The sequence below is a fragment of the Hydra vulgaris genome, chromosome 04, assembly GCF_038396675.1.
Source record: "Hydra vulgaris chromosome 04, alternate assembly HydraT2T_AEP".
NCBI classification, from domain to species: Eukaryota; Metazoa; Cnidaria; class Hydrozoa; order Anthoathecata; family Hydridae; genus Hydra; species Hydra vulgaris.
The window spans coordinates 21537958-21610046 of record NC_088923.1 but is presented as its reverse complement, the minus strand read 5'-3'; the positions used below and the strand labels follow the sequence as shown (position 1 = coordinate 21610046).

Here is a 72089-nt window from a genome sequence, read left to right as displayed (position 1 = left end):
CCTTATTGCCTTACGCTCTCTTAAAGTATTGAGGTTTAATTGTAAATGAATTGAAAAAAATGAAATGTTGTTATGTAGAGTATGTGAGTTCTCAATAAAAAAAATGAAATGTTGTTATGTAGACCATGTTATATCTCAATAAAAAAATGAAATGTTATTATGTTGAGTATGTTAGGTCTGAATGAAAAAATGAAATGTTGTTATGTAGAGGTTGTTAGGCCAACCCAAACACTGGTATACCTTACACCAAGTTCTACTTACACAAAGATGTATTTTTAAGTTTTATTACTAATTTTGCTCAAAACTTTCGGATTAATTTACTTGCTGCATTAATTTACTTGCACGCCACTACTGTTTATAAAATAATAAGGTGTTTTTTTTTTTTCAAATTTTTTTTTAATTTTCTAGTAAAAGTTTGCTTTTATTTGAAAAGTAAAAATTAAAATATATTTTTTTTAGGATACGTCAGGGGTGATGAGATCTAAAAACTCGACTGCTTGTTACTCAGCAATGTTAAATAAAAATGGAGATTTACTAATGGGTGTTGGTGATATGGCTATAAATGAAGAATTGACACCGACAACGGTGTGTTTATTTATTTTCAGTTTCTTTTTATGTTTATTTTATTCATTTGCTGTTTACTAAAAGTAAAAAGTTGTTTCAAAAATAATTTTTTTAAATTTTTAGATTTTTACAAAAACAAAAAAAAATACAATTTTATTACATTATTAAAACCTATGTTATTAGTGTATGTTCATTTTTAAAATTTTAGATTATTATATCTCTTTGTTTTAGATTGAAAAGTATGAAGGTGTAATTCAAAAAGCTCCAATAGTTATTATTGATGCTAACAGTAAACATGAAACTATTCAAACTGTTTTGTTGATGTGCAAAAAGCACAATGTTCCAGGTTATTAACAATTATTCTAAATATTTATAGGTTAATAATAGGTTATCCTTGAACGATTTGTTATGCGATTTATATTAAATATTTAAATGTATTTTTAAGATTATTGTATGTTTGCATAATTTTTAATTAAGTATGGTTTGAACCAACTTCCGTTAGCAAAGCTAGTGTTGCCTTCTCAACAAAAAGTAAACTTCATATAAACTTTGCTTCGCCGAATTTCAACGAGCTTAAAGCTATACACACAACACTCTCAACAAAAAATAAACATCCAGTTCCTCAAAAAAGGAAGTTTTCAGAAGACGTTTCTTTGGATGAAGTTATTAATAATTGTGTTCACTATGTAGATGAGTGTGCTCAATATGTAAATAATTTAATTGTGACTTTGGGAAAACATGGTGTATTAGTTTTAACTAGAGCTCCTATTGACAAACCTTTTTCATACGAACTTGTTAATAATGTTTTGTCAGCAAAACTCTATCCTTCCTCTAAAGAATGCTTTTCGTTACAAATAAAAAATGCGAGTGGAGCTGGAGATAGGTAAAATAACTTTTATTAAATAATTATTTTTTTTAATTTTCTTTGAAAATTTGATTCGTTTTTAGCTTCGTTGCTGGCGTTGTATTTGGCATTTTGCAAAAATACGATGCAGACACATGCATTCGATCTGGTCTTTTGGCGGCAAATCTAAGCTTACAGTCCTACAATGCTATATCTGAAGAAGTTACACCTGAAAAGTTTTCTTTTGTAAATATTCGCAATTGGGGTAATTTTGAGCCACAAAAAATATTTTGATTTCAGAAAACATTTTTAGTTCACAATAAATGTCCAAAAGAAGCTTTTTTTCACGTTTCTTCTATAAACACGTTTCCTGTAAAAAATGTAGAAATGTGATATTACAAATAGTACTTTTTATAGTAGAAACATTTTTTAGCGTTTTAAAATTAAATTTGTAAAACATTTGCTGTTGAAATATAAATAAATCTGCAACAACAAATTTTACAACACTTCCACTATCGGAAATCAGCCTTAAGCAAACTGGTGGAATACCAGAATTATTTTTATATGTATAATTCAATTGCTCCCTTAATTGCTATGGATAAAATCCTTCATATATATTTATAACTTTTTTCACGGAGAGACTTCAACATGTCTTTAAAATCGTATCGTTAAAAGTGAATGCGTGGAATCCAAAATCATTTGTTAATTTTGAAATAATGAAATGAATAATTTTGGAATGATGAAAATGTCGTTAAATACAAGTATTGTTCAACTTTTACGCCAATAACGGGCACGTTTTTTTTATTTACAAAATAAAAATGTTTTTTACCCTACTTTGTCATGATTCGAACTCAAGTTTCGAATTTAAAGCTTAATCCACGTCAAATTTTACTTGATGGCTTTTCCCAAGTAAAATTCAAAGTACAAGACGAGCTATAACTTCAATGTTTTAGAAATATGAATAAAAATTTTAAATAGTATAAGCTATAATTGCCATTTTAGTCATATTGAGGTATGGATAAAACGATATTGATTCGTTTTAATTATTGTACCGCAAATTGTTTATCTTTTAAAAAGAATTATAATACTTTAAAACTCTCAGTATTTCAATTTCTTAAAAATGAAGTAGAAAATCAAATAAGGGTTGAAGTAATTCCAAACGAAAACCTAAATGTTACAAATGACAGCTTATAAGCTACATTGGTTGAAAACAAATGTTAGAGGTGAATCTTATTCTAATTTCTTTCCCCTTTTTTATGTCTGACCTTTTCGAATTTTCTGCCATCTTTCTTCGTCACATACAAAAAACGTATCAGATAGTTGGGCCTACAAAAATCTCGACCTGCTGTTCTATAAAAAAAACATCTACTAAAAAGTAGAACTAGTTTTCAGATAACTTATTAAGAAGTTGTGTTCAAATTATTATATTCTTTTTTATTTTCAACCGATTTATGACGTTTTCGACCTATTTTATAGATTTTCATTTTCAACCAATTTGAGATAAACTAATTTTCAAACGATTATCTGATCTGTATTTTTAACGGGTTTTTTAATTACAAAAAATTTTTTTTTAATTTACAATCAATACGTTTTCCAAGCATTCATTGAACCTAATACCTCCCGATTCTGGAGACAGCGCTTCAACCACTGCGTCAAGGCAGATCAAATTTGGCTCGTATTCAAATCAACAACAAAATATACAAAATACATACCGGAAACGCGTAGTTATAAAATTGAAAATACAGTAGGTTGAAAATTCAGTAGGTCAAAAATACAGTAGTTCAGCGATTTAGAAAGTTGTATACCTAGGAGTACATGTTTTAATTAGGTGTAAATATAAAAATCAAAAATTATCGGTTGAAAATCAAAAACGTCATAATCTACGATTTACGAAATTTCAAAATTAGGTTGAGTTATAGGCTACCACAAAAAATTGTTATTTTTTGTGTTTTCAAAAATCTCAAAATAAAATACCACCTTTTTTAGAAAAAGAGCAACTTTTACTTTTTTGTTGTTGTTCTTTATTATAATCTTCATATAAATGCAGTAGAATACCGCTAACTCGGACCCTGGATAAGTCTTTTATTAGGCCAAACGAATTTTCAATTCCACTTAAATTTTCTCTACCAACTTACTGTATAATCATCCGCTTTAGTAGTACTCTAGTTAAGTCGGACCCATTTGGTAATTTGTACTGTATTTTTGGGTGCCTTCGGTAAAAATCTTCTGTTAACTGAGACTTTTATTTTGAATTGCATATAATTAATAACAAAACTTCCAATACTTTTATAAAAATTCCAAACTTTGAACGCTCGAAAATAAAATGCCTTTGCGTCAAATATAATTAAACAGCTAAATATTTTCACTGATATCTTCGATTCGCTTTATCAATTTATTTATAATTGACGCTTTTACATACAAATTAAGTAGCTCTATATTTGGCTACTTAAAGGTAACTCAAACAATTATAAAAATGAATAAAGTAAAAATCAAGAAAATGCTTAATAAATCAATAGCGAAAATCAAAAATTCAAATAACGAGTTATTCAAAATTTTCATAAATTAAACATGCGATTTTATAAATCCGATGTTTTTGACATAGGTCATGCATAATTTGCAGGGACCGTGTTTTGGAATCCAATTTTTGATTTTTAGTTTTAATTCTTTCAGAGCTAATGGAGATTTGTAACTTATTAGTAATGAACTCCAAATTGATGATCCCAAATGCGAAAGGGGCTCTACACTGTATTTTACAGTCTGTATATTGTTATATGCGAATTTATACCCTTTTAGACTAGTATTATGAAAACGAAAAATCTATTTTATCGAGTTAGGAGCTAGCCCTAATTTAACTTTTAACGAAAGTTTCCGTAATCGCTGCATGTAAATCTTATGGTGTATTGTTATCGAACCATTTTTTACAAGTAGTTCTTCAAAAGTAGATTAATAGTCTTGATTTACAATTCTTTCATGTATTCTATTTATGCTATTGTTCAGTTTTCTACTATGAGATAACCAATCTAATGGACAATAAGGAAAATGAAATGTAATAAAGGTTTTCTTTGACTCAAAGACATAAATGAAGTGAGTCTGAAGAGCGCGTTAACTTTTTGACTTTACATAAATTATTAACATGTTTATCAAAGGAAAGTTTATTATTAAACATTATACTAAGTAATTTTTAATTATCAGGTGAGACTAGTTCCCTATCACAAATATTACCTTTGAGAGAGCTTGTTTTACTAATATATATATATATATATATATATATATATATATATATATATATATATATATATATATATATATATATATATATATATATATATATATAATATGATATTTATCTGGATTAGCTTTCATACCAATACTTTTAAACCGTGAAGAAAATTGGTATACAGCATTTTTAATGTCACTCACAACAGAATTTAAGTTATTTTGCATCTAAAGGAGCGTTATCATCAGCGTATCCTGCAATATCAACAATAGGTAAAAATGGAAATAGATCACTTATGAAGATATTAAATAGTAACGGACCTTAAATTGAGCTTTGCGGAACGCCAAACAAAATATTAGAGTAAGAGAGGAATCGATTGTTTATTTTTACTCTCTGTTTTCTGTAACTTACCCAGCGGACACAGACGTCGGTGGGACGTCTAAACGACTTCTTACGGACGTCACAAGTCCGTAGAACGTCCTTAGGACGTCCATTAGACGTTCTGCACCCACTGGAAAGATACGTTTGAATGTGCTTTAATGCGTTTCTGCTGAAGCCATATGCATTAAGTTTAGCAATAAGCAAAGCATGCGGAATGCAATTAAATGCTTTTGAAAGGTAGGGGAAAACGTGCACCCTTGATCATTAAATCCAGGGCGCATTATATTAATAAAATTCTCCTAAATTAATAATAATTGTAAAAATAATATTAACTAAAAAAAAAGCATATATACTTTCTTAAAGTTTATTAGAAACATAAATACAGAAAACTCTAAAATAGTTTTATAATTTTGTCTTTCGTAAATTTTTGTTTAATTATTTTCCCCCTGGATTTTAGGATCAAGGGTGCATACTTTTCCCTATATAAACAAAGCCCCAAATTATCCTTTTTATCTATGCATTTTCTCCATTTTTAAGTCATAGTTATTGAATATTGCTGAGCGGTTTTTACAAAAACTGTATTGGTGTTAAGAAAATTTGTTTTCAAAAAAGCTCCTGAACCAAATCTATGGAACACTTTTTAAAAAACAAAAAACTTAAATACGGTTAAATCGTTAAATTCCTTTAAGTTTGTAATAAATAATAAAATTTTTAAATTAGATAAACAATTTTCTAGATTTTTCGAAAAGAAAATCGAATTCCATTATTCTTTTTTTTACTTGTTTAATTGGCTCTTCTTTTGGTATTAAACAGAGCTGCCAGTATATTTAAATGAATATTGCTAAAACTATATTTATATTATTTACTTTCTTGATTTAATGTAAATATTTATGCAAGCTTTAACCTTTTTATCATATTGGAGATGTACAAATTTTTTTTAACTACCTTATTTTATTTTAACTTGTAAAACCCATATAGGGGCTCTTTGAAAAGATTGTGGTGACTTTAGTCATCCGTATCTTCTTTGAGCCCCTGCCTGTTTTTTATAAATCCACTTTTTTTGTATGTAAAAGTTTCTTTGTAATTATATTTCTTTTTATATAAACAGCAAATATATATTAAAAAAATAATAATAATAATAGTAATAATAATAACAATAATAACAATAATAATAATAATAATATATATATATATATATATATATATATATATATATATATATATATATATATATATATATATATATATATATATATATATATATATATATATATATACTAAATAAATAAAAAGTTACTACAAGTTTACTCATGCATGCACGAGTAAGCTTGTCTTTATAAAAATAACTCTTGAAGCAAGTTTCTGCCGTGTATAGAGAACTTAATTTAGTTTTATGGGTACTTTTTCATGCTATATTGGCGTATGATAGATAACTGTGTATACAAAAAAAAAAAAAGAAGTTTTAAATTTTAGAACGATAGATAAGGTCTTGCTTTATAGAGTAGACCAATATTCACAGACCATTTGAAAATGGCCAAAATTGCGCCTATATTTAAAAATTGTGAACCAGGAAATGTCAGTAATTATAAACTAATATCTGCCCTCTCTGTTTTTTCTAAAGTTTTAGTAAGATTTGGGTCAATCAAATATTCAATTTAAGTCAAGGCCCGCCCAGAGGAGGGGGGGGGTGATTGAGGTATTTAGCCCCAAGCATCACAGTATATAGGGCATCACATACTCTTAAAAAGTTTGCTAATAAATTATAAAAAATTTATAATTTAATAAACTCAAACTCTACCTTACTTGCAAATAATGGAGAAATTGTTATTTTACAGTAAAATTATTGTACTTGTACTGAGAAAATATTGTTAAAAAAAAATAAATATATATTCTAATTTGAAAATTAACAAAAAAGCTTATTGAGCTTTTAAATGAAGGTTATGCTAAGGGTTTGCATTTGGTATTTCTCCAAGTGTGTGTTTCACTTAGAATCTTTCTAACATTGCCTGTTTCAACATGTTATGGTGAAAGATCTTTCAGCAAGTTAGCTATCATCAAAGAACATCTCTGTTCTACAATGGAGGATTGTGCTACTTAATGACTCTTTCCATTGAATCAGATTTAACTAATAATGTTTAATATGATGAAGTCATTTCAAATTTCGCCACTACCTATACAAAAATCAGGAGATTAGACTAGTGTCTCCAATTACAGGCCTATCTTCATACTATCATACTTTTCAAAGTTATTAGAACACATTATGTATAAACGATTGTATTACTTTTTAAGTGTAAACAATATTCTTTATAGTAAGCAATTTGGGTTTAAAAAGAGCCACTCTATTGATCAGGCTATTGTTCATCTTGTTCATGATATCTTTAAATCATTTGATGAAAATAAATATACATTGGTGTATTTATTGATCTCAGTAAGGCTTTTGATGCTGTCAATCATTACATTTTAATAACAAAATTAGAAAACTATGGTATTAAACATATAAATATTGCGTGGTTTAAAAGAAATTTGTTAAATAGAAAAAAATGTATTTCTTATAATGAAGGTAAAACGACCAATTTGAACATAACATGTGGGGTTTCTCAGTGATCTATATTAGGACCACTTTTATTTCTCATTTTTATTAATGATTTAAGCAAAGCTTGTACTGAACTTGTACTGATACAATTTTATTTGCAGATGACACAAATCTATTTTATGCACATAATGATATAAATATTCTGCTTAAGTCAGTAAACAAAGAGCTATTAAATCTTACTGAATGGTTTAATGCAAACAAAATTTTCTAAATGTAACCAAAACAAAACATACTTTTTTCCATCATTTTCATGACCGAGATAAAATTTCTTTGAAACTTCCAAAACTTTGTATTGCCAATCAGGACATAAAAAGAGAAACCACTTTAACATTTCTCGGCGTGCTTCTTGATGAAAATGTGACGTGGAGAGATCACATATAATATCTCGAAAATACAATCTCAAGGAACATAGGCCTGCTATGCAAAGCTAAGCCTTTTTTAAATCCAACTTCCTTAAAGCTTTTATATTTCTCGTTCATTAATTGCCATCTTAATTACGCAAACATCCCTTGGTGCAGTACAAATAAAAATAAAATAAAAAAACTATTTAATAAACAAAAGCGTGCAACCAGAATTATTTCCAATGTGGGCTGTTATACACACTCCCAAACATTATTGGTTAATTCAAATAAAATGAATGTTTATCAATTAAATGTCTATCAAATTCTAATATTTATGTTCAAAATTAATAAAAACATATCACCTAAAATAATTTACCCATTATTCAAAATAAATAAGAATAAATATCTAACCAGATTTTCAAATAACAGTTATATTCAAGGGTGCCACAAGTCAAAAAGTGTCCAACTGAGAAAATCAGGGTTGAAGTTTTAAGTTTTTAATATTTTTTCCAACTAACAATGCCATTTGTATCTGTCATTTTGTAAACATTCTTTTTAGACTTGTGGTATTTTGTCACCATGTACAACACATAACATACTATCAAATGACACTCATAACTCAATATCCATAATTTTTGACTTGTGGCACCCTTGATCTGGGTTTACGAATTAGAGGTTTGTCATTATCGGCTTGACAATCTTAGAAAAGGATTGTGCCACTTTATATTGCTTAAATTCTTCTCTTTTTTTCTTTTTTTTTTTTTTAAATATGTATAAAAAATTATGGTTTATAAGAATTATTCACAAATTTCAAGATATATACTGGTGTAAAAGGAAAGCTTCAGGATTATGCGTATTTGCTTGCATGCTTATTAGTAATATAGCTTCTTTGTACTAATTCTTTTTTTTTCTTTTCTTTTAATTTTTCTTAACCAATACAAAAACAAAAAGTTAAAGTAGGACTTTTGGACCAATGATTTTTGTTTTATTAAGTCTTTAGAAAAACGTTTTATATTATACAGTGTTATGTTTTTTAATTTTTGTTGTTTTATATTTATGGATTAGATTAAGGAGCTTGGTGATAAGACCAATTATGTATATTCTTCTTGCCCCAGCTATTTGTATTTATGATTGTATTTGTATTTATTTGGTTTACGACTTTATTAAATTTGTATGGCAATAAAAAAAAGAAAAAAAAAGAACTATCTTTACTAAACATCTGTTAATTTTTCTTACTCGAAGTATAACAAGTTTGTATGAAGTCAAGGTTTACTTTAGGCGTCTTTATAGACTTATATGAGGCTTTTGAGACTATTTACTATGAAATATTGCTTTAAATTTTGTTATGGTATCAGCGATAACGTTTTAATGCTACTTAAAAGCTATTTAAAATAAGACTAACAATGTCCGCGTTGAAGGATCTTTTTTAAATGGACCCTAACTATTTCTAACTTATGTTGATATCTTTAAAAAAGCCTCAAAACGAACAATAATTTTGCAGGTAATACTACTCCTATCTTATAATAGCATCAATAAAACTTTTTATGACATCTTCCATCCAAGTTTTTAAAAAAAGTTTACTTTCAAACAATTTTTGGCGATTTTTACCTCTTTCTTATCCCTTTTGTCAGCAACTTGCCAAAATTCCAGAGACACCTTCTATAATATTACGTCAACATTTAATTTTCTTTTCCCCTTCCCCCAATCCCCTAAATAAGATAAAAATGGAAAAAAACTCCTTTTTTGAAGTAATGAAGTTTATCAAAAAAAGTAACATTGTTGACGTCAAATTTTCTTGACCTCCCAATAATTGTCAAAAATTTAGAAACCCCACCCCTCCCACTGATTTTCATTGATAATATTCAAATAAAAATAATAATGTCTACTAACGTTTTCGGTATCACTATAAATGAAAATTATCATGGAATGTTCACATCAGACACTTATGCAACAAATTGAAAAAACTATTTGAGTTTTATATAAAGCAAGAAGCGTTTTGAACAAATGCTCATAAACTGAACTATATTATTCTTTAAAAGAAACAAACAAATATTCTTTAAGAAACGATAGTTTTATTAAACAACCGGTTTTCATTATAAAATAAATCTTAAATTTCGATTCGTAAAGGGTTGTTATTTTAATGTAATTAGTATGTAAAAATAATTTGTCACAAGATAATTTTTTATAAAAATTACAAAATGAAAAAAAATTAAAATGACATCATGAAACTCCTTACAATGCATTTCCTGAAAAAGCTTATAATTACTACAAAAATAAAGTTGAATGACTACAAAAATGAAGAAAATCAATGATATTTATTATGAACCACAACACGAGATTGAAGAGTTGTTGGCGAGGAACGTTACATGACAAATCAAGTAAAAACTATTAATAACATGATTTTTATAAAAATAACAAAAATTTCACATTTCATTTTCTGAAGATGCTCATAATGACTATAAAAAGTGGTGTTAAAATACCAGACCAGAATATTGAAAAGGTAATGCAAGTTATTAATTATTGGCTATCGAATTCTATTTGGACAAAGAAAATTCAGTGATTCAATAAAGATTTTAATGTGAAGTGATGTTTAGATTAAAGTTATGAGTTAAGATATTATTTTTTGTTTTATTTTATTTAAGTGCCCCAAGAAGTCCTTACGGTCTTATCAGAGAGCACCACGGTTGAGCATTTAATTGGAAGTTCCTTCCTATATATATATATATATATATATATATATATATATATATATATATATATATATATATATATATATATATATATATATATATATTAGGGCTGCGGAAATTAACGATTAATGAATCGATTAATCGCTAATTTATTTAATCGATTAAAATTTCTTTAATCAGTAATATTTCGATTAATTTTTGCCGGTTTTCTGTTACTTATTTTTTTTTTTTTTTTTTTTTGCCGTACAAATATATATTTACAAGTTTCATAATTTATAATAGTAATATTTACAAGTTTCCTTAGTCAAAATATATAAACGAGATTATAATTATAATTAAAATAGTACAGACAGGCAGGGCCGGATTAGGACATTTTTAGGCCTGGGGCTGTAAGTATAGGAGGGCCTAATGTGGCGGTAAGATGAAAATGCCGAGCGTTAGCGAGGCTAAACCCGGGGGTCAGTGGGCCGGAGGCCCCCAGCCGGGGGGGTTTAGGGGGCCCCAGACCCCCCAAGTAGGAGGGTCAGGGGGGCAGCTGCCCCCCAGAATTTTTTTTTTCAGTCTTGCTAATAAAAGGACACAATCTAGGTATGTTTTAGAGCATTTTTTTAATAATTTTTTACCAACTGGTTAGGTACAACTACACCCCTTTGGCCCAGACACCCATATATATGTAAACTGACAAAAGGTCTTGAATCATGACTTTAGAAAGCAACTGCTGAGCTGTAGGTATATTTACTATTGAGACAGTGGAGTACGTGTATCAAATTGATAATGTGTTCACCTCCAATAAAGGAAGAAAATACCAATAATATTGGTATTTAAGTGAAAAAATTAAAAAAATAAAAATAAACAATATTTCAAATACACAAAAATTCATTCTTTAACTCAATGTTTATTATTGTGCACTGACAAATTCTTAAGGTATTGTATTGTTGTTTTATCATGTAAATATTTTTTCATATGTTTTCCAGGATATAGATTATTGGGCGGTGACAATTTGGCAAAGATCAAACAGAGAAGTGAAGTACATGTATGCCCTTAGTACAGTCTAACATTACAAAAGCACCAATAACAATATTTAAGTTATATTGGAATAGGATAGCATTTAGCAATATAAGCAAGCATATATCATTTTTAGTATTGTTGATGGTGTCAAATATTTAGCTGAAGCTAGAATCTTCATATATTTTTCTTTTGAAAGTATAAAAAAAAAACAATAAATATAAATTGTAGCATAATTTATGTACTATTTAGTTAATCAATTAACTTTAAAATAGTTTTTTATATATTGACTTTTCTGGCCTTTTTTGAAGCAAACTTCTTGATCACTACTGTGAAATCTCTTGATCTAACTATGTCACTTTCAATGCATAAAGCCAAATCATTTAAGCGAGGTTGTCCCATTGTTGATCTAAGTTCATTCTAAACTCTTTTAAGGACTGAAAAAGATCTTTCTCCAGTACAGTTTGTGACCATAAGAGACAAATAAATTCTCAACACAGTGTAGACATTCACAAAGGTATCGGTCAAACTATTCTTAACTAGAAAGGTGTACATTTGCAGTTCAACACAATCAGTTTTATTGGGCGGTGACAATTTGGCAAACAGAGAAGTGAAGTGAATGAATTCACCATGACAGTTAGGTTCAACATCTTCAAAATATGTTTCACATACAAATGAAACATGATCTCTCATACCATCATTGGACAAAGATTGTAGATTTTTAAGAAAACCAAACCTTTTGCTGACTGTATCATATGCATTAGCCCTCTGTTTAAGAGCAACTAACAATTGATCAACTATAGGCAAAAAACACTGAACCTTAAACTTATCAGAAGGGGATAACTCTAGATCTTCTGAGTCACCATAATCCCATCTCTGGTTCCTCTTGCGCTTTTGCCTTGTTTCACCTTTGTACGAATCGGTACCCAGATCCTTTCCTTCCTTTTCAAATGATGTGAACTGGCTCCGAAGAGAATGAACAAAATCACCCAAAGAACGAAGCAGTTCCGTAGCGGTGTTGAGATCCATGTCTGCTCCTTGTAAGTACTTGCTAGTTAAATTGAACCTATTCAGAGTTTTTGACCACAATTGAACTAGGATACCTGTTTCATGATGACTCATTATATCTTTCAATCCTGCGGCTTCAAGTCGTATTTCTTTCTTTTGGGACATATCTTGACACATGCTATCCAGTGTAGACTTCACTTGCGTATAGCCAACCTGGAGGGAGTGTACAGCATCATAATGTGCTGACCATCTGGTATCAGATAACCTTTTTAAGGTAGGCATATTAAGTGGCTTTAAAACTGCCATCAAACGATTCCAACGAGAGGTGGAGGCAGAAAAAAATACAAACAGCTTATTTACAAAGTCAAAAAACGTTACAGCCTCAGAACAACATCCTACAGCACATTGACCAACAAGGTTAAGCGAATGAGCACAACATGGTATGTATTCAGCTAAGTTATTGCCAGTATTTTCCATAAAATCAAGTAACTTTTTTGCTAATCCTTCCCCAGTGTGCTATAGAATAGGGATAAATGTCACAAAACGTTTAACTGGTCCTTTAGAATTCATGTAACGGAATATAATGGTAAGCTGATCTACATGTGAAATATCTGGTGTTGAGTCAACACTAACTGCAAAGTATTTTGCTTCTTTAATCTCAGTTAAAATGTGGTCCAAAACGTCACGACTTAACACATGAATAAATTCATCACATATAGTTGATGACAGATATGACACATGACCTCGGCCTTTGTTCACTCTTTTCTGAATATGTTCTGCAAGCAATGGGTCAAACTCAGCCACTAGCTCTAAGCAACCTAAATAATTGCCATTGTGGACAGAACCCACAATTTCGTTACTGCCACGGAATGACAACCCACGCGACGCTAACATTTTGATTACGGTAAGAATACGCAGCAGTATGTCATTCCAGTACTTTTTCTCTGATTCAAATTGCTCTGTGAGCCTCTTACTAATGTGCTCTCCAGCTTTCCTACGTGTTAAAAGGGTTTCAATTGATTGAATGTGGGTTTCACTTGTTTCATGGCGAGCTAAGTCTCTTGCAGCGTGTTTCCAATCATCATATCCTGATGACATCAAAGCAGATGCTCCAATTCCACATTTTGAATTAAATAATTTAAAATGGGCGCAGAAAACCTTACTAGTTGATGGGGAATAGCAAATCCAGTCTCTCTTAATTTTCTCACCATTCACTTTTTCCCGGAAAAAAAGGGACTTTGTACACTGTCGTTTAAACTTAAAAGTGTCACCAGGCAGTACTTTAGTAGATAATTTAAAATCGCTATCCATATGTTGGCATGATAAAAACCCATCTGCACTTTTGCTGAAATACTCACGCAGGTCGTCGGTTATAATCCACTCAGCCACATCGGTGTTGACAGTGTGGGTCGTCAGAGCCAGGGGTAACACTGCTAAGATAGTTGAGACGCTTGAACTTGCTGTAGCTGAGTCTGCTGAGACACTATTAGAATTACCTGGAACTGGTGCTGACATAAATGAGTTTGAACTCGCTGAACTATCTGGAACTTGTGCTGACATAAATGAGTTTGAACTCGCTGTAGCTGAGTCTGCAGGGACACTATTAGCACTACCTGGAACTGGTGCTGATATTATTGACATAGTTAGTGAATTTGAACTCGCTCTCGCTGTTGCTGATACCGAGACACTACTTGCAGTATTACAAAACTCAGTCATTTTTTTATTTTTGTTCAATAATTCATTTAATTGAATCTCATTCTTCTTCTTTTTTTGCATTTTGTCCCAACCGCTCCTTTTCATTTTTTATTTTAATTTTGTAAACGAATGAGCAATGCTGTAATTTTCTGCGGTAACGGAAGTGATCATAAAATAAAATAAAATAAAAAAAATTTTGATGTTTTAATATTTGAGAACATTCAAGTTTATTTATGTTTCCATCTATGTCCGCACAACTATTAGTTTTTTAAATACACGCTAAAAAATTTACTTCGTGACATATAAATTTTGTAATCAAATAGGTTTTATAAGAGAGTGCTTTAAAATCATTCACTAATATGATTGTTTTTCCTTTAAAAGGTTTTTACATCAACGAATATTTTAAAAGCATTCTCTTATAAAACCTATTTAATTAAAAAATTTATGTCACGAAGTTAATTTTTTTAGCGTGTTTTTTAAAAACTGATAGTTGTGCGGACATAGATGGAAAAATAAATAACTTGAATGTTCTCAAAACATCTTTATGCGGAAAGATAATTTAAAAAATATTTGCGAATACCAGAATTCCGCCAAATATACGAAGATAGAGATATAGTATATCTCTATTCATTTATTTATTCACAACGCCTCCGCAGCTCCCAATAAATTGATTTAAAAAAACTGAGAAACATAGGAATATTTATCTGGTTCCCTAAAAAAAAAAAAAAAAAAGTCACGGGCCTTAGGGCCTATTTTTTTTATAAGGGCCTGGGGCTGCAGCCCCATCCGCCCCCGCCTTAATATGGCCATGCAGACAGGACTTCAAGAAGATCGTACTGATCTTATCACGAAGCCCTTACAAGTGAATAATATATATTATGTTCAATATAGGTAATATATTATATATTAAGTACAACTAGTTGTATTAAAACTACTCGAATATTAAAGTTAACTTTAATATTCTTCAATTAGAATAAACTCAAGATTGCCTGTTTCTCTTGTATTATATTTATTAACGTTATTTATAAAGAAATTATTTGTGAAGTGGTATGGTACTTGGCCTAATTTAAATTTTAGCATGAACAATATTTTGATATCTGTTAATTTGATAAATGTTAAGCATAAAAATTTATAAAAAAAATATATCGTTTTCATATAAATCATTCGCAAAGAAGTTATTTTCAGTTTTAAAAGTTTTAAAAACGTCTAAACGCAACTTTTCAAAATCAATTGTTTCAAAGTCATTAGCCATGACGAAAAAGAGTATTAAATTTAGAATTTTTCAATAGAATTCGATAAATATAAAATTAATTTTGAAAGCGCGTATCTTGAAAATCTCGACTAAAAATTTTGTCATATTTTAAAATACTTACTGACCTGGGAACATTATCTTACATTTCTATATCCGTTTCTAAAGTAAACAAAGTTTGTTTTGCAAATATGGCTGCGGCAACTAATGAAAGCAACGTTTCTGTCAAACATTTAACTGGAAAGTTAAGCAAGCATTTTGTTTTCAAGTTGAATGCTGATGGTAAAGTAGACGAAGGTGACAAAATATACTGCGTTCACTGCAATAAACAGTTTGCAGGGTTCCCACTCCTCCTTAAAAACCTTAAATATCCTTAAAAAAAAAAAAACTCCTTAAAAGTCCTTAAATAACCTTAAAAAAAGTTAAAATTTGACAGCTCTCCTTAATTTCTCCTTACTTTCTTTTTTTTTTATCATCTAGGAAATTTTATTAAAGCAAATGGGTTATACTTATCTATAGAGAAGCATAGTTACATCTTTGATGAGTTAAAATCCTATACTTTTGTTTTATATATATATATATATATATATATATATATATATATATATATATATATATATATATATATATATATATATATATATATATATATATATATAGTTTGTTGCGTTTGGGAAGCACGGAAGGAAAAAAGTGATTCTTATGCCAACATATACGTCACTTTTAATTACTTTTGACTTTCATCCAACATTTGCGTGTTGGATGAAAGTCAAAACCATTAATTTAATTACCAATTAATCGTTTTTTAAAAAAACCACAAAAATGCAAATTTAATTGACCAGAATGTTTTTAAAAACATTCTGAATGTTTTTAAAACATTCTGAATGTTTTTAAAACATTCTGAATGTTTTTAAAACATTCTGAATGTTTTTAAAACATTCTGAATGTTTTTAACAATATAAACAATGTTTTTATTTTTATTTTTTTTAATAAAATGTTTTTATTTTTTTTAATAAATTGTTTTTATTTTTATTTTTTTACTGTAAATCATGCGCGGAGTGTTGCTACATCGACTATCTTATAGCCTGACTCGCAAGGGAGTGCTGCTACATTGACTGACAAATAGCCTGACTCGCAAGGGAGTGCTGCTACATCGACTGACAAATAGCCTGACTCGCAAGGGAGTGCTGCTACATCGACTGACAAATAGCCTGACCCGCAAGGGAGTGCTGCTTCATCGACTGAGGGTTTGGTTGGGGCAGGCAGTCTATCATTAATAAAAAAAAAAAATTCTGGTCTTGCATTTTAATTTTTATTTTTTGTCAACAAAATATGGAAAAAACTTTCGGACAACATATAAGGGTTCTATACATATATTTATATATATATATATATATATATATATATATATATATATATATATATATATATATATATATATATATATATATATATATATACATATATGTGTGTATATACACACACATATATCATATATCAACCCTCTGAGTATTAGAGTAAGTTTTTTAATGTATGTTTTTGGCTTTTTGTATTTAACTTTCACTTTCTTTAAATAATTTTATTTTGTTTTTTTAACAAGTGAACACCGTGCTATAAGGGATAAGTATTTATTGACCCTCTTTTTTAATTAAAGCTATATATATATATATATATATATATATATATATATATATATATATATATATATATATATATATATATATATATATATATATATATATATATATATATATATATATATATATATACATGTATATATATACTTAATTACAGCTAAATATATATACTTTAGGGAAAAAACCATAAGCAAGATGTTAAACAAACTTCATATTAAAAAGATTGTTATATTTTTTTCACTAATTACCTTTAGATGCCTAAATATAAAAGTTTCCGAAATATTTCGTTAAATAATGATAGTTACACTTCTTGATTTCAGAAAGATAAATATACCAGCCTTGCAAGATGCAAAGTTTGTTTTAAGTTGTTCTCATTAGCAGGCATGGGTATAAAGGTTCTTTTACCCATTTTACCCATTGAAAGTTTCCGCATCTCTGCATTCCGGATTTTACCAATGCCCAATATAAATTATTTTGCAATAATCAAAATTTTTTCGTGCTTTTTTAAAATTTGAATCGTGCAAATTCGTTTTTTTAACTATAACTTTAATTAAATAAAGCTAAATATTAAATAATCACTTAAGTATCTTAGATGTATAAATGTATTGATGGAAAAACTTGATTTATCAAATTGTGCAAAAAATCTGTTTCAGCAGAGAAAAATATTTTTTATGGTTACACTTACGGAGTGCAAAACTTATTAAGAATTTTAAAAACCCATATTGGTAACTCTAGGAAATTTCTATACTATAATTTTAGACTTTGCTACACACCTAGATCTTGAATAAAGTGTTTAATATTCCTAATAAGTTCAAAAAAATCATATATTCAAATGTGTAATTGTATGAAATAATATGATGTAAAGCGATTGCCTAAAGAGGGTTATGTTGTTGTGTTCAAAGAAACTTTGCAATCAGTACCACAAAAGCCTATCAAAGGAATGTATCATTTCAGATATGCTTCAGAAGGAAGCAGTTTTGAAAGCAGAATTAATTTGGTATTTAAATATTGTTCAAAGCAAATACTCTTTTAGATCAAGTGAGAATAAGTCTAAACAATTTGCTTTGATGTTTCCAGATAGCAAAATTGCCAGCGACTTTTTATGTGGTCGAACAAAATCTGGCTATATTGTAACTCATGGTCTTGCCCCTTATTTAAAAAAAATTCTGATAAAAGATCTTACCCTGCAGGATAACTTTGTATGTCTTTTTGATAAGTCTTACAATAAAGTTATAAAGAAAGGTCAAATGGACTTACATGTGCGCTATTGGAATGAAGAGAGGAATACTGTTTGTACAAGATATTATAGTTCAGAGTTCATGGGAAAAGCTGTAGTTCCAGATATTCTAAATATGTTTAAATCCCGCATGACTGGTTTGAATGCTGAAAAAATGCTTCAGGTTTCTATGGATATCTCTAATGTAAATAAACTGTTTTTGGAAATGCTCAACAAAGAATTTCATAACAATGAATTAAATACACTCATTGATATTGCCTGTGGTTTACATACTATCAATGGATCCTTATAAACTGGTGCTAAAGCTACAGATTGGAACTTAAAGAAGTTTATGTCTTCAATGTACTAAATGTCTTCAATGTACCAAAGTCCATCAAGAGCAAGTGATTATGAAAGAATAGCTGAGGCAACATATTTTCCTTACATATTTTGTGGCACTCGACGGGCTAAAAATCAAAGTATTGCCAAGAAAGCAATAGAGGTTTGGTCAAAAGTAGTCTTGTTGACTACTGGAAGTCTTTACCAAAAAGTAAGCAACCTGGACTTGGTAAATCAGGGCAAAACACCAACTTTTAACATCAAAGTACTCAAACAAATAAAGTTTTAGTTCCTTTAAAGTTGAAGTTTTTTGAAGAAATTAGTGGCAGTCTAAATACATTCCTTGGTAGGTGATATTTGATCCAGATGCAATTTTATTGCTTTTTATGTAATATATTTTGTTTTATTAGAAAATTATAGAAATATTCTGAGATATTCTTTTCATATTATTTTTAAAATTTTGAGAAAAAATCACAAAATGTTATTTTCAATCTTGCATTTTTTTTTTCTTCCAGTTTCTTTTCAAACTGATAAACCAATGGCTCCTTTTCTGGTGGTGACTCTTGAAGAACTATTACGCAACTTTTATGCGAAGTTCATTCGGTTAGATGTTTCTTTTAAATGACAAAACTACAACATCTTTGTTAAAAATAGATTTGTTTAATTACACAAACTGGCTTTCAACCAGCAAGATTAATATTAGTTTTTCATTGAAGGATTATCTGTAGCAACTCAAGAGAAAGACAAAGATTACTGATGTTCAAATGGACAAGTTCAAAAAGGAAATATGTAATTTTGGTGTCTCAATGTGAACTCATATTATTGGGAAAAGCCCTTTGTCTTCACTGGTTGCTTGCTGTCTGGTGTGTATTTCTCCATCGTTTATGGTTGAATATCACAGAAAAGTGTGATTATTTTTTTGACAAACTGTTGATGAAGCTTGTTACTTTCAAGAAAATTAGAGCTTCTGTTGGTGATTTAGCTAAGAAAGAATATTCCAGGTTCTGTAAAAGTGTGGTCGTTGATAACAAAAGTATTTTTGACTTTTGATAAAGATATGGATTGGTTGGACTACTTTTTGTGGGAATACACTGATTTAAAGATGTATGCAAATCTACAGCACATTTTCAAATTGTCCTCATTTTATCGCATGGACAAGCTCAAGTTGAACGTGGTTTTAACAGCAACATAAGTCTGAAAGATGACAATATGTCCCAGACACTAAAATCTCTTTATGTTCAATCCAAGATTACCTCACATTTCATGGGTTCATGGCTCATGAAGTTGAAATAACAAAAGATTAATTAGATTACTGTTCAAAAGCCCTGTCTATAGAAAAAACATTGAAAATGGAAGCAAAAGGAAAAGTTATGGAAGATATTGAAATTGTCAATACTTAAAATTGACAGACATTATCTATAATTGAGAATTTAAAGAAGTCTTCTGATGAAACTGGATTCTGTGCTGAAAAAAGAATAGCCTTAGGTTTATTCCTTGAATATAAATGTTTTTTTTCAGTTTATATCACTAAATGTAATGTCATTATTTAATGATTCCTTTTCCATTTAGATGACATTAAAGCTGATATATCATAATCTAATGCATTAAAAAGAGCCACTTGCAAAAAACAAGAGTTACTAGAGAAGCTATATGTTAAAAAAAAGAAACTTGTTGGAAAAAAAAAAGAAATTATATGTTGACCACGATGATATATAATATATATATATATATATATATATATATATATATATATATATATATATATATATATATATATATATATATATATATATATATATATATATACATATATATATACATATATATATAAATATAAATATATATATATATATATATATCCAATATATATATATATATATATACACACACACACACACATATATATATATATATATATATATATATATATATATATATATATATATATATATATATATATATATATATATATATATATATATATATATATATATTCATTTATAATAGTTTATCTATCTGTATTTAAAATTTATGGAAAAAAGAAAGATTCTGTTTTTAATATAATTGTTTTCTCCTTAATTCTCCTTACTTTTACCTTCAAAAAATTGTCATTCACAAATGAATCTCCTTAAATATTAGGAAAATATCTCCTTAAATCTCCTTAAAATCCTTAATTTTAGCCCCAGTTTTAATAGTGGGAACCCTGGTTTGCTTTCCGTGGCTCAAACACATCGCTGACTTATCACCTTCAGCACAAGCATCCTCTGAAATATCAACAAGTTGTCGACAGTGAACGTAAGATGACCCCTCAGATAAAATCAATCACCAATTTATTTACGTGTCAGTCAAACAAGCATGTCAGTGAAAAGGTCTCAGCCGACCTGAAGGTGGCAATAGCTCATTGGATTGCCAGTTCTGGACGTCCAACAGCAATTGTAGAAGATGCTGGGCTAGAGGCGGTGCTTCGTATTGCCCTTCAAAACCAGACTTATACTTTGCCCAGTCGCCGTACAATCGACACTGTCATTGGAGAGATGTACAATGAGAAGTTGAATGAGCACAAGAAAGCTCTAGAATGCATTCATAGTATTGCTCTAACTACTGACTTTTGGACCTCCACCAACAATGAATCGTACTGTGGGATAACAGGTCATTGGATTGATTCTGAGTTGAAACTGACGTCTGTCGCTTTAGCTTGCATAAATGTTGAAGAAAGGCACACTGCTGATAATGTTGCCAGTTTCTATGAAGAGTTTGCCGCAACGTGGAACATTGCTGAAAAAATTAGCTGTATCGTAACGGACAGTGCACGAAATATGGTTGCTGCTATAGGACGGACGGATTACAGCCATATACCGTGTATTGCACACTGTCTTCAACTGAGCATACTAGCAGGTTTGAAAGCAGCTGATTCATCTCCTATTCTGGCTAAATGTCGACACCTAGTTGGACATTTTAAGCGCAGTTCAAGGAATACATCAGAGCTAAAGGCCAGCCAAGCCAGTACCTCTAACAGGTCTGACGATGTGAAGTTTCAGGATCCAGGGTATATAGCACGTTTGTCTGACGATCCAGGGTATATAGCACGTTTCAAATCTGCAACACTAAATGACTTCTCAGGTCGCATTGAAAACATTGATGCATTGCCAACGTTGCAAATGTCTGTGGCATTAGACCCACGTTACAAGAAACTCGGCTGTCTCTCAAGAGAGAAACGTGAAGCAGTTTGGACAATACTTTCTAATGCATTTCGAGTGTACTGTAACCAAAGACAGAGAGCTGAACGTGAAACTACTACCAGCACTGGCGAGGCATCAGAACCTGTGCGTAAGAAACTGAAACTTACTCTGTTGGTCAGCGACTCGGAATCGCAATCCTCATCAGATGAATCACAAACAGTACATGGCTCACTGGCTGAGCTTACACGATATCAAGAAGAAGGTGTAATTCCAGAAACTGAGAATCCCCTCATGTGGTGGCAACTGAACAGGCATCGTTACCCTAACCTGAGCAGTTTTGTGCAGACAATTCTGTGTGTACCTGCCACTTCTGTTCCTTGTGAAAGACTGTTTAGTTCGTCAGGGTACATTGTCAACAAACTGCGATTTTGTCTACTTCCAGAAAACGTTAACGTCCTCGTTTGTTTACGTGACTGGCTAAAGTGATGCCTACTTGTACTTGTCAATTAAACTGAATACAGTATAGCAGGCATTAAGTGTCTTGTTTGTTAACGTTTGTGAATACTGTAGTTAGTTAACGTTTACCGATAACAACTTCACCTCACCAGTGGTGAAAAGCAGGTTATTCTGTCGACTTCAGAATTAATCGAAAATAATCGATTAATCGATTAAAATTTTAGACGATTAATCGAACAAAAAAAAATTAATCAGTACCAGCCCTAATATATATATATATATATATATATATATATATATATATATATATATATATATATATATATATATATATATATATATATATATATATATATATATATATATATATGTATATATATATATATATATATATATATATATGTATATATATATATATATATATATATATATATATATATATATATATATATATATATATATATATATATATATATATGTATGTATATATAGTGAAAGTGGGGGCATAACCTCATATGGAGGCACATTTTCTTTACAATACTCAAAGCTCAGATTATTTTGCTGATTTTCTTACACGTTTGCATACTGTATAGGCATTCTTTATACTTACAGTCTGAGTTTTCTCATTCGATATATATATATATATATATATATATATATATATATATATATATATATATATATATATATATATATATATATATATATATATATATATATATATATATATAATTAATTAGTAAAAAACACTTATCTAACTTTTATCTTCGACTTGGAGTTTCACCAGTGCTGGATCATCAGGAAGAGTTCCTCTTCTCTTCCTGATGATCCAGCAATGACTCTCCAGTAATGGTGAAACTCCAAGTCGAAGATAAAAGTTAGATAAGTGTTTTTTACTAATTAATTATTGCTCTGTTCTTTAAGAACATTGAGCACTCTATTTGTAAAATACACTAACATAATTTACATATATATATATATGTATATATGTGTCTGAGTGTGTGTGTGTGTGTGTGTGTGTGTGTGTGTGTGTGTGTGTGTGTGTGTGTGTGTGTGTGTGTGTGTGTGTATGTATGTATGTCTGTTTGTTTGTTTGTATGTATCTATGTATTTATGTATCTATGTATTTATGTATGTATGTATTTATGTATGTATGTATGTATGTATGTATGTATGTATGTATTTATATATGTATGTATGTATGTATGTATGTATGTATGTATGTATGTATGTATGTATGTATGTATGTATGTATGTATGTATGTATGTATGTATGTATGTATGTATGTATGTATGTATGTATGTATGTATGTATGTATGTATGTATGTATGTATGTAGGTATGTATGTATGTATGTGTGTATGTATATATGTAAGTATGTATGTATGCATGTATGTATGTATTAGTCAATTTAGTGTTTAAATAAAGCAAAAAACAAAACAAAATTTCGGTAAAAAACTATAAGGATTTTATTTTATGGTAATTTTCAATTAATGAATAAAACAATTTAGATGTGACTATACTGTTTCATCCAGTAGTCTGGCTAGTTAGGTCAGCATTTGGTCTGCACCAACCAAGTTTCCACTTTTGTTTTCATAAAATATAGAAACTGCAGGTTCTTCGTTGTCTTAATTCAAAAATGGAAATTTGGTTACCGGTTACTGATAACACATCCCGGATGTCGGTATGTGTTATCAGTAGTAGTAGTGTAATCAGTAACCTAACTACGTTGTGATTTGTATTAAATTACAGTTGTTAATAAGTGAAAATTTAATTTTGTACTATTTTTTAAATGCTGAACACAGTGAATTGTTAGTGCACAAAAAACGTCGGAAGTTTAGCCGTTCCAATTTACTTGATGATTCAACTGATTCAGATTAATATATTTTAAAAATATATATATTTTTATTTATATTTGTATTTTATATATATTTAATTTACATTAAACTAATTTCGGTTGGTGATAATATTCCGATTTAAGTTTGTGTGTAAATATTTGCATCGGTTAGCCTAGCATTCTTTGCTTTTTTAGATTGTATAAGGTGTTGTGTTCCATATAATGATTATGCTTCAAAACATATTATTTTCAATTTTGACTCTTTTGAATGTCGTAGAATAAATTAATAACAACCCATAAACTAATATACAACCTAGTGGACTTACTTTCAGAGTTTTTTATATTCGTTCCTACTCACTATTCAACAAGATGTCATTCTCAAAAATTTATTTAACGTAGCAAACACAGCAGTGTTATATGAAAACTTTTTTTTGAAAGTCTTTCTTTTACTTTTAAAAGTAAAAAAAAAAAAGCAATTTGAAAAGTAGTAATTTACGTTTTAAGTAAAATATCAACAAAAAATGGAAGGAATGGTATTTGATATTGAAAGCAGTTATGATAGTGACGATTTTGTAGCTTCAACCAGTGAAAGCAGCGAAGACTGAAATGAATTAAGTATATGGTTAGTATCCTATTAATACAAATTGCTTTATCGTGTGAAGGCTTTAACCATGCATTTATATATTAAAGTAGCTAAATTTATAAGTTTCAGAAAATTTTTGCAAAAGATTTATAGTTTATATTATATTTAAACGTTTTAATTTAACTAAAACTATAAAAGAAGCTTCTGGAGACAATGTACAACAAATGAGTGATGATGAATACTGACAAACAAGTAATGCAGTACGCGATGTTGCTATTAATTACCCTTGATCATTTTTTACTTTTATTTATTTTTCTGATTTATTCGCATAGAAAAATAAGAAATAAAAAAAGATCATGTCTTGATAATTTTTTCACTATAAAAAAATCTTCATGTCAGTGGCGGATCCAGGGGGAGGGGTAGCTGGGGTGGTTAGCCACCCGCCCCCCCACCTTTATTCCATAATTTTAACAAATAAATAGGGGAGAGTGTGTATGAAAAAGCCAGATTTTGAAAAAGTCGATGCCATTATTTATAACTTACTGGCACCCGATCATGATTGTATTTTACTTTTTATGTGGAAACACTGGATACCTGTCACCCACAAAAAATTTACAGTTCTACTAAAAAAATAGTGTCGTAAGAATGCACTAAAAATTTTGAAAATAAAAATTAATTTTTGGTGGGTTTACTTATTTAATTTTAAGATATATTGTATTGTTTGATAAATGATATATGCTGCATTGCTATATATCGTCACGATCATAGTACAATCGCCTTAGTCATTTTTTGGGGGTTTTAAGTTAAGAGTTGAAATATATAGCATATACAGTCTTCTCCGAATAATCCGGCCTAAATTTTGACTTAGGCGACTTGTTTTCTTCAAAAATGACTACTCATACAACGCCGCTTATCTACAGTGATTCAGAAGTCAGAAGAATATTGGATGAAAGTAAGAATTTTTTTAAATATTGATTAATAAGAAATATATATTTTATCACATATATGTTTATAATGTTTAAAATATAAATCGTTTAAGTTTAAGAACAGTTTGTCTAAGTCATGCACTAAAGGAATAAAGGAAACTGATTTAGGTAATTGTGATAGTTATAGTTATAGTATCTTGATTTTTCGAGCGTTATTAACTTTAATTAAAACAAGTAATATAATAATATTCTTTTGTTTTAATGTATAAAGTAAAATAAACCTTATACATGTAGTGGATAGGCCTAGATGGAAAATACTTGGTCAAGAGTCAATTGACTTTGAAACATGTAGTGACTTTATATTATGACTCAATAATGTTGTATGTAGAGATTCAATAATCCAAGCATTTAATTAAAAAACTTATTTTAATGTTCAGGTTCCATTGATGATGAGGAAACATGTGATGATAGCTTTCTCCCTGCTGGGATATTAGTCAATGAACAATACCAGTGGGAAGAGACAAACATTGAATTAAGTTCCTCCCTTATCGAATGCTTGATATAAGCATCAGAGGTTAAACAGGAATCTTACCAGAATGTTCTTGTAAATACAGTTGATACAGATTTAGTTTCACCTTTAAATTGCGTGTCTGAACATTTAGAAAAGGAAAAAAAGAAAAAAACCATAGATGATAGACGTTCAAGAGAAAACGAATATCAGCCATCTTAACTGGACTCTTCTAGTTTAGGTCCTTTAGCAGAACGAGTAAAGAGAAAGAAAAGCAATAGACCACAGCCAGAAACTTAGAATAAAAATGTAGCAAAGACAAAGAGGCTTAAAGGTGAATAGTATACCAGCAGACGAGCTGTTGTTAATGAAGAAAGAAAGATGGGTAAAAAATGTGACTCTCAATTTTGCCAGAAATCAAAACTCAGAAACTGTTGAGATGTAGCAGAAGAAGAAAGAGATTTGATCTATACATCTTTTTGGGAAATGACATCCTGGAGTGAGAGGCTAAATATTATCAGAGCCATGGTAACATCTGTTTCAAAGAAACAAAAGAAATCAGAAAATAACAAAAGGTCTCATATTTCATGTATCATTGAGACTTCAAAATGGAACTGTTGTACAATTGTGCAAAGTAATGTTCTGTTCCACTTTAGGAATGCCAGAGAGAACTATTAATGATTGGCTAAATGCTGGAACTGGTAAATGTCCAGATGATATGGAAGAGATTGAAAAATCTGTTCCTAGTAAAAACATGTCTAATGAAGACGCACAATTTATAAAAGAGTGGGTACTTAAAGTACCCTGTGGGGACTCTTATTATTGTCGAAAGGTTTGAGCCTTTAAGGATAAAAGATTTCTTGAGCCAGGCACAAAGGTAATTGATTTATATAACTTATATACATCAAATGCAATCTCTGCTAAAAGAAGAGTAGCTGGATTAACATATTTTAAGAATACCTTTCACTCTCTTAAGATGTCAGTTTTTATGCCTCGCAAAGACCAATGTGACAGTTGTATCGCAGCAAAAATAGGAAACATTACTGTAGAAGAACACCAGACTCATTTAGCTTTGAAAGATGATGCTCGAAAGTAAAAAGATCAAGACAAAGAAAGAGGATTAATGGATGAAAGTGTGTCAGTTTGGACTATGAACATTCAGTCAGTGCTACTTTGTCCTCAGAGTAAAGCAAGCGCATTGTATTACAAGATAAAGCTACAGGTGCATAATTTCACAATGTATAACATGTGTAATCAAGATTGTTATGTATGGGATGAAACTAGAGGGGATGTCTCAAGTGAAGTATTTGCATATTTGCAATACTCACATTTTAAAACCATACTTCATGCAAACAGAAATATAAAAGAACTTATAATATGGAGCGACGACTGTGGCTATTAAAACAAAAATGCATATTTATCAAACATTTAATATTGTTTATCAAAAGAGACAGGTGTCTCTATCTATCAAAAGTATCTTGTTTCTGGACATTGGAATTACGAACATGGAATGTGATGCAATCCACAGTGTCATTGAGAGAAATATTGTCAGTGACGTGTACACTCCCAGAAATTTAGTTGTAATGATGCAAACTGCTAGGCGAAACCCCAAGCCATATTTTGTGAATCAGATGGACTTTAGTGACTTTGCCAAATTAAAAGAGACCTACTTTACCAGCATTAGAAAAAAATTTGGTGATCCCTTAGTAAGCAAGGTTAGCATGCTCTGGTACCACCCTGATGGAAAAATGGAGTACAAACTTTTTACAGGTTCTAGTGAGTGGAACTCATTACCCACTCGTTTCAGGAGCACCCAGAATACAGTAGAATGGCTCCCTATGTACACTAGCTGTAGGCCTATCAGCAAAAGAAAGTTTGATGATCTTCAATGCATGAAATCTTACCCAAAGATGTACATGCATTTTGTGATACACTTTCATTTCAATGAACTTTGAGCAATAACAATTATTCAATACCGCAACCAGAAAAGCTACCTTACAATATAATATTTGAATAATTTGAAAAGTTATCTTAAATACATTAAATGTTTCAGTAATGTTATTATATACTAATCAAATAAAAGCTGTTTTTGTGTGTTACTGTTACTATAAAGTTATATTTTTGTTATTAACATGAAAAAAATTGTGTTTTTTGAAAAAAAACTTTCATCAATCATTTTTTTCTCTTGTAGATGTATTATTAAGTAGTACAATAAATACTGTATTCACATGTTACAAACTCTTTCAATAATAATTTTTTGTATTGTTTTCTTAGAATCACAATCGCCTAAATCATAATAAGAACTTTATTTATTGCCGGAATAATAGTTCTTACTTAAAAATCTTTTTTTATTTTTTTAGTATGTACAGTGGTCCACCAAGTAAACGTCTTAAACAGCAGTGTCTTAGTTTTGCACGCATTTCTTCTTCAAATGTTAATGCTGCAGCCCTTCAAGTCAATGATACTGCCAACTTTGTGAGTGTCAGTATACCCCAACAATCGAATGGAATTGTTGAAGAAAGTTCATCATCTGCATTGGATAATGTTATAACTGTCAGTGTCTCTTCAGTTGACCCACTGTGTGTGCAACACTGTGTGTGAACTTTACATTTACATTATTTACACTCTTGATGAAACTGTAACACCATCAGAAGACATTGATCTCTGTGATAATTTAGAACCAAAAAGTTGGAATTGGGATTCTGAGACTCGGTCAAAAGCCAATGGATTACGACACACATTAACTAATTACGACCACATTATTAATTTCGTTGTGGCAATGGAAGGTTTACAGCCAATGCAACCAATTGTATCATATCTTCAGGGTGAGTTAATGGAGGTTTATCTGGACTTCCAGAAAGTTTCGCAAATTTCTTCTTTCTATTCTACACTCCGCACAAATGCTGATGACTGGTTTTCTACCATTTATCTCAAAGCCAAGAAAATTGCGCAGTCTGTAAATTGTACTGAAGAAACTCCAAGGCTTTGTAGTCGTAAAATCCACCGCTCAAATATACCTGCTACCTCACCTTTTGAGTACTACAAGCGTAATGTAGCCGTTCCATTCCTCGACAAGGTTTCATCTGAGTTGGCAGCACGCGTTACAGAAAATAAGATAGCACATTATAAATTATGTTCTTTGATTCCAGAAGTTATTATCACCCAAGACAATGAAAAGTTGGAAACATTATCAAAGCAACAAATGGATAAATGGTATGGAATTCTTCCGAACCCATATGGTCTGAATAATGAGTTTCAGCGATGGAAACATTTATGTGCTGAGAACAATTTTTGTGGAATGACGATCACGCAACTACTTCAGCAACATGTTGACTCCACATTCTTTCCCAATATTCGTGAATTATTCCTCATTCTGGCAACTTTGCCAATTGGCAGTTGTAAGGCGGAGCGTTCATTCTCTTGTGTACGCCGCATTCATTCATATTTACGAACAACGATGACAACTGATAGATTGTCAGATTTGTGTGTGATTGGGATGCATTATAACAATTTACACAACTGAGTTACAACAGAAAAATTGTAAATAACTTCATTGCACTACATCCACGTAGGATGCAAGCACAATCTCTTTTTTATGACTGTGTTTAATAGTTTATGTTTGTATATTATGTTTCAATGAATAGATAATGTGCTTTGGATGACAAATAATTATTTCTAAAACGTGGAAAAAATCATAAAATTTTGTAAGTTAAAATCAAGTACTTTTTTTTTATAATGTAGCCATCCCCTCCTTCAAAATCTTGGATCCGCCACTGATCATGCATCATTTTTACATTTAATACGTGAATTAAGTTTTTGGGCATGACATATTGTCGGATAAAATAGAATACAGTTGGAACCAGCGACAGATTCAACTAAGAAAAAGCGGCTTAACTAAAAAAGAACAACAAGCTTTACATCAGGCGTCCAGGAGAAATTCTATTTTAACTTGTTTAAAACTACAAGGCGGCCCATTTACTAGTGGATCAGATGTCAGTGAATATATTGAAAAAGAGCATGATCTGATAAAATGCCAAAAGTGATTGAAGAATGAAGTAATTTATTTTAGAGATACAAGTCGGTCATTGCCATGGAAATCAACTCAATTTAAAATCATGATTTTTTATAAAAATATAAAAAAGTGCCGTCTTATGTCTATAGAAGAATATGCTACTAATTTAAAGGTTCTACTTGGAAAGTCATCAGAGCAATCCACAATCACGTACGATGACTTCCACAAAGTTATTTCGCACTTTCAATAGAAGTCGAAACAAATTATTATTAATATTAGACTATCTTGATGATGTACAATGTCTAACTTTTTGTGTTATATATAACTAGACATAGTGATTACATATTTTATAAAAATAATGAAAAAAATTTTTATAATGTATTTTACATCGCTTATGATTGAAAATGATAATGATTTCATTTAATTTAACAGTAAATTGTTTTGTCAAAATAATCACTTTTATTAAAATTGAATTAAAAGACAAAATATTGATAGTGAAGTAAAAAAATTGTGAAATTCGAAATCAGCATAAAAAATTAATTAAGAAAAAGTGGTTAAACTACAAAATATCTAAAAAAAAAAGTTAAATTTGGACCTCCCCTAATATATACAAACAAAACCAAATAAATCTGTTTTATATTCCATCTACAAATTGCGTAAGATATAATAAATATTCCATTTACTAATTGTGTTATTATTGTAAAATAGAATAATATCACCGTATAATTTAGATGTTGCGTCAATTCATGACATTAAATAATGAGGATTATCAAAAGTTTTTAATAAAAGGATAGTAATTGCTTTGTATCATAATCAAATAAGTGTTGTTTTGTTGCACGTTTAAAATGTTGAGTTGAAGTTAAAATTTTTATATTACTTGTTAAAAGCAAGTTCCATAACCGCGGCCCTCGGTAAGATATCGAAAAATCAGCATGTTTTGATGTTTTTGGTATTAAAAAAAATTATTTATTGAGTATTTAGTTTCATATTTGTGGTTAAAAGTAAAAAAGTAGATTTTGGAAAATGCTTGGTAGCATACCATTTTTAAACTTAAACATAAAAATAAGTATATTAAGAATATTTATTTCATAGACATAAGGCACTCCAATTTCTCTTATAGTGGTCTGGCACTAGCGTATTTATTGGCATTTAATATCAAGCAACTTGCTCGTTTTTGTATTTTGTAGATCGTATTTAACTTTGAAGGATAAGTACTTGCCCAGATAACGTTGCAGCAGCTGATGAAGCTATGAATAAATGCAAAAGAAAAATTTTATAAACAGTTTGTGTTCAGGAGATGTTTTATTTTATACATAATACCAATAATTTTAGATATTTTATTTTCTATTACTTTGATATGATTACTCCAGCTAATATGCTCATTAAGAATTACGCCCAAAAACTTGATTGAGTATTCTCGTTTAAGTTTAGTTTTATCAATTAGTAAATCAGGTAGTTTTAAAGGGAGGGTTTCAGATTTTAATAATTTTGTAAAAATAATATATTTACTTTTTTCGACATTTAGAGAAAGTTTGTTAGCCTTAAACCATTCGTTCAGGTTTTCAAGTTCTTGATTAACAGTGTTAAATAATAGGCTAATGTTTGTGTGGCTAAAGAATACTTGCGTATCATCAGCAAAAAGGACAAAGTTAAGTATGTTAGAAGATAAGTAGATACCGTTAATGTAAAGGAGGAATAACAATAGACCAAGAATTGATCCTTGTGGAACCCTACAAGTAATGTTTTTAAGTCGTGTTGCAGTGTTGTTATATGATAAAGCTTGTTTCCGATTATCAAGGTAAGAGCAAAACCACATTAAATTGTTATTGCTTATTCCATAGTTATACAGTTTATAAAGAAGAATCTCGTGGTCAACTGTGTCAAACGCTTTTGAAAGATCGAGAAAAACCCCAAGAGTGTATTCATTGTTGTCAAACCCATTTAAAATTTCGTTGACAAGTTTGGGTACAACGTGTTCTGTTGAATGGTGTTTTTTAAAACCATATTGGTCATTATTTAGCAGGTGGTGATTTACCAGATAGTTGCAAAGTCGATTGTGCATATACGCTCTAATATTTTTGAAATGCATGATAAAATAGAAATAGGCCTGTAGTTAGAAGCTATAGAATCATCTCCGCTTTTAAATATAGGAACAACTATTGCTAGCTTTAGCTGTTCAGGGAATACTCCATTTTTTAAAGACAGATTACAGATATGCAGAAGGAGATATTCAATAATATCGTAGTCATTTTTTACAACGTTTAAGCTAATGTCATCTAGCCCTGGACTTTTGTTTGGTTGTAAGGTATTAAATGTATTTTTAAGCTCATCCGGAGTTATATCAAGCTCGTTCATGACTGAGGCTTTTTTTTCTAGATACAATTAATAACGATTTTTTCCAGGAGTAATTTTATTAGCTAGTTTTCCCTAATTTTTATAAAATAATTATTAAATTTCTCTGCAATATCTATTGCCTTATTGACTACTGTATCATTCTCATCTGTTTTTAAGTATTGCGGGAACACTTTGGTAGTATCTTTTTTTTCCCCTGTTACCTCTTTAATTAAGCCTCATGTTTTTTTGGTACCGCAATGATTTTCTAATAAATTACAATAATAGTTTTTTTTAAATGCTTTTTGCATTTTTCAAATAGATTTTTGTATTGTTTATATACTTTTTCGTTTTTATAAGTCTTTTTTTTCAAAAACTTCAAGTTTTTTTTTTTTTAAGATTTAATAAGACCTTTTGTAATCCAAGGTCTTTTAAGGTTTTTGAGTTTAGTTAACTGTTCAAGCTTCGGAAACGCTTTTTCGTACAAACTTGTAAAAGTGAGTTTAAAAATATTGCAAGCTGTGTTAGTATCTTTGCAATTAACAACCTGATACCAGTTTTCCATTGATAAGTTGCTTCGGAACTTTGTTATATTTTTTTCTTTTATTTGTCTTTTTGCTATAATCATTGTTTTGTTTTCTTTTTTGTTGTTGAAATTGCTAAGTAAAAGAAATATTGGAAAATGGTCACTTAGGGGAGAGTGGGGTAATGGCGAACGCGGGGTAACTCCGTACATTGTCAAAACAGCATTGTAGAAAATAAATTCGACAATTTCTTTTTACCTGCTGAGAAGGGATCTTATGCTCAGTTCCAGACGTGCAGTAGTGTAACTAAGCTTCAGATGTTGTTTACTATAACTTGATTTTAACTTTTTCTGATAATTTTATGCAACTTTTTTTTTTCGAGTAACACTCTGTTGTAGCTTCTATGGAAATAATACCACTCCTTTTTTTGTTGTTGTTGCATAATATAATTTTTAGACTTAGTTATTACAATTAGCATTTTATTCGTTATTACGCAACAATGTTTGCGATTGCCCCTCGATGTGTTCGGAATTACCCCACGTAGGTAGGGTAATTTTTTATTCTATAACAAGGTTTTTAAAAATTGCTTTTGAGGGTTTGTGACCGAATAGTTGAACTGATTGATAAGCAATAAATATGATCAATTTTGTATAACTGGTGTCTTTAATTCGCATTCCCGCTTAGGTGTTCGCCAATACCCTACTCTCCCCTATGTCAGATTTTATTATTCCGCTCAGAATGTTACATATTGTAGTATTATTTGTAAATATGTTATCGATTATATCGATATAAAAAGGGTTTGACATTGCTATTAGTTTTTATTTTTAAAAGATCCAAGTTAGTATCTCCCATTATGCATAAGTGCTTATTTTTAGCTAGTTTTAGATACTAAATTATATGCTTTTTAAAAAATTTTATATTGCCATCTGGTGGTCTATATAAGCGAGTTGTATACACATTTGCTTTGCTTCGGTTTGTTAATTCAACCATGAAAAGTTCGCAGTTTGCGTTCAGTATGCTGAGGCTTTCTACTTTTAAAGTGTATAGTTTTATGTATGAAGAAACATTTCTCCGCCAGTACCTCTACTACGAGTTTGATGGAGAGCTTTATATCCTTGTAATTAAAAATTTTAGTTTATGGCATTTTCGTCTTTGCACCATGTTTCTAAAAGGCACATTTCAGTAAATTCGTGACATGTCTTAGCATTTCTTTAAAGTTTTCATAGTTTTTGCTCATGCTGCGTATATTTAATGTCAGCGCTGAAAATGTATTTTGTGACGCATTTATAAAACAATTCTTCGAAACTATAGCAATTAGACTTAAATGAGTTGTTTTCAAAAAAATTCGTTGATATTGTTCAGAAGAAGAGTGTTTTCTTTATCAAAAATATTAAAATATTTTGTTTCCGTTGTCATAATTAAAAATTTAACTGTTTATAAAAAAAAAAAAAAAAAAAAGAGATTAAATATATTAAGATTTTTTAGTCTGCATGACTCTTTTAATATTTTTGTTTTATAATTGTATCTTATTATAACTGTTCTCGAGCATCCTTCTTTTCTGACTCCGGTTCGATGAGCTCGTTCGATTTCTATTCCATTTAGTCCCAACTTATTTACTAAAAATAATTTAACTTTTTCCTCAGTTTCATTCCATGTTTCTTTCACACTTTCTGGTAACCGTAAATGGTTAAAAATTATTGTCCGAGGTCTTCCGTCCAGTGCGATGGGCACGCTCAATTTCAACATCTCTAACACTACCGTTTGCCCCCAAGTTTCTCTTTCGTCTTCGTTTAAACTATCTAGTCTTAAATTATTACTTCTTTAGATTTATTTACGTGAACGATCTTCAAGTTTTCGGTATTTTTCTTTTAAAATTTTATTTTCGATTGATTCCTTTTTTATTTGTTTGCTATTGTATTCCTTCTTTTTTTTTTTATCAGTAATTTTTATGCTTTCGCTTGCATCTTCAATTTTTTAAATTTTAATTACATTTCTATTGACCTCAAGCCAGTCTAATATTTCGTTTACAATTTTCAGATTTCCACTGATAATTTCTAAAACCGTTTGTGTTTCTTAAACATTGCTACGGTTTCTTTTTTAAACTCGCCAAGCATTTCCTTTATTTCTTGAAGAGTTTATGCCATATTGATTTATAACGATGCTTAGTTGATTTATTAAAAAAAAATATGTATTTTTATCTTCAGTTTAAGCGCTTCGTTTGCTTAAGGAGCACCTTTTAAAAAAGATATTAGATTCAACGGTGAACTTCAAGTAATAACCCTAACAAAGATATTTTAGAAAATATGGCTTTAAAGACGACTGGAAAGCAAAGTAAAAGTGAGAAACAACTCACTTTTTATACTTTAGCAATCAAATACAGTCGACTCTCGATATCTCGAATACTTGATATCTCGAACTTTTGAGTATCTCGAACTTTTTTAGCGGTCCCATGGACATAACGTACTAGTTTAGGCTAAAATCCTCTCGATATCTCGAACCTTATTATCTCGAACTTTTTGGTATCTCGAACAATATTTTCGGTCCACAGGGCAATTTTCTCTCGTTATCTCGAACTTTTCAACATTTTTTTTTTCAAAAATGTTTTAATAAAATTTGATTTTTTTAAATTCCAATTTTCGAAAAAAAAAAATTTTTAATTCGATTTTTAAATTCGATTTTTTTTAAGAATCGAGTTTCTGAAAAGTTTTCCTTTAATATATAATTTATTCTTTTTGTCAAACGCAGCAACATGCCGCTCGTTAAACGAAAACTCACGAACAAATCTATAATAGAAAAATGCAAGGCATTAAAAGACCTAGAGACTGGGATGTCTAACAAAGAGGTTGCCAAAAAGTATGGAGTCCCAAAGAACACATTATCAACCTGGATTAAAAATAAAACCAAGTTATTAACCTCACTGGAAAAAAATGGCACAAATCTAAACGGAAGAAACTTCGTAGTGGTAATTTCAAAAATGTAGACAAGGCCATATACACGTGGTTCGTTGCAAAAAGAAGTCAACAAGTACCAATTGATGGTACCATACTAAAAGAAAAGGCACTAAAATTCGCAGAAGCATTAGGAGCGTTGGATTTTAAAGCATCTGATTGTTGGTTTCATAATTGGAAAGAAAGGTCAGTTAAATTTTGTCAAATCTTGTTCAATTTTAATATAAACAAATAACATGTATCTGTTTATATTTAATTTATTTAGTTTTTTAAACGTGTAATTAAAATTCAATTATTCTGTTCCTATTTTTAGGAACGGCATCAGCTTTAAAATAATCTCAGGCGAAAGTGCCGCCGTGACGAATAATATGACTGCTTCGTGGAATGAAACTACACTTCCAACATTGCTTTTGAATTACAAGCTTGAAAACATTTTCAATGCCGATGAGTTTGGACTATTTTACCAGTGCCTACCAAACAAAACATACCATTTATCACGAGAAAAATGTTTTGGGGAAAAAAATAGTAAAGTCAGACTAACAGGCATAGCAGCAGGGAGTGCAACGGGAGAAAAATTACCTACGTTTGTTATTGGAAAATCTAAAAACCCACAGTGTTTTAAGCACATTAAACAACTTCCTTGCACATATAAAAATCAGCTAAAAAGTTGGATGACCGGAGACCTTTTTACAGAATGGGTAATGAAACTTGACTCATTTTTTTGTGCTCAAGACAGGAAAGTAGCACTCCTGGTGGATAACTGTTCTGCCCACCCACACATTGAAGGGCTAAGCAACATCAACCTAATATTTCCCCCCCCTAACACCACATGTCCTTCAGCCCATGGATCAAGGCGTAATACAAAGTCTTAAAGCTCATTATCGTCACAAAATTGTGCGTTTGTGTATCAAGGCTGTCGATAATAACGAACCCATGCCAAAAATTTCTATACTTCAAGCAATGAAAGATCTTGTTTCTTCGTGGAATGCTGTGTCGAAGGAGACTGTCATCAACTGCTTTAAAAAAGCTGGTATCAGCAAAACAAACAAGAGTATTAAAGAAGCTGATGATGATCATTCTTTTAAATTTTTGACAGAAGAACTTAACCGTTTGCGAGAGTTAGATCCTCGTGCCGTCCAAGAAGATCTCTCAGCGGAATCTTACATTGGTTTAGATTGCGATGTAGTAACCACCGGTTCACTTGCTACTGATGCTGAAATCATTGCTCAGATTTTAGACCCTAATTTTGAAAACGACGATAATGAAGTTCAAGATAGCGTTGACGAAGCTATTGACGTCGAAGCCCCGCCACGCCCATCTGATATTCAATTAGAAATTGCTTTTGAAACAATTCAAAATGCTTCGCTATACAGCTCAAAATACGGAAATGAAATACAATCCCTAGCACTAAAACTTGAGGATTTAATGAAGATGGAAAAGATGGATAATTTAAAGCAATATCAGATAACAGATTTTTTCCAAAAGTTGTAGTTTTTGTTGTTAATGATTTTTGTCAGAAAAATAACTTGTTTTAATGAAAGTCGGGCAATTTTATTTATTTTCAACCCTTTTCTTGATATCTCGAACTTTTTTTCCGGTCCCCTTAGTGTTCGAGATATCGAGAGTCGACTGTAATTTAGTTTTTTCTGTTAAATTAACAGAAGTTGCTTACTGACTATATGTCCATACTATTTTAAATATTTTTTTCGAAATTATGGAATCTTTATCACATTTTTCAGTTTTAACTTTTATCGTCTTTAATAGTTTGTACATAAATGCTATCATCGCATAGCTCATATCAACGTCAATACTACTGACCCATTAAAAAAAAAATTCAGCCAACTGCACTAAGATTTCGGAGTAAAATGTTACTTAAAAACAGCATAATAGGTCATTGAAAATTTCAAAAATGACCTCTGCTGGGATATTTGACTATTAGCTAAATCTTTTGTTTCTCTTGATTATCTGTGCTTCTTACTCGTAAAGAACTATCCAAAATCAAGCCTCTTTAAAAGACAACTTATATATAAGGACGGCAACGTTTATTCGACACTTTAAAGTATAAGGCTAAACGATTATTATAACTTTTTTTGTATAATAAAATGCTAAGTGTAGTAGTGCTTGGAGAAAGCTGTTATTTCTACCATGCAATACCTGAGATTTAACACTCAATATTTTTAAGATAGGAATTGGAGTTTTTGATTGCGTCGTGTATCTTAGTATATTTATCTACAACTATTTCAATACTAAGATATCGAAACCAAAGATATAATACCCCCCCCCCCCTCAATAAAAACATTTAAAATGTTTTAAACTTTTCAGATATATCAATTTGCGCGTAAACATATGAATTTATAAGCTAACGCTTTCATTACAATTTTAAATAACAAAAAAATGACCGCGAGACAAACTCGCAGAAAAATTCATTTGCAAAATGTGTGAAAACCTCGATAATATACGTCAATAAATTCAATGATCTTTCTCTTTTACGGAGCAATCATTGATGTAAGCAACGACGAAATTAGAATATTTACGAAACAATGCATTCTACTACATATATTGTAATTATTGGGTGTTTAAAAGAATTATTATTATAAATAGAGCAAAATGCACTAAAGCGCTTGGCAATGCCATTTAATGTAAATAAACGTGTTCTAGTTTTTTCAAAATAAAAATTACCTAAGCAATTAAAGTAAAAAAGTCGAAAACTCATAAATTCCGCAATATATAAATATATTCCGCAGTAGATGCAAAATTCTATGAGAATCAATTTTTTTTTCCACACAATTATGAAATAAAAAAAACTAAAGTAAAATACAGCTTACAAGGAATTTTAATAACTTTAGGATCAGGAGCTTTAGGATCAGCGAATGGCAAAAACTACAAAGCGAATTAATTTAAGTATGTTGCCAAACAGTAATGAAACTAAAACAGAGCAAAAGATAGAGAGAGAAAGGCAGAGGGATTTTGAGCATAAATATTCGACATAACAAGTAAAATAAACATATTTCAACCTTCCCACAAATGAATCAAAACATATAAAACGGCCAGAGATATTTCATTAGTTATAAATTAAATGGCTCAGGAATCTTTTTCATCTAAAATAAAGATAATTTTAACAAGTTTTTATTAAGAAAAAACAAACAAAACCAAGTAGTAAAAAAAATTGTAACTTATCAGAAAATGTTACAAACTTACTCGCATTTTAGCATCTTCCTCTTGTCTTTTTTCATAATGTGCAAAGTCATCAAATATGGACGTCTGTGCTTGATAATTATGAATTATTTTAATCACTTGTTTTCCTTTTTCAGGAGAAACTTCCTGCGTGTCACGAGAATTTGTTACTGGCTTATTCTCGTTATTTTCTAGGCGAATATGTCTAAGAATATTATTAGGAACGTCCTTTACATATATCCACCTAACGTCAAAGCGTCCTTTCCATTTGTCCTGAACCCAAATACCTGTTTCAATGTTTAAATCTACTTCAGATGTCATTTCTGCAATTCCACAAAAATGTCCACTGCTATTAACACTAAACAGTAAATACATAGGAGTTTTAATTCCAGTTTTTTTCTGTTCAATAAATGCTTCATTAAGTCGTCGATTACCGTGTTCTGTGGAAGTCCAGCTCGAATACTTAATTGAGCGGAAAATATCGTCCTCGCTATAACTCTTTATAATAAAAAACCTCGAATTTTTAAAATCCATATTCAATTCTCTAGGATTAAAATTAAACTTTGACAATAGCTTTTTTAACAATGGAGAATTATCTTTCATATTGTTAATATCAAGATGGCTATCATTAATGACAGCTACAACATCATTACTATTGTTACTAGTACTGCTACTTAAACTATTTGGACGATTCCAACGAGAACTAGACTGCTGCGGTTTACTTTTACCATTAACATTAACATTGCCATTTTGCAAATGATTAGATTTAACAGTTTGTGGTGGAGTCTCTTTAATAGGTTTACGAACAATAGGAGTCTTACTTTTGGCTGGTTGACTAGCAACGCTTGCCCAAGAAACCGGTTTAGAATGGGAATTAGATTGTCCAGATGAAGTATTAACGGCAGTACTTTTAGAAGTGTTAATTAAACCTGAGTTCATGCTGGTCACAACAGAAGTTTCTCTATCAATTTCCTTATCATTACTAAGACTAAAATTTGACAGAGATTTATCAACTGAATCAATAGAGTTTGGTTCACTTGTATCAAAACCAGTATGTGTTAGATCGTTTTGCAATGAATCCATTGTCTTTTCTTGATCTGTTGACAATTGGGGTGGTTTATATAAATCTTGCAGAAACCCAGTAGCTGGATTTTCTGCATTTGTACCCCAAGTTAAGTTCAAATCGCCAGTACCAGTAGGAAAAAAGAAAGAATTTGGATTATTAAAATATGACCAACTACCATTCATGTAAGGTGCAGAAAATGCACTTTGATAACCTGAGTTATTTTGGTTAAACAAATGATCTGGGGACACATACTGGTGATTTTGTGCATTGTCTGCGGTTGGAACGGCTGTAGGAGCAGCACTTAAGGTACTGTATTGCATAGCATCAAAACCCTGTAGTGTGGCTTGATGACTGTTACCTCCATTTGACCATTGAGAATGAGGTTGAGTAAAATTAGCATAAGACATACATTGCTGAAAAGCTGCATTACTAGCATAATAACCACCTGGAGAGATATAAGGTTCAGGCATGCTGTTGCTGCCAATATGTGTCACTATGGGTTGAGCCGTAGTTAATGTTAGATTATCAACAGCCTTAAAAAAAATTGTAAATATTTTAATTAACCAAGATTTTATTTATTATTCTTTGTTAAAATATTAAAATAATTCAAATCAACAATAATCATAACGTAATATAATCTCTTAAAAAATAAAATTGAAAGTAAAACAAATATTTTTGATCTTACTTTAATACGATAAATGAATTAAATTTCTAATACTGAAAAATAAAAATATGATACAAAGTACTTTCTTAAGAAATTTTGGGAGCTTTCAAAACTGTTATTATACACTTATAAAAAAAAAAAAAATCTGTTACAAATAATGCTTTACAAACAATGCTTTACAAAAAATAGCTGTTTGATTTTTATTTATTAAAAAAACAATTTGTTTACTACTCTTAGATGCCAAATTGGAATGGACACTTGAAAAATTTAATAAACAGTAGCAGGAAATTGTTGAGTAAAAATTTGAATCTCTGAAACTTTAACTTTCTTTTAGCCAAGTTGCAGTAAATAACTAATTTACTTAAGACAAATACAAATATAAAATTTTATTTTACACTAAATATTTTAGTAAACTATAATCAACTCTAAGTTAGCTATGACTTATTTCAATGGTTGTGAAACCAATTCACTTCAATGTGGCTTTATTTTGATTTTAATAAAATTATGCAAGTAAAAGAAAATAAATATAATGTATATACAAAATATATGATATTCTAATATAATGTATATTCTAGTATAATGTATACTGAGTGAAAGAAAAAAAAGAAAAAGCTGCCATGCATAAGTATAACTCTATACAAACCTGCTCTTTGTAATATGGCGTATGGTGTAAGCTGTTGTCAGAAATATAAACTAAAAAAAATCAAAAATTTAATGATAATAAATATGAAAAACAAAAGAAACCATTCTTGCATTTATATATTATAGTGCTATAACATATATATTATTAGTGCTATAAACTTTAATAAAGATGTTAATTTCAATCAATCTTTTCATATCAATTAAACTTATTTTTTATTAATTATAATTAATAAAATAATTAGCTACACAACTAAATAAGATAAAATAGTTAAAAAAAGTTTAAATTTAAAATAAAACATTAAAAAATAAATTATTTCAAAAATTCAAAAAATAAGTTGCGTTAAAGTTTAATCAAGGAACAGAAAAATTCTCTGCATAGATTCAACCAATTCATACATATTTTTTATTGGACCTTTAACCAATACTCATTCAAAAAATGCTTCAAATGCTCAGCATATAGAAATGTTTGGTTTATTATATAAGTATTGATACATGACCAAATCATTTTATTTGGGTTAAGATCTTAACTTGAACCAGTGCAATATTTTTTTGTCTGTGTGTGGAGGCACTGTCTTGCTGAAAAATGTATTTTTTTTACTGTCATAGAACTACCTTAACAACAGAATTAAATGTGATTCTAGTATTTTTTATGTTGATTGAGTCGTTATACACCTCACACAGACCTTATGCCTTTCATGACTTTTATGACACCTTGTCATAAGATGCTCACCGACACTAAATTTCAACACATTTGCATGCAAATTGGAAATGAGGTTATATTGCAAGTTAATCTTTGACAATTTTTAGTAATTAAAATACTGTTTTGTAACGTCAAAATTATTTCTTTAAACATCACAAATACTCAGTAACTTTATCAATTAAAGCAGTAACCAAGTAAAATAATTTATTTGTGTCAAATTGTATAATCCATAAACTTGATTAAACATTTGTCATCAATAATATGGGTTGCCTTATTTCTAAATTTGTTAAATTTTAAAATGAAAAAAACCAATATTTTTTATGAAAGTCTTATGAGAAAATCTCTATTAAACCTTTGTGCATAGCTGTGAATAAAATACTTGAACTGTTTAGTTGCAGCCTTTGTAACAATAGTAGTTTAAGTAATTTATAATTATCTAGCACTTCTGGTGCAATGAGATATGCAATGCATGCTGCACAATAAAATGAGATTGAAGTCAAAGCTTATAAAATGGCTTAAAACCAAGCTTAAAATTTGAACTTAAAATGGAATCTAAGGTATTTTGACAAAATTGTAACTTTTTGTTAGATTACCTGGAACTAAAATTTGCAAAATTTTTTTTAATTCCTAAATTTCTTTGCAAAGTTTTCAACTGTTCTATTAAACAGCAAATTAAATTTATTTATTATTCGATTTAAATATTTATTTACAGTTATTTACATTTTACAAATTTGTTACATAAATTAAACTTATGGAATACTAAAAAATAAATTTATCATCTGTTACCTTGGTGATTATTTTGCTTTCCTCTCTATAATGAAAATATTAAAAATTTAAATAAGTTAAATTTAAAACCATTAAAACACACAAACAAATAAAACTCATTACTATAACATAAGCAAAATAACTTTTTCATTAAAAAAAAAGAGAGAGAAATAAAATACAAAAACAAAAAAATCAGGAATAAAGTGTTGAAAAATAACTTTTCTTTTTTACCTTGATAAATAAAATACTGCTGATTTAGGTGAGCAGTCTGACGCCATACTGAAATAGCCTGCTGCGGGGGGATTCAGTACATACATCAACTGACACATAGCCTGACTCACAGCTGAGTGCAGCTACATCGAAAAAGAAAAGATTCAAAAACTTATTTAAATCTTTTTTTTTTTTTTTAATGCAGAATGTGCTTGTTTTTATTTTTTAAATCTGTTATGTGGTTTTTATTTTTAATTTTATTTTATTGACTGCAAAATAGACTAAAATAGGTAGAATATACAAGAAGTGTCGCTACATCAACTCAGGGTTTATCTAGGGCAGGCAATCTTTTTATTATATATACATACATATAATAATGTTCATATACATACATACATACATATATATAGTGGAAAATAACTGCTGGTCAACTGGTTGCCTGCCCAAAATCACTAAAAGTGCTATTTTGATCTTCTAAAATAAATTCATGTTGGTCATGGTTGGAAAAAAAATCAGAGTTTGAAAAACAGGGCTTGACAAATAATCAGAATGTAATATGGAAAATGCATATAATGAAATTTGATAAAATTATTTAAATTTTGAAAACTATATATATTAATTTTTTGCTTCACATAATTAGATTACTTTCATTTTACTGGTGGCAAAAATTTTTTTTTCATATATGATTAAAGTTCTTATTTTATTGCTATTTTAACAAAAATATATAATATATAATATACTATATATTTAATATATTATTTTAATAATATTATAATAATATTAATAATTGTCGTATTTAGAACATTTCTTTTTTAACTACTGTTTTTCTTCTTTGTTGTAAGTTTTTGCAGCGAACTGCAATAAATGAATGAATGGTTTAAGATAAATTTAAAAATACTATTTGTCATTTGCGTTTTTTTTTCTTTAATAGGGTTCTTAAAAAATATATAGTATAAAATAAAAATGACACTGTAACTTGTATGAGTTGAAACTGAAATCACGTAGAATTTTAGACTATAACAGTGATTAAAACAATAAAAAATTTTAGTCAATAACAATGATTAAAACAATATACAAGATCTGCGATTTAAAGTTTAAAATTTGAAATGTGGATCTTAAACTGATTACAATTGTTGACTTAGATTTCTTGTGTTAGTACATTCCAGTTATTTACAACTCTAATAGAGTAAAAAATTGTGTTTGATTGTGTTAAACTTTGCAGATATTGTGTTTTTATTGAATCTTTATGTATTTTTAACTTATGGCCTCTTTTAATACCATTGGTATTAAAATATTCAATTGGGTTATGCAAATTTATTTTGTCAATTTGTTTTGTTAATTTAAACATTAGGATTAAATCATACCGCCTTCTCCTGTTTCCTAATAAGAGATTTAAGTTAAAAATTTCAGTTTTAAATTTCTTTCTTTATGACCATAACTAACTAGACATATTTTGGTTGATCTATTTTGAACTTTTTTAAGTCTATCAAAAACTCCTTTCTAATGAGGGTTCCAAATAATGGCTCCATACTCAAGATAGGGACAAACTAATGACTTATATAATAAGCTAATAATACTTTCATCTACATATATAAATGCATGTTTAATTTTTCCATTTGTTTACTTGCTTTATTTATGCATTGCATTTATGGTGACTCCAACCAATATCATTCGAGATTAAAATACCAAGATCTTTTTCAACTTTTACTTCCTCAAGTCATTTCCTCTTCATCATTTTTGTATTTTCTCTAGTGTTGTTATTTCCGAAATGCATTACTTTAAATTTTGTGAGTTAAATTTTATCTGCCAGTCATCTGTCCATTCTTTTAAAATATTAAGATCGTTTTGTAAACTAATATTTCCTAATTCTGATTTAATAACTGCTAAAAGTTTAGCATTGTCAGCGAATAGTTTGCTTTCATTTTTGATTAATAAATCATTTATAAATACCTTATCTAATTAATAAACCATTTATAAATACCACGAAGAATAGTGGACCTAAAACGGAACCTTGAGAGACTCTACTATCTATTTTCTCCCATTGTGACACATTTTTTCTCGAACTATTACTCTATGAATTCTTTCACTTAAAAAAACTTTACAACACTATAATAATTTGTTTTTAATCCTAAGCCGATCAAGCTTTACTAATAACCTTAACAATAAAACAAATGCTTTTGCTAAATCTAATAAAAACTCATCTACATTGTATCCATCTGCAAGTGTCTTTGTGATAAAATCAATAGATTCAAGCAAGTTAGTAGTACAATTTTTTTTAATAACAAAGTCATGTTGTTATTTTATTATCAAATTGTGCACTACTTAATGATTCATTATCTCTGCACATATAATATGCTCCATTGACTCATTTATTAAGAACAATTACTAAAATAAAAACTTAAACAAAGAAAAAAATTAAATTTTGACCGTCCAAATTAAACAATTGACAGTCAATTCTATGTTTGTAGGTCGAATTGACTGCTCGCCTTTGATTTCTTATTTTCCACGCTGTATTTATATGTGTAAACTCAAGCAAAAAAAATTAATAATAGAGTTATACCCATAAAAGAAGTTTTTATTTTAAAATTATAAAAAAATAAACCCTTTATAAGATGTTGTTTAAAGTTTCTAATGTTTTTTATTTTTTTGATAAAATCAATCATTATAACAAAACAAACAAACAAAATTTAAAATATGAAAAATGATGCTAATATAAAATAAAATTTAATATGTACTATATTTTAGTTAACAATTTTTTGTTTTGTATTTTATCATTTTTTTTAAATTGAGCAATTATTTTTGTTATTGTTTGTTATGAGAAATTGTCAAAATAAATATTCTTGCTCTTACAAAATAATAAATTAAAATTTTTTCTTATCTTTATTTTATAATTTTTTTTTTTATGTGCCTGTAAATTCTTTTTTTTAATTTTTTTTATTGAACATTTTTGATGGAAAAATTATGCTAATAAAAATAAAATTTTTTTTGTCTTTTCTTAATTTATTATAATTTGTAAATAGTGCGAATATCAAATGTAATCGTCATGTAAACTTTTTTACATAATCGCCATTTAAACTTCATAAGCAGTTTATATAACATTAATGTTTAAATGATTTCTTTAGACTTGTTTAAGTATTAAAAATTCATAAAAAATGGCTTACATGAAGTGGCATAGCACGTACATAAATGGCATGCCAGTTTACGCTTTAAAACCAGGAATGATATATATTAAGTCTTCCTGGAAAGCGCGCACGGTCGTACGTCTTGTTTGTCCACATTTAAAGTAACTTTTTTGGACACACTGACCACGGCAGTTTGCAACTATTAACTTATGAAGCATTTCAATAATTAGCGGCAAAAAGCTAATCTACTGAGGAAAAAAAGACAGTCCTAAAAAAAAGGAAACAAAATTGTAACGAAATATTAAGTTTAATCAATTAAACTAAAAAATTTAATAATTAAAAAAAGAAAATTAAATTTTTCCTTTATTTAAATTTTTATACAACTTTTGTATTCTTTATTTTAGAGTGGTTGTTTTCAGCTACTGAATTTTACACAAGTTGATGAAAAAAAACATTGATGTTGAAAATTATCTTTTATAACAAATTAACAAAAATTGAAAGTTTTGATATGCAATTTATTCCGATTTTTATCAGTGCGTATAATTAAGAAACTCATTTGTTATGTACGCTAGAACTATAAGAAATCTTGTAAATTTTTTTCTTATGTTCATTCGTTTTTTAAAGTTTTTAAATAGGCTCCTAAAAATATTTTATAGTTAAATATTAGACTTTTTGTTTTTTCACATGAAAAACTTGTTACAAAAATTTTCACAAATAAATAGCAATTAGTCTTCTCGCATTCCTGTGCATTGATAAAAACAGTAAAGTTTGGCAAAAACATTTGAAAATTTTTTTTTTTAATTGTCTATGTTTCTCACGCAAATTATAAAGTATCTCTTTAATATGCTGACTAAAAAAAAAGTAAAAAAAAATTTTTTTATTTTCGTTTTATTCTTATCTGCTTTTTTTCTTGACTTGTATCAATTTTGTTAGTGGGATAGTGGAAAATAGTAAATGTCTTAAAAAAAAAAAAGTAAAAAAGAAAAGAAAACACAAACAGTAAAGTATTTAGGTATATTATTTTTTTTTACAAAAATTTTTTTTTAATTTTCAATTTTTTCTTATTTAGATTTTCTATTTCGTAAAGTATTCGTTTCCTTTCTTTGAGTATTGCTGTTTTATTCTTTGTAGTTTCTTTAAAGCTTAATTTTGCTGCAAATTTTTAAAACGCAAATTCTTAAAAAAATATATAAAAGTGTGGTCAAGTTGTCTAAAAAAATTACATTAGGCACGGACAAACAAGGCGTGCAACCGGACATGCTTTCCAGGAAGGCTTTATATTATATTATAGCATATTTATATAACACAGGGGTGGCCAGACTTTTTAGGATACGGGCAAAAAAAAATTAAGAAACAATTTTGTCAGTGGTGAAAAAAGTTAAAAAATAATTTGCTACATTAATTAAATATGAATTTTCAGAAAAAGAAGAAAACAAAAAATAATGAAAAAAAAGATTGCTGCCCCATGCCAAACCCTCAGTTGATGTAGCAGCACTCTGCTGCGAGTCAGGCTATTTGTCAGTCGATGCATGTACTGAAGCCCCCGACAGCAGGCTATTTCAGTATGACATCAGACTACTCACCTAAACCAGCTATATATATATATATATATATATATATATATATATATATATATATATATATATATATATATATATATATATATATATACATATATATATATATATATATATATATATATATATATATATATATATATATATATACATAAAACAGGAACGATAAAGAAAATATTAACAGGTATGATAAAGATTCTCTCAGATCTGATACACACTGTTTTCAGTTTTTTGTAATAGGTGAAACTTTAATTTATTATTAGAAATAAATAACTAGAACCCAAGTAATAAAAATAAATTTTAAGTTATTGCTTGTTATTGTCTGTTCAATTTGGTTGTTATTGTGTTGATGACTTGTTAAATAACTTTTATAAATTTATTTGATTAATTCCATTAACTCAAAAAACATGTACCTGATAAAATTTACATTACAATACATTCTACCTGATAAAATTTGCTAAATATTACATAACCTACATCTTAGAACAAAATTGATCTATACTTTTGACAGATTTTTTTCTTCGTTTCTAATAATTTTTATTCATATTGTCAATCAATGATAAAAAAGTTAAACATTTTCTTAAACGATTGTTTTAAGAAAGGGATTTAATAATGCCAATATTTGTTTAAGGATAATCCAGGAAAAAAACTTGAAAATATTTTAGTAGGAAATCTTAAAAAATATTTTAGGCTTGTATAACAATCTTTTAAACAAACATTTAAATAATAATTATAACAAATATAAAAATTTTGATAAAACTATGCATCAAAAAATCAATACTTAATTAAAAATTAAATAAAAATAGAAACATAATTTGATTGAACACAGTAAAAAATTTGAATAGTAAAAACAAAAAATTAAAAAAACGTAATTGCAAACAAACAAACAAAAAATTTCATTAAAAATTCTTTTAAACACTAAAAATTTTCTAAAGACCATGCTGTCAAAAAATATGTGGGATGGAAAACCATTAACTTTTCATTAAACTGATTTATTCTAAAAACTGAGTATGCAATGCATGCAAGAAAAATTATTTTAAAAAATGAACAAAAAAATATTTTTAAAATTTATTTTCACAAATTATAGTTTACTCAGTTTACAAAAAACTTCAGAAATTAAAAACTATTACAATAATTACTAACTTACTGGGAAATATTTTTTTTATACTTTGAAATATGTTCATTTAGTAATCTTTTGTGAATAAAATAACCTAATATCTGGAAATGCTTCTGTTTATCAAATTTCTAGCTTTTTAAAAATTATCAACTCTGTTTTTATCACTAAACTCAATAGCTGTTTTTCAATAAAAAATATTTATATCATCTTGAATTATGATATAAAATCTTGTTATAGAATCATATAATTACTATTATTCCTAATAGCATTAATAAAAATTATGATTTAAACTTTAACATTTTAATTCATTTAACAAATCATCATAACTACCTATTACTACTACTACTACTACTACTACTACTACTACTACTACTACTACTACTACTACTACTACTACTACAACAACAACAACAACAACAACAACAACAACAACAACAACAACAACTACTACCACCACACACACATTAAAGTTTATTTGGAATCTTTCAAATTCAATTGAATAATATATCTTAATATATATTTTTATATACACAGGCTTGGCCGGGAAGGCATATGATTTCACGCTATAATATGACCACACAAATACTATTTGATTTTGAAAATTTGACCACGACTGTTGAGATGCTATGAAAATTTTTATACAATTTTAAAATGTGCTGAAAAATCTCAACTTAACTATAAAGAAACTAAAAAAAAATTATCCTAAAGAAAGCAAATCTTCGTAAAAAAAATAACGAAAACTAACATAAAAATAATTTAACTAAAACTAAAATAATTAAATTAAAACTTAACTTAAATAATAACATACAACAATAATATTATTTAAATTACGTTTGGAATAACTTTGAGTCGTTTATCTTTACTAACGTTTTTATGATATAATATTATGGGAAACCTTTTAAATAAAGTAACAATTTACATCTCATGATTGTTTAATAAATCCACACATTTAAAAGTTAAAAAACTTTTTTTTAACAATTCTTTGCAGTAATGTAAACAACACAAAACAAAAAATTAAATAATTTCTTTGAAAAGTTTATAATTCATAATTATAATTAGAAATATAATTTTTTTATTTAAAGAATTTATAATAAAAAAACATACTTATATAAATGTGAAAAATATATATATTATTCATTATTACTTCCAATAAAAAATCAACACTTTATTTAAATGTGTTTCAATAATATAAAAACGTAAGTAAAGATCAAAGCTATTCAATTCAAATAGCTACAAAAAAAATTGTCTTTTTTTTCTTCTCAACAAAATCTTTCTTCTTTTTTAGTGTTTTAACTTTAATGATTCTTATTCAAGGTTTATCTAAGGTTTAGACAATAATTGTTTCAAGTCATTGGTTATTAAATTTAATTTTTTTTATTAAAAAATTAAATTTGATAGGCATAATTAATTGTACATACATTAACTGGCACATAGAAGTAGAAACAAAAGTACATGGTTAGGGTTACAGATCAATTAGGGACTACTTAATCTTTTTATTTTATTGGCAATAAAAGCAGGCTGTTTAAGTATTTTTCAAAGTTTAATTTACAAAAGGAATCAAATCATAACCAATTGTTAATAAGTTAACATGTTTCAGAATTTTTAATGTAAATTTTTAAACTTTAACCCTTTGAAAGTCTTTGCAATATTACACAAATTGAAAACAGTTTCCAAATGTAACTGTCGTAATGTTACAAGTTCATGCCTCTTTTTACATTTTATTCTTGTTCATCATTAATATATTTTAAAGTAATAAAATTTATTATTGCTTATATATTGAGCTTTTGTTTAAAATAATTCAGTTTCTCAAAGGTTTTCTTTTAAATTTGGCAGATAAGCAAGTTATTTCATTGCATAAATCATCGTAAATATTAACAAATATTAATCAAATCCTACTTATATTGCCCAGAAGTGTGTGGTACATATCAAACACAAAATGCAAGAAAAAAAATCAAAACATGAATGTATAAATTGTGAGTAGGACTTTGCACAATTCCATGCTTTGCTAATTATCTACTAAAAAGCTAACAATATTAATTGATAAACAAAATAGCAGAGCTCATCACAAAACTTGCAGCATTATGCTCCAATTTTAAATATAGGTTTATGAAATCCACCAAGTTTTTATCTTTACTTATTGGAAACAACATACTTCCGATTAAGATTTATGCTCATAACTCAGTTAACTTTTGTTTTTAGCCCTATGTTTGGGTTTGGCTACAACTTTAACACTAAAAACATAAGATGTGTAAACATCTTTACTGTTGAATTTACAAGTCTTTTACTTCATTGCATCATAACTGACTACAAACTTTTATTTAAAACCCATACTTTATAATTAATAGTAATAATAATAGCTATGATAATTTAATATGAATCTAGGAGAATTGACGATAACCAATAACATAATTAAATATATGTTCAATGAACCAACGTTCTGAAAAACCATTCTCTATCGTCTTTAGTATAATACTGGTGAAAATTCAAACAACTAAGCTACCTGGTTTAAGCAATGAGACATAACAACCATACAAAAAAACTTTTCGTTGATACGCTCGAAGTAAACCTCAAAGATAGAAATTCTTTTTTTTTACTTCAGCGTGGAATCTGTAACACAAAGAGATGAAAATATTAACAGCTACAATAAGAAAATATAAGTTAACACGGGGGACAACTTTTTATCTAAACCTTTCGCTATAACACAGTTATCAATTTTATTTGAAATTTATTTGTATTATTAAATCAGCATTACATATTTGAATAAATAAAAAAATATTTAAAATTGAAAAAATACAACAAAATAAAATCAGATGAAATCATATACAATTTAAAATAAAATAGTTAAACACCAACACTAAATAACATTTATATTTCGGCACATCCATAAAGTCACGCCTTACGTCACTTAACAATAAAAGCGGCCGAGCACTTCATAACACAAGATAATTTAAATAACTATTTTAAGTAAAAAAAGTGTCATTAAAATTATAATTTATTTTAAAACAAACCATTTGTTGCTAGAATAATTTAAGAGAATACAACTATATTTAACGTATTTTACATATAGTTACATTTGATTTAAAAGTAGCCATAAAAATTTGGCATTAACTTTATGTAAATAAGAGGGTGCGGTCGGAAAACATTATCTTTACAACTAACAAGGGTCACAAAACAATTGAAAAATGCTAAAAGAGATGAGAAGCAAAAAATCTTTTATAACATAGAATTTTATTACATCAAATAAAGCTAAGAGAATGAGACAGCGTTAGCTTTAAAAAATTTTAAGCGATTTCTACATTAGAATAAGGACTTTGTTATCGTACGAACAGAATATAACTTAAAGAGTCATATAAAATTTTTAGACATAATCGAATTTTATTATCCTACAAGTACATACCCAATAAGCTGCTGAATCTGCGCACACACACGTACACAAAAATAATATAAAATTATAACGAGTTACAACTTAAGATTAGTTGAAATAAATTACAATTTATTTTAACTAACCTTAACAAACTTATGATGTTACTAATATTTTTACCTTTAAAATAAAAATTTTACTCTCGGGTTATATAAAAAGTTATAACCCAAAACAACAAGTATAAAACGCAGGTTACCTTGAGTTACCCAGACATTAAAGAGTATTTAAAATCTATTATTATGATAATTTTAATGCATCAAAACGGATAACATTTACTGATAGAGCTACAATAAACATAGACAGAAGTGTTTGTAATAAAAAATATAATTCAAAGTAAAGAAATTAAACACCATTGAGGGATTTTAATTTCAAAAGTCTGAAAAAATACTGATTTTGTGAAATTTTTTAACAAATTAATAGGTCTAAAGGAATATACTTTTAACTATATAGTCTTTACTACCAGAAAAGAAGTCTTTACTATTGGTAAAGGTTTAAACTCTTTACCAGTAAAAATATACTCTTTACTAAACTTTTCCGCTGAGTTCAGTAACAAAACCTAGACCTTTATGGAGTACCTCAATACCCAGAAGAAAACTATAAGTGAATTTTAACTTTTTTCTGAATTTAAAACCAAGCTTAATATATAAGATCTAACTTAATTATAGTTAACTGGACAACTGGATAGCTTATACTGCAAGAACTCCGTGTTTCTAAAACATAGTATAAGATTTAATGTGGTAAACCACATATCAAAAAATCACCAGAGCTCGCTTTGTGCTGTTCACATCTGTACAAAACTAAATGAAAACGCCTAAAGTGACTATACCAAATGGTGTCCGACTGTAAAAAATTTGCATTAAAATTGTGCAATTAGTAACACAAAAAGTTCTTGGGTTTGTAGTAAAGCCAAATAATAAAGTTGAATAAACATCTAAAGTTTATACTTTATAATTAGATGATTTAATTGTTTTCAATTGATTTTACTCTAAATGTGTGTGTGTATATATATATGTATATATATATATTAGGGTGGAGCGATTTTCATAGCAAAAAAAAGAGGGTCCTCTTTGGTCTTTAAGGGTCCTCTTTGGAATTTAAATTCTTGACAGATCCTAATATTTTTGAATTTTTTTTTTCTAAACCATATCAACCTTGGACTCAAAAAAAGCAGAAAAAAATTCTTGTTTCATAAATAATAATTTTATTAAAAAAAATTTTTAGTAAAAAAAATACTTGCAAAAATATACCTTAAAACCCCCGTTTTGTTTAGGACGGGGGTTTTTAATGAAAAAAACAACTCTACTTTTTTAATTTTAATTTTTTAATAAAAACAAATATTATTTTCAAAATCAGCATATTATTTTGCTTCTTTTAAGTATATATGTATATATATAAACATTTAGTTATAACATATAGTTTATAAACATATCTTTATGGTTGACAACTGTTGAGTTATTATAAACCTTCAAGCATACTGTAAAGGGAAGTTAAAATTTGAATTGTGCATCTACTGAAGCATGCAAATACTGAAACGTGTATATAAAATAGTAAGTCGTAATTCAATAAAACTATCACATTAAATTATTTATAAAATGAGCTTTTTAAAACAAAAAACTTGTTCATATATTTAATACATTTACTTAAACATAATATTTTTATTGTTGCAAATAAAAGAAAAACTAAATAACAAAAACACAGCTACTTTAAACTGCATAAAAAGATTTTTTGTTCGACTGTTTTTTTCAATCGACTTAATAATATTTATTCCATTATGTATTTTGTTGGAAATAATGTATTCGTTGGAAACTTAAGATACAAATTTTTAAAAATTTTTCTTTTCATTAAAAGAGTGCCTGCCTAAGCCAAAAACCCTCAATCGATGTATGAGCACTCTGTTTTCAATATATTAGTAAATAGGCCGGGTGAATAAAAATGACCGATTGCTTCTACTCAGCAATTGTTCTGCTTTACAAGAATAAAAACTTTAGTTATTTTGATTAAGTTTACGTAAAGATGAACAGTTACTGAGAAAATTGCTTAACTTTGCGTGAGTAAAAACTACAGCAAAACTGCTAACGTTTTTGTTCTCGTAAAGCTGACCAATTACTGAGTAAAAGCAATTGCTTATTTTTATTCACCCGGCCTAATGTGTGTACTTTTCGTTGCGTCTATGAAGCAAATTACAGACTAGTCGATTGAAATTAAAATCGTCTATAACCGGTTGTGAATTAAATTATCATAACAAATCATTTATAATCGGTTGAATATGAAAATCAATTAAATCGGTTCAAAATAAAATCGATCGTTAATGAAAACGTCATTTATCGGTTAAAAATGAAAAAGACTAAAATCGGTTGTAAACAATTTAGGCCTTTGCAAGACATCTGAAAATTGTTTCTATTTTTCGGTTGATTCTTTTTTAAATAGATTTCTTTGGTTGATTAAATTAGTAGAATCCTAATTTTGTAGAAACAATAAAAAACAGTTTTTATACCATTATGTTTGTTGTATTTAATCTATTTAAAGTAAGAAAAAAGCGATGTTGTATCTTTATAAAGTATTTCTATTAAGAATCAGTCAAATCGACAAAACCAACATCCTGCATAAAAGTATTATTGTTTAACAATTTTTTTTTTTCAACATCTTCGCTTCCAACAAGGCTGCAGTTAATGCAAGTTAATGGAAGAGAAAAGTTGATTTCATAGAGCAAGATAACGGTTGACAGACAACTTAAAATATTGGAAATTATATGAACCATGAAAACAAGATGAAGGAAGCGAATTCCAAAGAACTGATCTTCGAGGAAAAAAATTAGACAGATAAGAATTTTTAAGGCACTTAGGAGCAGCAACAGTAAAAGGATGAGACTTAATAGAATGACGAGTAACTCGAGAATGAATTTTAGTAGATGGCACAAGAGATTCTTTAGAGAACACTTTAGAGCAGTGCCCATTATAGTATTTGTAGAAAAGAGAAAGAGAAGCATCATTACGACGATGTAATAATAATTAGAGATTGAATGCAATAGCAGGTCCGACTATGTTTACAATGCGTTTTTGCACCTTGTCTAAATGAGAAAGGGCATCATTAGAAGATCCGCCCCAGATACGGCCACAGTTTTCCACAGTATTCCATGAGCTTAAAAAGGATCTCAATTTTGCTGTAGCAAAAGTGAGATCCTTTTCAAGCTCAAATGCCTCCTCCAAGCAATCAGAGAGTGTTGACTTGCTATCAAGATAAGAATAAATGGTAGTATCATTAGCGAACAATGCCACCTTAGATGTGAGAATATTTAGAAGACCGTTAATGTAAATTAGAAAGATTATAGGGCCAAGGAACCCCTGAAGATACAGGTTATGAAGAAGAGTAGTGTCCATTGAGGAAAACTTTCATACTACGATTGGAAAGGAAGAATTCAATAGTCTTAAAAATGTTACCTGATGCACCGTAAGAAGAAAGCTTATGGAAAAGATAAGCATGCCAAACTTTATCAAAAGCTTTAGAAATATCATAAGCGATAGCCTTAAACTCTCCACCTCTATCTAATGCACGAGAAACCCTATCGGTGATTACTGTTAGCAAATTACCTGTAGAACGAGAAGATCGAAATACATATTGATAACCAGATACTTAAGTTGAGAAATTAAGTGTTTGTTAATTAAAGACTCAAAAACCCTGCTTATCAAAGAAAGAAGACTAATGGAACGATAGCTAGACAAGTCAGATAGCTCTCCAGAATTTTTGAAAATAGGAATAACAGATGGCGCTTTCCAGCATGTCGGAAAACAAGACTCCAATAAACACTTGTTAAATAGCTTTGAAAGTGTAGACGACAGCTCCGGAGAACACTTCTTCAAGACAATAACAGGTATGTTTGTTCTATTAAAGTTGGTGAATTAAAATTATTACGTATACGTGGTAAAAGTCACGTAGATAAACGTGATGAAAGCCATGCATTCATTTATGGTTTTTAATGACTATTGTTGTTTTATAATTGTCATGGGAATTTAACTTTGTATTTATATACGATTTTTTGTAATAAAACAGAAGGTTGAAAAACGCTTAGATAGTTGTTTTTAATATATGTATATAAACGAATACAAGAATGCAACAAGCTATTTTGGCTATTATGCCACCAGTATTTGATGGCAACCATCAACGGTTTATCCGTCAACTGCGAACATATATTGTAGCAATGGACATTGACGAAGCAAAGAGAAAAACGATAACACTAACATGTTTGCCACCACAGATTTATTCTGCATTAGAAGATCTATGCTTGCCGGCATACCCAGAAGACGATTCAGTAACTTACGAAGAGATCGAGGAAAATATTATGAAGCTTTTTAAACCAAAGTCATCGTTAATACTACGCTTTGAATTTGCAACAATTAAAAAAGCAAGTAACGAGAGTTTGACGGAATTTTCACGACGGATTGCAAGAGCTGCTGAAGGATGCAAATTTATGGATAGAAATGACAGGACGCGCGACCAATTTATCACTGGCTTTAACGATGGAGCTACAATCAAACGGCTATTACTGTAATCTGAAGAACTTACATTTGCAAAGGCTGTTGAGGTTGCTGTTACTTTGGAACGAGTGACTCAAGAAGCCCGACAGTTGGATGGTTCCGATAATATGATGGTTGCAGCAACATCGCTCTTCCCCAAACAACTGGTTTTGCTGGAACAAATAAAATAACATGTTTTAATTGTGGGAAATTTGGACATTATGCATGGGACTGCGAGGCAAAATGCAAGAACTGTTCACACAATCATCGAGCTAAAGACTGCATCAAACGATTGCAAGGTTTAAAAGGAAAAGGGAGAATTTGGAAATAATGGCATCCAGTATTCTCCCTGAAACAGCGTTGCCATCATTAAAAGTTAAAATAAACGGAATGTTCCGAACAGCATTAGTTGATTCTGGATGTTCAATTACAGTGGTTCATGCTGAATATACACGTGGACTTGTTTCAAAAAGTGAAAAATGCATCTCAACTTTGGGAGGAACTGTACAAGTACTAGGTGAAATGGTGATCAAATTGGAAATTGATGGAATATATCGGATGGTTAATTCGTTAATTGTAAAGGACAAACCATTCGGGTTTGATTTGATTTTTGGAATGGATGCTATTGAAAAATTCGGAGGAGCCGTAATCTATGGTGATAAAAACCGTACCGTCCGAATGTTAGCATGTGACACGGAAAAATGTGGCACAAATTGTATAAGTAAAGAAAACGAAATAAACGAAAAGAACGAAATAAACGAAGAGAACGAAATAAACGAAGAGAACGAAGTAAACGAAGAGAACGAAGTAAACGAAGAGAACGAAGTAAACGAAGAGAACGAAGTAAACGAAGAGAACGAAGTAAACGAAGAGAACGAAGTAAACGAAGAGAACGAAGTAAACGAAGAGAACGAAGTAAACGAAGAGAACGAAGTAAACGAAGAGAACGAAGTAAACGAAAAAACGAAGTAAACGAAGTAAGCGAAGTAAACGAAGAGAACGAAGTAAACGAAGAGAACGAAGTAAACGAAGAGAACGAAGTAAACGAAGAGAACGAAGTAAACGAAGAGAACGAAGTAAACGAAGAGAACGAAGTAAACGAAGTGAACAAAATAAACACGGCAAAATGTGGGGCAAATTATATAAGAAGTAAAGAGAACAAAATAAACGAAAAGAACGAAATAAACGAAGAGAATGAAGTAAACGAAAAGAACGAAGTAAACGAAGAAAACAAAATAAACGAAGATAACGAAATAAACGAAGAAAAAGAAATAAACAAAAACAACGAAATAAAACATCAGGATTTCACGGCAAAATTCGACGGAAAAAAGTGGACGACATCATGGAACTGGAATAAAGAGCCCGCAATTAATAATACGATCCGCGAATACAAGATAAGCGAAAAGCATGAAAGTAGTTACCGAAAAGAAATAAATGAATGGATCAACTCTGGCATTCTTGTGCCGTATAACGAGCAAGCATTGGGACCACCTAAAGTATTGATACCGCTCATGTGTGTTTTGCAAGAAAACAAAGGTAGAAAGATACGCCCAGTGGGAGACTTCCGAGCTCTCAACGAATTTGTAAATTGTCACACAGCAAATGCCGACGTTTGTCAAGAGAAACTGCGTCGTTGGAGGAAAATTAAAAGTGCAAAAATCCTTAGAAAGCCTACCTTCAAATTCACATCGACAAAAAACTGTGGCCATATCAAACTGTGATTATAAATAGGGAACGGTATTGTTTCACCAGAATGTGTTTTGGCATCAGCGTGACTCCAACAATAATGACTACAATTCTTCGTCACGTGCTCAATATGAATTCGACTGTGAAGAAAGCATGTGATAATTACATTGATGATATATTTGTCGATGAAAGTGTAGAAACAGCTGAAAATGTAGCAAAGCATCTTGAGAAATTTGGGTTGCAGTGTAAACCTCCAGAAGAGCTAGAAAAAGGACGTGTTTTAGGATTGAGAGTCGAACGAAATAAAAACGGGGAATTGATATGGAAGCGGGACAATGTAGTAGAATTCCAATCTTCAAATGCAGTCACACGATCACAGCTTTTTAGCAATTTAGATAAACTTATTGGACATTACTGAAGTTATTGAAGATGCAGCATGGCTACGACCAACGAGTGATACGCACCATATTAATATAAGTGAACTAGATTCGATACTTCGAGGGTTAAATTTAGCCAGTATATAGGATATACAGCGATAGCAAGAGCACCGTGGGATGGTTAAACGCAGTTTTAAAAGAAGAATATCGCGTAAAGACTCGGGGAATTTCTCAACTGTTAGTACAACGACGGCTGAATACGATAAAGGAAATAGCAAAAGATATTAGGATTATTGTACAATGGATTCCATCTGAACTAAATCTGGTCGATCGACTTTCACGAATCCCTCAAAAATGGTGCAGAACACTGTGTGCAACCGGAATAATCCAACAGAAAGATATATGGAAAGTTCACTCAATTGGTCATTTTGGTGTCGATCGAACATTGCAACTTTGTTTACGAAACAACCAGAATGTATCACGTAAGGAGGTTTCAGCAGTAATTGCAAGTTGTAACCAGTGCAACTCCATCGATCCTTATTCCGTAAAATGGAAGCATGGTCAGCTGAGTGTAAAGCAAAATTGGAATCGGGTTGCTCTCGATGTGACGCATGTAGGTGCAGAACTATACTTATTAATGATTGACTGCGGCCCATCACGGTATACCATGTGGCAAAACTGGTAACCAAAACAGCGGCTGAAATTATTGGAAAGCTGAAAGAAATATTTTCCTTATTTGGACCGCCAGTTTGCCTTCTAATGGATAATGAATTTCGTTCACACACGCTAACAAGGTTTGCTGACGAATGGGACGTTGATTTAGAATATCGAGCGGCTCATCGAGCTCAAGGCATTGGTATCGTTGAACGCATACACAGAATAATCAAAAGAACAGTCGCCCGCTCACGTTGCTCAATCGCTCTGGCAGTATTACTGTACAATGAGACGATCTCATCAAATTGTAGTAAAAGTCCATCGCAGCAATTTAAGCAAAAACCAACGTCGTTTACTCCAGGTGTCGATACACGTAAGAAAGTCGAAAAATATGAAGCAGACAACATATTCAAGGAAGGTGACAATGTTTGGGTAAAACCAGCTCAAGAGACAAAATGTGATCGATCTTGGATACCTGGTATCGTACGGAAGCAAAATGCCTGGTCGTTTGACGTCGAAACCGCAAATAGGGTATTCCCACCCCATATCTCACACATGCGTCTCTCATAATTAAAATGACTCATTTAACGATGGTCTTGATATACCAAAAGATGAAGTTGGTAACGGTAAAGGAAGATATAACGAGAATGCCGTTCAAGTTCGAAATGATTGCAACGAACAAACGATAACGCGCTCCGGACGAATAATAAGAGCCCCACAACGATTGGATGAGTTAATTCACCAAGAGGGCATGTTCTATTAAAGTTGGTGAATTAAATTATTACGTATACATCGTAAAAGTCACGTAGATAAACGTGATGAAAGTCACGCATTCATTTATGGTTTTTAATGACTATTGTTGTTTTATAATTGTCATGGGAATTTAACTTTGTATTTATATACGATTTTTTGTAATAAAACAGAAGGTTGAAAAACGCTTAGATAGTTGTTTTTAATATATGTATATAAACGAATACAAGAATGCAACAATGTTGTCCGGACCACAAGTTGTAGAAGAGTCTAACCAGGAAATCACTTTAGATACAGAAGCTGGAGTGATACGAATGTTAAGCAATAGATCAACCTGTTTGTTGGCTATATCAGGTAGAACGTAACTAATGGAACCAAGGGGTGATATTGATGAAAAGTTCTTAGCAAACAACTCAGTTTTGTTTTTAGGTGAGGAGACAAAATCTGAACCATACTAGAGAGGTGAAATAACAGATTTGCTCTTATTATTGATATTGGTAAAGATTCTCCGGAATTCACGAGATACTAATTTTTGATATGAAATACAAGATGACCTGAGAATAGTGGGCTTTGGCGTTTGACAAAACCTTTTTACAATGGTTTCTAGCAATAGTAAACAGATGTCTGTTTTCTGGAGAATTATTATGCAAATAGATATGGAAGTAACGGTTTTGACGGGAATTTGCAGCAGCACAATGTGAGGTAAACCAAGAAGAAGAGTGAGCCTTGAATTGGAATTGTCGAGAGGGAATAAAAGATTCCAAGCCAGTCTGAATCCAAGAAGTTATGTAAGAAGCACATTTATCAGCAGGAAGACGAAAGATTTCTACCCAAGAGCCATCACGCAGAAAATCACGGAAAGAGTCCCAGTCAGCTTTAAGGTAGTTGAAAGAGGTGAGATGATAGGGAGATTCTGATAATGAAGAAGAATGAGATAATAGTTTTAGAGAGATCTAACCGTGATCAGAAGCACCTAAGGGTGAATGTGGAAAAACTGAGCACTGACTAGGATCAGAAATAAAACATAAGTCGAGTAGAGAAGATAATTGATTCGGGTTGTCTGGAAAACGAGTTGGAAAGTTGACTATTTGAGTTAGTGATTGAGAAAGGCAAAAGTTGTGAGCCTTAACGCCTGCCGAGTCACTGTCACGAGAACTAAGCTATTCAGTGTGATGAGCATTAAAGTCACCAAAAACAACGATACTGGCTGATGGGTAAAAAGAGAGAACTTGGTTAATTTGATCAGAAATAACATCGAAAAGAGTGAAGTCTTGAGATGAAGGAGAGCGATGTAGAACAAAGAGAAAGGCGATTGAATGAAATGGTGCTAAACAAAAGCACTTTAAAGAATAGTCGGTGGATTCAAACTTAGTTTCCCGACAAATGGGTGAGTTCTTACGAATGTAAATGCCCAGGCCAAGCATGTGGCTACTGGAGTCTTTACGAAATAAAGAAAGATAACCATCAACACTAAGATCACAAGATGAGACAGCCGAACTCAAATTAGCCCCACAAAGAGCAATTAGATATGGTAAACTTTGCAAGAGATAAGACTTATTAGAAGAAAGGTTACTTCGAAGACCACAAATATTAGTAAATAATAAGTTTAGAGAACTTGGTGATAACAATAGTTATTTGTGTTTTACAGTTATTGGTACGTCGGTCATTTTTAAATTTGTTAAAAACTTGACTCAATGCACAGACAGTACTCAGTACACTATTTAATAACCCAAGCAATTGCCTCATTATTTTTGATAAACCCTAAGCCGTAACAAAAGGCTCCAAATGTGACCTGGACAATGCACATTAAAAGTACGAACAGGGACACCATCCAAGCGCAACATAGCACTGTTTGAACTCTAATATTTTACAGCTGTTGATGGAATCAGCTTCTCTGAGAGCTACCAGAGTTTAGGAAACGTGACTACCAGCCGGCCTCAAAACTATAAAACTGAGTTTTAGAGCTGTACCCTCATTAGGAGATAATAGAATGAGTTGCCTAGTCATAAAAACAGAGACACGGGCAAAACCCATGCATTGAATCAAAAAGATCCGGTATTTAAAATCCTAAACTGGAAACAATGTATTATAAATACATTAGCAGATAGAGTCTGTTTACCTCTTAAGTCTTTGTTTAAGAGGTCTTCTACAAGACAGTTAACGGATGCGTTTAACGTCTGCCGGGATGAGTATTTTTATTGAGACATCATCTCTAGCCTTTACTTAACCAAGAGCTCCAAGGCAGGGGGTGTTTTAAGTCAAAGTTGGCTTCTCCTAGGCTTTTCCAAAAAGATCCAAAAAAGTCACCATTGTCTGTCAACTGAAATGTCTTCATATATTTATGTTTACATAAATTCAGAGGCCCTAGGCGGGCTTTTTATGCGTTCTACGGTCTAATCTCTTATTCTGTCATTACACCAGAGATAAAGAAAATTGCATCTCCTTTGACTAATAAAAAGTATATGCTAGAAGAAAAGTCAAGTATATATTTCTAAAATGTCAAGTATATTTCTGCTTTAAAGTTATTCACAAAATTTTCAATATCAAAGCTACTTTTAAAATACGTCAAAAGAAAATACAATATCAATAGTTTCAATATCATAAGTATTATAATTTTTTCATAAAGCTTTTCTAGTATAAATACACTTTAGCTTAAATGAATAATAAAAATGAATAATGAAAACTTGAATAATAATTATTTTCGTTCATTACATGAAAAGTTTTGCGCAAAGAGCAGTTGGAAACTGATCCGTTGTTTTATCGCTAAATTGTGCTCAACTAAAATGGTTCATTTTTAGCTTTAATTGTAAATAAGCAAATTTACCGCATATGGAGCGAGAACGATATTAGAAGACCCTACAGACTTCAGTACATTTAAAAAAAATACACTATTTGGTGCGGTTTACACGCTAGTGCCATCATCAGACCTTATTTCTTCAAAAATGAGATCGGAATTTGCGTTACGGTTAATGGAGATTGTTACTAAGCTATGATCAACAATTTTTTACTTGAAAATGCGGATGAAATTGATCCGGACAAGATTTGGTTTCAACAGGATGGCGCTACGCACCATATGGCGACGGCAACCATTGACTTATTGAACTCAACTTAATATCAAAATTTGATAATAAGTTGATTTCAAGAAATGGACCTGCCCATTACCTCCAAAGGTTGCGTGGTTTGACTCCACTAGATTATTTTCTGTGGGGCTAAATGATGTCACTGATTTATGCTGATAAATCGACGCCTTGGATGCCAGCATTAATCGCGTTATTTGTGACATACGGCCAGCAGTGCACGAGAAAGTGACCCAAAATGGGACTTCAAAAATGCGCTTCATCAAGAATAGCCAAAAAATGTTTTAAACTTTCAAATAAAAAAAAAAATTTCATTTGAAAGTTTAATACATTTTTTGTGTTTTTTTTTTTTTACAATTTTAATTTCGATCGGGCTTAAAAAAAAACACCCTTTATTATTTTAGCATTTAAAAGTTATGTTATGTAAAATTTATAACCTTTTCACTTTAAGGGGTTCGGAATCGCCGCAAACCCTGCATTTTTAGTGTTAATGAATTAAAAACAAAAAGACACGAAAAATAGAAAGAGGTTCTTACGGACGATTCTAAAATGAGGAATAAGTTAAATGAAAATTATAAATGAAAGTTATAAATGAAGCAGAAATGAGAATAATGGTTACGAAACAGCAGGCATAATTTGCCTTCGTGTCATGATTCGATAATTTAGTGCTTTGTGAAATTTGCTAACGTTTTTTTGTTTTAAATAAATAAAAATTATTTTACAAGTTTTTTTATTTATTTATAAATATTTACATTTTATTAAATACATAAAAATCTACATATATAAAAATCTTTCTAAAAAGTTTATAAATATTTAAGTAATTTATAAAATTTTTGTTCGCCTGGATTAGGCGAGTAAAATTTTTGTTTTTAAAACTCATGTTAAATAGTTAACTAATAATTATGCTAAAAATACTAATAATTTATGAAAAAAATTTATTAAGAGAATATTTTAAACCTAAATGTTAAAAAAAAAATGAATCAAAATATTAAACATATATAGAGAAGTACAAAAAACACCTACAAAAACAAAGTACACGAAATACGAATAATTAAACAGTAATGACAAAAATTCGTTTTTAAAATCTAACGCCAATCAAACATCAATTTAATTGATTGATTTAGGTGTTTAACTTAAACAACAACTAAAATTAAAATAAATCAAAGTCTCTTTCTTTTTAATCTTCTAACAGCCATCCGATCTTTTGTCAACGCTTTAGCAACTTTGTGGTAGCAGTAGTAGACTAATAAGAAGAGACCTAACGGCCATATGAAAAATGCCATGGAACGCAGAAACTTATCAAAAATTGAATCTCGCTCCACATTGACTAAATGAACATGGTAAAATAGGGAAGCATCACCTAAATGTAAAAAATTTATAACATTTTTCTGTAAAGAAAACAACAGTAACCTAACAATAAACTTCACAAGATTAAAAATATTTGGAAATGTATAAAATAAATTATTACAAAGCCTTTCTCTTCCAATAAATCTTATATTCCTAACTTTAAGGGTAATACTATCACAAGTATATCTTACATATTTAACAACTGCTTTGTAAATACACAAAATAAACTTTTTGATGTATTTTTTTAATAAAATTATATTCTCTAAGAAAGATTTTTTGACTATTAATTAACCCAAATGCTTATTTCATTTTCAATGATCTAGCCATAATTAACCCAAATGCTCATTTCATCTTCAATGATCTAGCCATTAGTTCAAAAAACTTAAAAACTATAGTATCTCATTAATACACAACAACTTAGATAATGTTTAGGTCCAAATAACATTCCAACCTTCTCAAACTTATTTCTCTTGTTATTTTCAAACCTCTCTGTAGAATAATTGTACATGTACAATTACAAACAATTTTTAAAAATCGATTTAAAAATTGTAGGTGTTTTGAATTCTGCTACATAAAAAGGTACTTTATTTAATCATAAAATGTATTGACCAATTTCTCTTTAATCCAATATAAATAAAACTTTTGAAACAAGACTTTGAAACTTCAAACGCCAATTTTTATACAAATACAAGGGTTTGGTAACAAGTATGGGTTTGGTAACAAGTATTCTACAACACATACACTTATTGCAATTACTTAGATTATTAGAAAAGCTTTCAACAAAAATTTTTTTGCCTGTAGTGTTATCATTAACTAAATAAAGGATTACTAGTGACAACTCGATCCTACTTAGTAAAATGAAATACTATGGTATCTGAGATATACACTCCAGTGGTTTTTACCTTATCTATATAATAGATGTAAACCTGTTTCTATAAATTATAAAAAATCTTTATTATGACAAATGTTGACAAACAAACAAATACATAAAACACGATATAATCTTTTTCAGTAGCTTTGCGCTAAAAAACTGTTTCTCAACACTAACAAAACTGAAACTATCTTTAAATCAAGTCAAACTAAAATTGATAAAAACCTAAATTTGAGACTTAACGAACACAAAATCAACACTGTTACTTCCATAAAGCATTTAAAATTTATTTAAAATTGACCTTAATCTCTTATATAAATCTCATTTTTAAAAATTTTATACAAATCCATATCTACCATTTTGCTATATTTGGGTCAAACTTCAAATGTCCTTATCAAGTATGAGAACAATGTAAGTCATATTAAAATTCTCCAATTAAAAAAAAAAAGTTTGCAACTATTTATTATCTATTTGGAACGCTTTTATTCTAATCTAACATTATCTACTTTTTTATCTCGCTTTTATTCTAATCTAACATTATCTACTTTTTATCCAATCTAGTTAAATTATGCTCTTAAATCATTTACACCAAAACCTTTTTTTATTCTTATTATTTTCAGTATTTTATTAAATTGCTACATATAAAAAGTTTTTTTAAATTTATAAGCTTATAATTAATGTTAATAAATTCATTATTTTTATCATAAATGTTTTTCTTATTATTGTTACTAGTATTTTACTATTATTGTTGTTGTCATTATTGTTGATTTTTCCCCCTCAAACAATCATGCTTTAACTTTATTATAACTTTATATATTGAGGTGTTTACTCTAAATTAATGTTTAAACTATCTGTAAATATTTCCTAAATTGAAACAGCTGTATTCAAAATTAAGCAGAGGTCAGATATGTGATATTGCTTAGAAAAGAGGAGAAAACTTCCTGGTTAAATGTTTTTTTGCAGTGGTTTTTGATAAGGCTGTTAAACCATAATAAATAATAAAATAAAAAAATGACATTGGTTTGAAATAAATTTACTTTAAAAGAAAAATTTGCAAAAATATTTCATGCCTAATATAAGTTATATATATACAAAAAATTTTATTTTAGAGTACTGATTATACACATTTGCAATTTTTTTTTTGCCTCAGAAGTGACAATCCTGGATCATTGTAGGATGCTCAAAGGCAGAATTGCCAAGATTCATATTTCTAAAACTTTGTTATTTAATATAAATATTTATATTTCAGAAAATTATAACTCTAAAATGACAAAGTTTATAAATCAATCACAATATTCAAAACCTGAAAAGGATAATACAAATTATATAAAAATAGAAACACCAGTAAAAAAGCAGCGTTTGATTCAGGTTGATGTTGAACTAAAACTTGATAAAGTCTATACAATTGATTGCAATAAACCTCATTGATGATTGCTTCATTAATTGGTAACAACTTTAAATGAACTCTAAAGTTCCACAAGATACATGACATTTTTTTTGTAAGTCTGCTTTTAATTTTACAAACAACTTTTTATTGTAAAGCTACTTATCTAACCATTATGATTTTTAAATTCAAGTAGAGTAGACACTTTTTAACCCCTTTGATACAATTTGTTCGTGCCTGTGACATCACAGAAAAGATTCACAGAATTTCAACTTTTTGTTCTCATTTACCTGAGTTTGTGCAAAATCCACTTTCAATTTTTAAATTTTACTAAGAAATCGTGGTTTCAATTAGTTTTACACTTTCTTTATAGATTTTATATTTTATTTTCATTTTACTTTATTTTATATTTTCTGCTATTTTTTGCTTAATGAAAATTTTGACCCTTTGAAAATAAAATATACTTTGAGACCTGAAGATCATAAAGATAAAATTCAGGACCAAAAGTTTCTTTGACGCCATTATTTTTATTTCTTCCCAGCTGCTATTCATAAAGTTTGCAATGTCTAAGATGCTCTTTATTTACCATTGTAATGTCAAAGATGCTACTTATATACTATTAATTAGACTTTAAGTACTTAAACAAGCTAAACTCATATCTACTTTTTGAGAAGTTAACAATCAATGCAATAAAAATAATGATAACAACAATAATAATAACAATAAAAATAGCAACAACAACAATAATAATAACAATAAACAACAACAACAACAATAAAAATAACAACAACAACAATGACAACAACAAAATAACAATAATAATAATAACAATAAATGGCAACAGCAACAACAATAATAACAATATAAATAACAATGACAATAACAATAGTAATCATATCAACAATTAAGTTAATGAGAAAAAAACTGTTTAAAATGATGTATTGTTACGTAATGTTAAAAATAACAACGATATTGAAAAATAATAAAATGATATTGATAAACTAATAAAAGTAATAATAGCCAATGATGACCTCACTACCATGAGAATGGTGTCAAACAAAAATCTAACACTAATTGTTGCTAATAATCACCAATTGTAGTAATAGTATTAACTGCAATATCATCACTGCAATACTATCACTGCAATAACCGCAATAAGTTAAAGAAAAACAAGAGAACAAAGATAAGAGTGAAAGTCACAAAAAAAAAAAAGTTAAAAAATAAACAAAAAAAAAACAAACAACAAAACAACCAACAACAAAATAAAAAACAACAACAAAGAAATTAACATTTGGCGCTAACCAATGAAAATTACACTTAAAAAAAAATACAAAAAAAAAAGTACAATATAAAGCAATCATTATTATAAATTGTTAAAAAAAATATTTTAATAATAATATATCATAAACAACAACATACAAATACAAAAAAAAAAAAGCGGACAGCATACATTAAATACTAATTTTAAGAAAAATAACATTAATTGCAAAAAACGAAACCTTATTGAAAAACTTCAGCTGTGTTGATTAATGCATTGATGCGTTAAGAAGAACGTTATGTGTTAAGTTAACTAAGGCATGTGTTAACTTTTACTAAGTTTGAATATATTTATACTTTTTATATACCAATTTTCTTAAAAGTTTTTTTTTTCTTTTTTCTTCCTTTTTTAAACTTTCTCCTTGTTTATTATTTAAGTATTACTTAAATAATTTTTCAATTAATATATGTTAAATATATTTTCATTTTTTTTTATCTGTGCTTCAATTAGATATTATAACATTTTAATTTATTTTTGTTTTAATTCACCTACCCACCTCACCTACCCACCCACCTCACCTACCCAAGGCCATGAAGGCCACTACAGTCAAGGAAGCTACTTTAGTTGTGGTTACAACCCTCTTTCAACTCTATAACTCCGAAACACAAACCTTGACAAACAAGGCTACTGCGTGGAGAAACATGTTAAGCGTGGTACTACCAGGGACATGGTGGGGATCAAACTCGAAACTTCTTGCTTATGAGGCGAGCGCTCTACCACTACACCACTACCGCATATAAACCATGTTTTTCTTAAACAAAAAACTTTTCTATTTGCAAAGCCATTGATGGAAATCAAAAAAAGCTTTTTATTTGAACCATTTTTTTCTCACTCCTGACAAAGCTGCAGGCAACCACTATTTAAAAAAAAGAATAGTTGACAGAAGACTTGTTAATTGAAGTCTGAACTTTTAGCATAAAACTGATATTTCATAAAATAATTGAAAACATAAAATATGAAATTACCTGGTATGACATCATCAAATCCTTGACTACCATATCCTAAGTGTGGTGGGATTATTAATTTTCTTTTCTCCCTAAAAGGCAAAAAATATAATTTATCTAACAGGTATGGTTCTTTCTTTATTATAATATATTTAGTTTTTACATTTCTTTTTCTAAAATTGAAAAAAAAAAAATTTTCCGACAACTGCTTTACACAAACCTTGAAAAATAAAGCAGCTGCAATGCAAGAAATGTTCATATAACATCAATACTCAATCATAGTTATCAAACAATTTAATTATCAAACAATGAAGCATTATCAACTCATATCAATGCAAAAATTAATTTTTAATGTGACACCACCTTTACTAAGGGGTCATCCATAAATTATGTCATGTTTGTAGTGGTTTTGTGACGAGTCATACAGGACTTGTTACTAAAGTGTTACGATGTTGTGATGAAGGAGAGGGGGGGGGGGGAGAGGCAGGGGTCAAAAACTGCGTGACATAATTTATAGATTGCATTTTTATTAATTGCATTTTTATTTTAATATTATTTAAAATATTAAATTGATTTTAATTTATAAAACTTCAAGATAAATTATCATAAATTGTAAATAATTATTAAATTATTCTCTTTATAATTAATTAGCTTTATCTATATTTTAAAACTATAAAAACTTTTTTACCCAATACACATTCCAATCATACCTTTTTCCCAGCCTGAAATTCATAAAAAAAAAACAATAATTTAACAACTTGATTTAATATATTAGTAAAATTATTAAACAATAAGTAAAAAAAATATAATAATAAAGATAGTTTACATAAAAACTAAGCCTACCTTTCACAACGTGGCCAGAACCAATTTGAAAACTTGCTGGACCTCTTCCATTTAAAACTGATGCATCAAAAACTCTACCGTCTTTAAGTAAACCCTTAATAAAAATTTTTTTTTATTATTTCATATAAACCTTTTATTTAACTACTTGATTAGTTTCTCGCGCTTAAAATAATTATTTGAAAATTGGCAATTCACACTGATTGGCAGAATTGATAAAAACTGAAAAGTAGACGATCAAATAATTTTTCATGCAATCAAAATTTCTTGTTTTTTTTTAAATTACCCTTTTTATTGTGAACTAAAGATTGTTATGGTCTCAAAACTATTTAATTTAGCAATCATAAACATTTTTAAATTTCAATGCTAATTCAATAACCTTAAGATTCTTTTTTAAAATTACTTTATTATGAAATTTGATTTGCAAAATTTGGTGAATGAATTTGATCAGCTATAATTAATTTTGGGAGTTCAAAGCATCATTTTTTCCAAAAGTTGACAATCATTGATCGTTGATAGGCCATTATTTCGAGCGCTAACTCATTTTGTTAGCTTATTTACTTAGTTATTTAGTCAACTTTACCTAATTTTAAACAATAAACGAAAAAATTAAACATTTGGAAAAGAAAAAAAAAAGACGTTGTTTACAAATATGTAACAAAAACATTAACAATATTATCTTTAAAATATATTACATAAAGTTTTTATTATTTATTATGTATCATTTTGGGCTAAATAAATAAAGTTTACAACAAGCTGAACACGCTTGTAGGGATACAAAGTTCCAAAAAGGAATTTTTTTTTAAAAGTCACAAAATTTGGGGAAAATAACAGGGAATTTAGAGTAGAAATTAATTACCTCTCATATTCTTATTTTTCTAATTTTTTCCTTCAAAGTAATCTCAAAGTAAAGCCTTTCAACATTTTAAAGCTTTTGAACACCAGAAGCCAGAAATAAATAGTAATTTTGTGACTTTCAAAACCCAAGTTACTATTGAATCTTTACATTCTTGCTTCTTTTTCATCAAGGAAAAGTTCGTTTTTAAACAATACAAACGGTATAAAGTTGGTTGGTATAAAGACTTTTATCACAGTTTGGTAAGAATAACTTTTGAGTAAAATTTTGGTTGCTACTTAAATTTTTTACTTAAATCGCTACTTACATTTTTTCTTAGAAACTTTATATTCTACTCAATCCAACAACAAAAATAATTTTTTTGACTTTTTTTTGAACACTTTTCTAAAAGAAATTCTGAAAACATTTTGCAAACAGGAAATATTTCATAAACCAAAGAATAATAACATTAAAGCTTTTAAATCCATATATATAAATTTGTTTATACATTTATATATACAGCCCTCTGAATTTGGAAAAAAAAGGTCAGCAATAATCAGCAGTTAGGTTAACATTGCCAAATGCTGACCATAATTCCAAGGGTTATATATATATATATATATATATATATATATATATATATATATATATATATATATATATATATATATATATATATACAGCGTGGAAAATAACAGCCGGTCAATGGTCAACATTTTCCCCAAAATAACTAAAATTGCTATTTTGCTTTACGTAACATCAGCAGTTTTTATAGTAGTGTTTCATAAAACGATTATCGTCTTCATATTAAGTATTGAGGTTAACGAGAGTTATCAACGTTATTGTTAACTAATTAACATCAGCAGTTTTTAAAATGATTTTAATGAGAAATAAGATATGCAAGTATTTTTCTTTAACGTGGTTAACTTTAAAGATTGAAATTCTTATTTAGTC

At 29.2% G+C, this 72089-nt stretch overlaps 6 protein-coding genes across 6 annotated transcripts in view; 2 read left to right on the top strand and 4 right to left on the bottom strand.

Annotated features, from left to right (window-relative positions):
• The window catches only part of LOC100197220 (uncharacterized), a 41391-nt gene extending 39487 nt beyond the window's left edge, over positions 1 to 1904 (top strand). Inside the window, exons 15-18 of the mRNA XM_065795775.1 lie at positions 460 to 585; positions 796 to 910; positions 1042 to 1447; positions 1513 to 1904. Coding sequence (XP_065651847.1) covers positions 460 to 585; positions 796 to 910; positions 1042 to 1447; positions 1513 to 1702 — 837 coding nt within the window. The 3' untranslated portion in view covers positions 1703 to 1904. The remainder of the gene's footprint in view (positions 1 to 459; positions 586 to 795; positions 911 to 1041; positions 1448 to 1512) is intronic.
• A 10151-nt stretch (positions 1905 to 12055) lies between these two features.
• Positions 12056 to 13120, bottom strand: LOC136079272 (uncharacterized). Its single transcript, XM_065794999.1, has one exon. It carries the CDS (start codon positions 13118 to 13120, stop codon positions 12056 to 12058), a length of 1065 nt encoding a protein of 354 aa, XP_065651071.1.
• Positions 13121 to 13159: 39 nt separating this feature from the next.
• On the bottom strand, positions 13160 to 14359 carry LOC136079271 (uncharacterized). Its single transcript, XM_065794998.1, has one exon. The coding sequence runs from the start codon at positions 14357 to 14359 to the stop codon at positions 13160 to 13162; it is 1200 nt and encodes a 399-aa protein (XP_065651070.1).
• A 21477-nt stretch (positions 14360 to 35836) lies between these two features.
• On the top strand, positions 35837 to 37623 carry LOC136079647 (tigger transposable element-derived protein 4-like). The gene is made up of 2 exons (XM_065795774.1): positions 35837 to 36269; positions 36397 to 37623. The coding sequence occupies exon 2, from the start codon at positions 36927 to 36929 to the stop codon at positions 37572 to 37574; it is 648 nt and encodes a 215-aa protein (XP_065651846.1). The 5' UTR covers positions 35837 to 36269; positions 36397 to 36926; the 3' UTR covers positions 37575 to 37623.
• A 1242-nt stretch (positions 37624 to 38865) lies between these two features.
• LOC100205369 (YTH domain-containing family protein 2) lies at positions 38866 to 51759 on the bottom strand. Its single transcript, XM_065795773.1, has 5 exons — positions 51621 to 51759; positions 43116 to 43140; positions 41631 to 41680; positions 39282 to 40856; positions 38866 to 39181 (listed from the first exon to the last, which is right to left on the bottom strand). The coding sequence occupies exons 1-5, from the start codon at positions 51648 to 51650 to the stop codon at positions 39149 to 39151; spliced, it is 1713 nt and encodes a 570-aa protein (XP_065651845.1). The 5' UTR covers positions 51651 to 51759; the 3' UTR covers positions 38866 to 39148.
• A 12779-nt stretch (positions 51760 to 64538) lies between these two features.
• The window catches only part of LOC101235335 (FK506-binding protein 2), a 32254-nt gene continuing 24703 nt past the window's right edge, over positions 64539 to 72089 (bottom strand). Inside the window, exons 3-6 of the mRNA XM_065795771.1 lie at positions 70304 to 70397; positions 70149 to 70182; positions 69482 to 69552; positions 64539 to 64956 (exon numbers count right to left, since the gene is read on the bottom strand). Coding sequence (XP_065651843.1) covers positions 64757 to 64956; positions 69482 to 69552; positions 70149 to 70182; positions 70304 to 70397 — 399 coding nt within the window. The 3' untranslated portion in view covers positions 64539 to 64756. The remainder of the gene's footprint in view (positions 64957 to 69481; positions 69553 to 70148; positions 70183 to 70303; positions 70398 to 72089) is intronic.

Bases quoted from the DNA above. Each gene is read 5' to 3' on its own strand.
- LOC136079647 (XM_065795774.1), top strand. From the start codon at position 36,927: ATGGATCAAGGCGTAATACAAAGTCTTAAAGCTCATTATCGTCACAAA.
- LOC136079271 (XM_065794998.1), bottom strand. From the start codon at position 14,359: ATGACTGAGTTTTGTAATACTGCAAGTAGTGTCTCGGTATCAGCAACA.
- LOC100205369 (XM_065795773.1), bottom strand. From the start codon at position 51,650: ATGGTTGTTATGTCTCATTGCTTAAACCAG. The intron at 40,857-41,630 runs GTTTGTATAGAG...ATTTTTTTTAAG, and splicing joins CGCCATATTACAAAGAGCAG to GCTGTTGATAATCTAACATT. The intron at 39,182-39,281 runs GTAAGTTTGTAA...TCTTTATTTTAG, and splicing joins AGGAAGATGCTAAAATGCGA to ATGAAAAAGATTCCTGAGCC.
- LOC136079272 (XM_065794999.1), bottom strand. From the start codon at position 13,120: ATGGAAAATACTGGCAATAACTTAGCTGAATACATACCATGTTGTGCT.